At 36.3% G+C, this 72089-nt stretch overlaps 1 protein-coding gene across 2 annotated transcripts; it reads left to right on the top strand.

Annotated features, from left to right (window-relative positions):
* Nucleotides 1-20198: 20198 nt before the first annotated feature.
* LOC134742674 (very long chain fatty acid elongase 7-like) lies at nt 20199-71312 on the top strand. 2 transcript variants are annotated; one of them, XM_063675865.1, is made up of 8 exons: nt 20199-20337; nt 41653-41868; nt 49433-49623; nt 54460-54540; nt 61475-61637; nt 63832-63968; nt 69522-69586; nt 70951-71312. In XM_063675865.1, exons 2-8 carry the CDS (start codon nt 41769-41771, stop codon nt 71270-71272), a joined length of 1059 nt encoding a protein of 352 aa, XP_063531935.1. In that variant the 5' UTR covers nt 20199-20337; nt 41653-41768; the 3' UTR covers nt 71273-71312. The 2 variants fall into 2 exon arrangements, with proteins under 2 accessions (XP_063531935.1, XP_063531934.1); XM_063675864.1 differs by lacking the exon at nt 20199-20337 and adding an exon at nt 41185-41336 and having other exon boundaries at nt 70951-71311.
* Nucleotides 71313-72089: the final 777 nt, after the last annotated feature.

The following is a 72089-nucleotide window of genomic DNA, read 5'->3' as shown; positions in this document are numbered from 1 at the left end:
GCTTTATTGTTTATGTATATATAGAAGAATTGATTCAGATTACGGCATAATATTTGAGCTACCAAGTTTTATTTTCTTAAATATTTACACAATTTTTTTAACGAAAAAATTACGTGATATTTTCCAAAACGCTCACCCCCACGTCAGACGTAGTGTGATTCGGCCTGAATTGACTGTAAACAACTGAACGCTATTATATAATCACATTGTCAAATTTTTGTTCTAACTGACAGGCCGATATCGTCCGGCGGACTGATAGTCAGTGGGCCCCTTAAAGGTTACGAGTAAATCACAGAACCCTAAAAATATTTCAGACATACAGTTGCAATTATTTATACCAGTTTCGATTTGCATCGATTATGTAACGATTAGGCTTACACATCAATTATTAGGTTAATCTTTGATGTAACTATTCTGTAATGTTATGTCTAGCTAGGTCTAGACTACTTATATTTATTCTAATAGTAATTACTTCATTGCGGTCAGTGTGTTAGAATTGTCTGAGAATGTGAATTTGGAAGAATAGTACATAATTATTTCGTATAACATCATTCTTAGTTTTTTTCTTAATTACTTATAGGCGTTTTATTATAAATTTTATTTAGAAGGACGTTATAATGAATGCGTATTTATTATAACGTCCCATTATATTACTGACGGGAAGAGACCTGATGGCTGCACGCTCGTGCCCTGGAGCCTGGGTCGCCCTTTGGCGTGGGACGCCACCTGCGTGGACACGCTGGCTCCGTCCCACGTGGAGGGGTCGGCTCGGAAGCCTGGGACTGCCGCGGACCAGGCCCAAACTATTAAGCGCCGCAAATACGCGTTCTTGTCGAATGAGTACGAGTTTGCGGCGCTTGCAATGGAGACATTGGGCCCGTGGTCGACCGACACCAAGAATTTTGTAAAGGAAGTGTCGTTCCGGTTGATAGGCGTCTCAGGCGATCATAGGGCGGGCGCTTTCTTTGCCCAGAGGCTAAGTCTGGCGGTGCAGAGGGGTAACGCCGCTAGCGTCCTTGCGACCATGCCGGAAGGAGGTGATTTGGGGGAAGTCTTTTATATTTAAGGTTTAGTTTTAGGTTTTGTTAGCATAAGTATAAATTGTACATGTTAAATGTTAATGTAAATTATTTGTTATTAAATCCGTAACAATGCAAAAAAAAAAAGTATTTATTATTAGTAGATTCTATTTTGTAACACTTAAATTTTTATTTCGTTTCTTAAATAGTTAACAATAATGTCATCTATTTCTAACTGAAACACATTCAGGAATCACTTCAACGTGTTCTAAGCGATTAAAGACGAGGGCAGAAGCTAGTTAGTAGTATAGATGTTATTTAGGATGACCAAACAGGAGTCGTAGCCCGGTACGCTTATCACCATGCCTGTCACGTTCTAACAAGTATGTGAGTACGAAAGTGACGGACTTAGTGATAGGCTCGTTTGGCTGTCCGATCTTCACCCATCCTAAATATCGTTGGGTAGATAGAGTGGAGGCAGATCTCCGTGAGCTCGGCGTCGGCGAAAGCTGGCGTGATACCGCTCAGAGGGGCTACCGACCGAAAACCGAAATTCGCAAATTGCGGGGATCTTTCTCTTTTACTCCAATGAAGGCGTAATTAGAGTAACAGAGAAAAAATCCCGCAATTTGCGAACTTCGATTTTCGCGGTTATAGCCCTGGACCGAGCAAAGTGGCGTGCTCTTGTGTTGGACGCCAAGACTCATTTTGGATCATCGGGCCGGCCAAGTAAGTAGTAGTATAGAGGTTATTACTCTATTAGATGACTGACAGATTACTTATCCTCGAGCCGCCCAAACGTCAAAAATTGCCAAGAAAAATGCAATTTTGATTTGTTAAAACAAAGATTCAATTTTTTTTTTTTGCAACGCAGGCTTCGTCAGGTGGCCACAAATACAAATCAGCAACAAGCTTCGTCCCAAAAATACCAATGATGATATCCGCAACAGGCTTCGTCACTTTTTTTTTTGTTTAAATAAAATAACCGTCACGAATCGCACCTGGCTCAAATGTCCCCATTACGCTGGCAGCGTTACCGCAGATTCAAATTAGAACAGAACAGGAGACCTTTTTATAGGTCTCTGGGCGGCTAGAGGTTAAAACCGATAGATATGCAACATTTCCACATTGCCGATTAAAATCTAGGTCGTTTTGCGAACTCTATACATCTTTGCACGGTTTGACCTTTCGAAAGGAACAATGAAGCTTATTATATTATGTGTAGTCTGACATAAAGTGACACAATCTTAGACACGCCTATTATGTAAGCTCAAAAACTGTTTATATATTATATATATGCCGTAACCTCATTAGAAATCTTGTTTGATTGTAAGCCTTGTAGTCATTCTATAAGGTGCAATATTAAACTAGTTTTTAAAAGCGCTTACATTAGGTTTTCCAAGTTGGGTTGTATCGTATCTCGTAATAGTTAGTTAGTTAGCTAGATCATCCATTGTAAGTAATGATTGCTGCATTATGTAGGTACATGTCAAATTACGCGCATATGATTAGGTATCATTTTTTACACACATATTAATTTCACTTGTAAACAATAATTATAATAAATAATAATATTTTACAAGTTAATTTTAGACTTCTAATAGCCGTATAGTTTAAAACTTCAGTGTTAATAATACCATAGAGTAACTTATACTAGAGCGGTACTGTCATAGTAAATTTTGTAACCCCAGTAAATTCACTGCCATCTGTCGACACACTTTGAAACTAAAAATGAAGATTTATAAAAATACGATAGAATGTATTTAAATATAGATAAATGACTTTTTTTATTTGCATTAATTATTTTTATGATTTTGACCCATGTTCTTTCACTGATATGCGTTAAAATTGTTAAATAACAAACGAAACCGTCAACGCCATCTATACGACTGTAGGCCAAAACTAGTAGCGCCCTCTGAACGAGAATCAAATTTTCTTGATTTTCTAGGCACGTTTTTTCCTTAGGCTGTATCCATCTATTACGGAGTTATATCTATCTTTGATAATACAGATGTCAAGACAATAATCTGGTACCAAATACAAACGGCAATAATGCAATGAATTTTTAAAAACGAAAGTTTTGGCCGAAACCGAGGAGTTCATTAGTTTGGTCATAGTGACTTATTTGAAATTATAAAATGTGGATTTGATTTTTCATAGATATTTGTGGTATTTTCTATAAAAAGGGACCTTATTGTCGATGGCGCTTACGCCATTATAATCGATGCTCCGATATAAATACAGTGCCGCGCGACGCTCTGCGGCGTAAGCGCCATCGACAATAAGGTCCGTTTTCATAAAAAATGCCCCATTTAGTCATTTATTTATTGCAACCATAGTGTAGTACAGATCTTTATAACTAGACATTCAGAGACATATGGGCCTTGGCAGGGCATTGCAATGTCATACATATTTTATTTTACTATTTTCCCAATCGTTTTACTATTCTTATTTGTTATTATTACTATACGAATTGACACGCGCGAAATGGTCTGTGAGGCGAGTCGTGTCATATCATAACCAAATTCCTCTCAGGTGATATCTCGTGAATTGTTTCAGGGAACTACATCATGAAGCCACGTGAACGTCAGCTGCTGCTTATACGAGCGTGGGAGGTTACCGCTCCTCAATCTTTCATGGTACGGTATGGTGAATTAGGACTATTGGAGACCCTATACATCTCTAAGGATAATCTGATTAACTATATAATCTTTTAGTTCTGACACTTATATTAGACATACGCCTCTAAATAATTTTATATTCTTGTTTTTGTATGTTTGTGTAAAAGTGCCCTTGTGGCCTATTTGCTGAATAAATGTTGAAGTTTGAAGTACGAATCACATAAATCGTTCTTTGAAATATAACTAACCAAAATACTTGTAAGTAGTTACATACGTGGCAATCATCAGAGTATACATCTGGTTATCGATAAGTAGTTTTAACTAAAAATAATAGTACGAGTCTATTACCTTTACTAAGAATAACTACAACTTAATTAACAACTATTTAAATTATCATAAAATCAGTATCGATCCATAATAATTACGAGTGTATATGTACCTAGAAGCTACCAACTTTTTTGTTATCGAAGGTATACATCTCCAGCATTTACAAAACTAGGATAAATCCAGTAACAAGGCGGACCTGACACAGGCTGATATGAACAGAAATTAAGCACCGAAATCGTTTTGAAAAGTTAATTTAAGCCTTAGTGCGCCTAAGGTGGAAATCACACTAATGCGTTTTCCGCGATGTACCGACGCGACGCGACGGTGTGATAGGGTGACTGGGTGACTGATTGGCCATTACATAGTAAATGGCCACTCTTTACAATAAGACTGCAAATGCCATGCAGAAATCTTGGCTGACTCTAAAATTGTATTAAGAAAAGTCTATCATTTACTAACTTCCACCCTCCCCTCACATGAAACAACCTTGCATTTGAAACCCTCGCTCCAATCACCAGTTAAGACAGACTTGCGAAACCCTTGCGCGGGCGCAGCGAGCTCTCAGTCCGAAGCGAGCCGCGCACACGGCCCACTGCTCCCGCGCCGGCCTTGGGGTGAGTTGCGCAACTTACACTTGACCTTGAGATTGAAAGCCGGCTTTTACACGGACAGCTTTAAGACGAAAGTGCGAAATCGCCTTTCATACTAACGTAGTCCTCATTTTCCTCTCTGGATGTTAACATTATTGAAAATATTTTGCCACAATTGGTTGTATATCAACCACAACTATGTCCTTACGTTTGACTTTTTTCGAATTTTTGATAATTATAAAAGTTAGGAGCATTTATAAAGTATGAAATCTGTTTTTCGCTTCTAATTATTACAATAATAATAAAATATAAAAAAATCAAACGTACGGGCACAGCTATGGTTAATATACATCAAATTATGCAAAAATATTATCCATTATGTCAATATCCAGAGAGGAAAATGAGGACTACGTTTGTATGGAGAAGCGGCCATCCCCTTTCCTCTTAACAATAGTTATACGTATGCGAAAGGCTTATTAATTTGTTATGGATATGATCTGTCAGTGTCAAAAGTAACGGTTCTGGCTGATGAAATGTCACTTTTGACACTGACTGACCAAATGCGTAACCTGTCATTACAATTAAAATAAGTCTTCAGGAAAACTAATTTTGGCGTTCGATTTTTAAAACGGATAATAGTGCTTTACAATTGATTTAAACTTTCACGATTTTTCCACAATATTTTAGTTTGTAAAGGGGTCCACTGACTAACAGTCCGCCGGACGATATGGGCCTGTCAGTTAGAACAACAATTTGACAGTTCCGAACAACTGACAGGAAGATATCGTCCGGCGGACTGATAGTCAGTGGGCCCCTTAAAACAGGACTTAATCGCGTTATTTAAGTTTTAAGATTTACCTCCGACGTTTCGAAAACTGGCTTAATACGCGATTAAGTCCCGTTTTACAATTGAATAATGCTTTATTATTGTTTGTGATTTATATAGTCTTATACTGATTTTAAAAGTTTCTGACTATACTCGTACCTACTAATACTATGGTCATGTGTTGCTTCACTGTCCCTAGTGAAAATTACATTCGGTAGCGTGACGGACGGACGCGTTTGCGTTCAGTCTCATTTTGTATGGGATTTTGAACAGCGCGCCAAGTACGTTTTGGTAACTCAAACACACTATTCACAAATTTCAGTACATAAATAGAATATCTTGACATTTAATAATTAATAAATATGTAAGAGGAACATGATACACGAATATCTTACGACATTCAATATTAAATCTCAAAGAATATAATTATGGCATTCAAACGAATTTTAATAATAATGCCCATAAATAACAACATTATTTCGAAGTAACAAATTACTTCCCCACCCCTCCTCACCTATCCGATACCAATAAATGCCATAAATCCCATACAACATGAGACTTTAATGAGACCGTACGCAAACGCGTACGTCCTTCACGCTATCGAATGAAATTTACACTAGGGGTACTGTGTCCTTCACTTTTTCAGCAATGAAAAATTAGATCCACTAGTGTATAACCATGACCTACATAGATAAAACTGTTCGTGTGTTTTATTATTTATATTTTATATATTATAAGATTAAATAAACATTGTGCTAAATACAATTAGTATAAAGCATAATTTTATGTATTAGGGTTTAGCGCTCAGCCTTTTGGGCGGAAATGTTGCAGTTCTCTCATACCTGATATAATTATTTATATCAGTTTTTTCTAAATCTATAAGTGATAGCTTCTGACCTGATTTGTCTGAAAGATTTCAGTCCACCCCCCGAAATTCCGTCGCATCTCCAGTGAGCCTCTCGCAACTGAAGGTATCGTGCCGATCCCGAAATTTAGAGACTTACCTATTGTTTGAAATCATTTTCTATTTTGCTGTCTTAGGTTTAGGGAAAGGGTTCTTAAATGCAAAAGGGGATAATGCACTTACAAATAAAGAGGTATTTTACGTGTCTGATCGGAATAATGCACTTAAAAACCTTACACTCCCTTTTTTGGGCAGTCGTGTAAAAAGAGGTCTTTCACGTGTGTGACCGACTTGTGTGTGACGTTTACCTAATGATTTAAGGCCATTTTTAGGATATGACAACTGTGAGTTGACATTTATTGGTAGCGGGGATAGGTGAGGAGGGGTGGGGAAGTCAGTTGATAATATATGTATGACATAATTTATTACTTCGAAATAATGTTGTTATTTATGGGCATTATTATTAAAATTCGTTTGAATACCATAATTTTATTCTTTGAAATTTAATATTGAATGTCGCAAGAAATTCATGTATCATGTTACTCTTAGATATTTATTAAATATTAAATCTCAAGATATTCTATTTATGTAGACTTATATTGACCGGGATATAGACCGTGATTACCTTTTGTGTTATTTGTGAGCTCCCGATAACTAGTGAAACTAACCGTGAATCATTCAAAACTCTAATTCTATTTATGTACTGAAATTTGTAAATAGTGTGTTTTGTAAAATTAAAATACGTAAATAATTGCGGAAATATCCGTTTAATTTTTGTACAATAAAACCCGGATATTTTTGTTATTTTAAGGAGCATTAGGCACCTGTAATTTTTATAACAATATTTAAGAATCTACATATATATGTAAAATATATTATAATAAATTTTGAATTTTTAAAGCTGTAAACTTTTCGACGCCATTTTCACCTTCCTTCCTTCATTAGTCCAGGCTGTGCGTTGTCAGTCTAAGCTCTGCACAGACTTTCAAACATTTTCATAGAAACGACATTCCACACTTTGACATTGTAAAGTCCCTGCACCTGCCCTAAAGTGACATTTAGTCTGACTTCTACCTTGTAGTCGCCATCAGATATATCGGAGCGGCCAAGGTGCTCACAAATATCTGAACACGCCTCTATTGTCAAGGCGCTAGGTGCGTGTTCAGATATGTTTGAGCGCCTCGGCCGTTCCGATATATATATCTGATGGCGACTATACCTTACGGAACTATTTTGTTATTTATTGATTTTGTATCGAAGGCATCCAACTTACTCATGTACGGCGAGAAATGCGTACGTATAAGTGTTTGACCTTACATTAACGTCTTGTGACGTCACATTTATGATATCTTGAATGCTTCTTTCAAGGTCGCCGTCTAAACTGGCGACCTTGACCCTTTTAATTGACCTTTATTTTTTACTTTTGTTTACTAACATAAGATGATTTTAATATAATTTATTATAATTCTTATGTATGTCAAGTATATTAAACAAATTTTATATATAATTTAACCTACATTATGATTTAAATATGGTCTCACTGGACGTAGCTTAGCAAAAAATATGTTAATGACTTATATTTTTGACAGAAATTATATATTTTTTACAGTCTATGGGTTGCATCCTTTTCCTTAAAATTATTTCTTATTACTTACATTTAAATATTACTAGATATTTTTTTCTTATACCTGATCATTTATTATTTTCTTTATTCATTTCGTATCTTAGTTTGGGTTTTTTACAATATGAATATAAAGTAAAGTATAAATACACTTACAAAACAATACAAAATATATATAAACACACGCCAGCAGGGCAGGGCCCAAGCTGCCGGTGGTCAGGGCCGCGTAAAAGAGAGGAGGAACCCGAGATATTAGGTACTATACGCGCCGTGTCCAAGATTACCGCCTTTTGCATCTGAGCCTTGATCCAGCTACCCAGCAAGAGTCTCTCTAGGTGTTGGTCGAGACTCTTATTCCCTTACGTATTGTTATTAATTTCTCAATACACTATTTATAGGTTCCCACGTTTGTATCAACGACTAATAACGTCAAGAGTATAAGAGGTACTTATTATAAGATTCTAACTTAATAATTTTCTAATTGACGTGTCCAAAATGTGCTCGAGTATTTAGTAAGAAGATAGGGTACGTGAGCCACCTAAGGGCGCACCAGAGAGCGGATCAGCTACACGCTAATAACGCGAATTAAAAATTGCCTACTCCAGAGCACACAGTCGCTGTGGCCGAAATCGGTCAAGAGAGAGCAACAATTATTTGAAAAGTGTGGTCGTATTTTGAAATAAATGTAAGTACTAAGGTACCTAGGTATTGTTACAGATAAAAATCTCGAACCTGCACAAAGAATTAAAGTGGAACATGACTTACAAAATATGGTAAGCCGTAGAGGTTTTAAAACATTTAGGCAACAAACGTACCTATATGTTATTAGACCAACTACTTTCATACAGACTCCACGTGAAATCTTTACATCACATTGTCATACTTACATAATACTTGTAACTACATATTTGGATATGTTTACAACATTGTCATTAGGTATGCATATTGAGATCGTTTCAAATCTTCTGCAATGAACACATTAACGTAGAAAACTCAATAATCTGAGTAAATTTCAAAAAATGTGTAGGTAACGCAATGGAATTTTCATATTCACAAAAATATGCAAAAATGTAACACAAAAATGAAGAAAATTTATGTTTGTTTGTGTTACGTCACACAAAGGAAACCAAAATTGACTCCGCAATGTGTTTCACCGCGTGTAAAATAAAAGTGGCGTCGAATTCAGGAATCCGCAAATACCATGCCGATAGCCAAGTAATTTATCAATAAAACAGTGTGAAAGCAGTAGTAGAAGACGGTTAGCTTATCAGTTTTAACTGCTATCCAAATTTCCAGTTTTTTTTTGCGACAAAATAATAAGACACATTTTATCACAATTACAGTTTGGCATACGTAATCTCAATTCAATCATTACAATCGACGAGTAGAAAAAGTAATTATAGTAACTGGGCACTTAGCTGGTAACTTTTAGAAGGAAAACAATACTTTTTTTTACCGCACGGTGTGATTTAAATTTTTACTGAATCAATAACCTTGAAATTGTAAATTACAGTCAAAATTGACTGGAACATATACGGGACAAGGCATACGAAAGGTTAAGAGGAATTTTCTCAGACGCTCCGGCAGTGAAATGAACTTCCAGCCGAGGTTTCCTCGAGGGACTACAGTAACGCTGCGCCTTTGTAAGCGAACAACACGCGATCGCGAATCGAAACGGCGCGGCGGGCCCACGGCGTTCGCGTTCGCAACGAGATCGCCCATGTCCCACGTAGGACACTTAATTCTATAGGTATCAAAGGATTGATTCACCCCGCACCGCATTGCTTCGCTTGTTCGCCTACGTAGTACGCTGCGTAAGCCTATACAGCATAGTAGGTATAGCAGTCCCCTCTGTAGCAAAAACTACAGTTCTTCAAAAAAGGAGTGAACAGATTTTGAAAGGGTCGAAAACGCACATGTAACACCCCTGGAGTCGAGTCATTAGGCGAGTCATATGCATGTTTGCCGCCGATATGGTATTAAAATAAGAATAACTGCAGGGTAAAAATCCGATTACGGTCCGCGCAGAGTAACCTTCGCCGGGCGGTAGAAGCAGTGTCCACTTCTTGCATCATTCGCAAATTTCGACACGCTAGCTACGCGCTTGCGTCTCAATTTATCTGCTTAAAAACACGCTGCAAATAGGTCGTAGGAATGTGATTTAGAAATTGAATGTTCGAGACTTTCGTAGTGTTGGTAAAGGTTTGATTCATTTAGACTTGACTGAGGTTTGCGAGGTAAACCTGAAGTCGAAGTTTAAGCGACTGGAGTTTTAATAACCGAGTACTTTTCAGATATTTTTCAGAACCAATTTGTTTTTGTACTTGTACTGAAATGTGATTTAGAAATTGAGTATCTGAGACATTCGTATGAGTATTGGTTAAGATTTAAGTGGAGAATCCTCACCATTAAGGTATACATACGAAGCTTGAGTTTTGTTTGACTTTCGAGAGACTTGATTCCTCTGTAGAAAATTTAATTCTTTTCAAATATTTTCTCCATTTTCTTGTTTTGTGGGTAGATGTTATATGATAGAATATAATATATAGTTATATATAAACACTTATATAAAAATGTATGCAAGGTTGGTAATAAGCCAACTATTGGCTTACTGTGCGGAAAACATTTTCTCACTCGAAAATGAACCAAATTCAATCACGCACTGTATATTTACTATGTATAAAGTTTGCCATTTACTGAATTAAACTATTCGTAGAAAATTGAGCAACCGACTGGTTTGGTCACGACGAGTCATGCTATAAAGTTATACTGCAGGTGCTATAAAGTTATAATGCGTCATTCGAACTTCAGAATAAATAAATAATATAGATATTAAATGAATAAAGGATAATAAATATTATGGTACAATCTTACAAATATCGACCTAGCCCCGCTCAGCCCTCAAGCTCAATAAGGCTTGTGTTGTGGGTACTCTAGACGACGAATAGATAGATACAGATAAATACATACATAGAAACATTTATAACTCAGGAACAAATATTTATGATGAACACACAAATAAATCCCCTTACCAGTATTCGAACCCGGGCCCTCCTGCTTGGTAGGCAGGGTTACTAAAGACTGTGCTAGGCCGTTAGAGTCAAACCAAGAAAAGTCTGCAGAGATTTTGACAGCACACGCAGTGCAGCCAGTGCAGGTGTTAATTTAAACGTCAAACTTCTATGAAATTATGACGTATAAATAACACAGGCACTGCGTGCGCTGTATAAATCTCTGCAGACTTTTCTTGGTCTTACTCTAATTGTTATTGATGTGTTACTCGTAGTTCTCACTGCTGATTGATATCAAAATGAGATGAAATTGATATTCTGTTACTTCGGATCACCCTTCGAGTCGTCTCTAACAAAATTCAATTCATAGTGAGTTGAATGAAATTTCTGATTTTTTTAATATTTAAATGTACTAAACTAAAATGGTAAAAAATTATAATAGTACTAACTAAAAAAAAGGTATCAAAATAAAATTCTATATCAAAATACTTGTTCTTAAATAATAGTACTTACAGGACGAAAATATGAGGTTATAGTGAAGAAGATTACGTATAACGTTTGTGAATTGACTTGAACGTAAGTATGCATGTACAGATGTAGTACATACAATTTTGCATCGTATTTTCTCGGAAACGTTCGTATTTGTTTGGAGATGATCCTCAGTACACGTAGTAGAGCACTAGGAACACTGTTTCATCTGTATTGTTGTTTGGGGGACTCCACACTCGCAGAATGTATCACCTTGTCGCCCAATTCACCATCTCAGAAGATTATCTTTTGATCGACCAACCTCCTGTCCTAATCCTGCTAAGAGCTTTCTGCTAACAGCCCAATTTTCCTTCCCCCCAGAGGCAGGTGTTCCGCAGCTGGTATTCGTAATGATATATGTCGTTGAGTTGCGAGATACCTATTAAATATGTATTCGTATATATTTTGCCAATGTCGGTAAAACAGGAAGTTCAGTTACTTATGTTAATATTTGAAATGAGACAATGCTTGTAAAGTTATCTTTCAACGTCAAATTATAAGTAGGTACTTTAAGTTTCAAAAATGTTTTTTACGACAGGTATATTGGACACCTTTGACATTTAATATTCATATTTTTTCAACCATTATATCTATATGTCTACCATTTAACTGAGCCGGTGAGTAAAACGTTATTTTGGTCAGCTACGAATTGTTGGACGATTTGGCGTTATGAAGTTGATTTGTTAAGTGATTTGTTAAATGGATGGCGTTCCATACCTAAAGGGTCTATACGCTCGCGCCTTATGCTTATGGAATACCACATACTCGTATATAAACTAGGAGGCTAATTGGAACAAACACCAAACAAAACATCAAAATAATATCTAAATGATGTAATTTAGTTATCAGCCGCGCGTGTGTTTCGCTCGTACTTATCCGTACATGTATTGGTGAGAGCGATGAACAAAATGACATCTTTTAGAATTATGTCAAAATGTAAGTGAATTGTTCTCTGGGTTTAGTCACAGAAATCTTCTCCTTAAAGTCACGGCGCAACTTTTTTACTAACCGCCTAAGATAAGGTCTACGCAATAGCAAAGTTTGCTTTAAGGTCAAAATAAACGGAATATGTCCTAACGGCCCACCGCGAACCACGTTCGACGTGTTGCCTCTCTGCCACACTTGTAATTTCGTACGTAAGTGTGACAGGGAGGCAACACGTCGAACGTGGTTCGCGGTAGGCCCTCTGGTTTTAGTTATAAAAAACGCTACGTAAGGCCGTACCTATCAAGTTCATCTCAATCATACTTAAATTTTCGACATTCGGTCTTTCATTTCGCAAGGGCCATAACTTCGAAGTACATGCAAAAATATTGTATACTTAATACAAATATTAGCATTATAGCCTTGACATACTAATTCGCGTTTGACATATCGCGATTGAATTTCGGCATTGTAAGGCGTAAAGCAGGTATTACCAATGATATAAAGTTGGGGAAATCGGTACGATTTACCCCGGGAGATTCGAACAATATTGATTTTTGGCGCGTATGTGTGTGTTTCTTATTCCCGAATAGGTATAGTTAGGTGATTATTGAGTTATTATGAAATCAATATATTGATTTTGCCACTTAAAATAAAAAACAAGTCTGGGCAAGTCTCCCGGACTCCTCCTATACCTCAATATTAGTCTATTCAATTTAAGTGTTTGGGTGTTTGTAATCTGTCTTATGTACAATAAAGTGTTTACATACATACATACATACATTAAGTAAAATATAAATTCAGTTTAAGTCATCTCTACCGCCTCTTTATTACTGTATTTTTAACTGCGCGGCCGCAATGAACGAAACGCGAAAAAAAAAAAAAAATAGGCGCGACTAGAGGGTAACGCAGATTTTTTTTTCTGACGGAAGTAACGCTCAGTAGTGCCACACGCCCAATAGGACACAAGTCAAAGTGCCGCGTAAAGATTACACGCACTTTTTTTATCCCAGAGACCGTCACAAAACAACCGTTACAAAAAATATTTTGTTTTCATAATTGTATTTATTTTAAAATCCGACAAAGTAAGGAAAACGGTTTTTTTTATAATTTTGTTACGCGTCTGCAAAAGCCTGTTTAAGAAAACAACACTTAATATATTTATTATTTATGACTGAGTGTTTTTAAGTTTACTTACTATTAGGCCTAACAGGCCCTTAACATAGACCTGTTAAACGAATCAACTAACAAAAAAATATTAATAGACATTATATCCGCCAATAATTTCACACAGCATGTAGATTTCCCTACACGCATTACCCCAACGTCATCTACACTCTTGGATCACGCTTATCATAATATCTGCCGCGACCGTGTGTCCGTACACAGAGCGATAACGTTCCTCAGTGACCACTGCGCACAGGTCACCGGTATTACTAGGACGCTGCCGCGCATACACGAGCCGCTGCCTCGACGTTCTTATACTGTCACTAATAAGGTCCAATTCGGACAACATCTCGAGTGCATAGATTGGACTGAAGTGATAACGAAATGCGATAATGATGGTAATAAATTAGCCGAATTAATATTAAATTCACTAATAAATAAGTTTAACATTTGCTTCCCAAAGAAAAAGAGAAAATGTAACAAAAGAATTAACTCGTGGGTCGACACTGACATTTTAACCACAAAGTGCCTCCTTTTCGATGTAATGGATCTAAAAAACAAATTTCCGGATTCTGGTAGGTTATCAAATTTTGCCGAAAACCTGTCAATCGCTTATGGCATAAAACTAAAATCAAAACGCACAGAGTATTATGATGATTTAATTAGTAAAAATGGCAATAAAAGCAAGTCAATGTGGAACGTTATCAATATGGAGCTGGCTAGAAAACCCAGCGAACCCCTGGATTTCACTGACTTGATCAAAGAATGTAACGGTCTCCCGGTGACGAGCAAGCAGGAGGTGGCGGACGCGCTGAGCGCGGAGTTCGTGGGCGCGGCGGCGGCGTGCGGCGCGCCGCGCGCCGACGTACGCGCCGCGCTGGCTGCGCTCGGCGCCCGCTCACCGCCTCTGGACCGCTCGATACGACTCCAATTGTTTACTCCCGATGAAATAGCCAAGATAATGCAGATTAAGATAGCACCGAAGAATAGTCAGGATATATACGAACTATCACCGAGCATTCTTAAATTTATTAGCCCGATAATTAGCCATCCGCTGTCGCATCTCTTTAACATCTGTATTAAAAATGGCACTTTCCCAGAATCACTTAAAAAAGTGAAAATATCACCTCTGTATAAAGGAAAAGGACAAAAAAGCGCTAGTAAGTCGTATCGTCCGATCTCTTTAGTACCAGCCCTCAGCAAAGTTATCGAAGTCGGTCTCAACCAGCGTATGTTGTCCTTCTGGTTGTCCCAAAACGCGATGTCGGACCGGCAATATGCGTACCAAAGAGGACGCAATTCAACGGACTTGGTCCGTGAGGTGGTGTGGGCGGTGTTGAGGCCGGGCAGCAGACGGCCGTGCTGTGCTGCGACCTCTCGCGCGCCTTCGACACCGCGGACCACAGTCTCGTCGAGGCCAAGCTTGATCACTACGGTTTTCGTGGACCCGCGCTCAGTATACTTGTGTCCTTCATGAGGAACAGAACCCAAACCGTAGTAGGGGATCGAGGAAGAGTACGATCTGCAGAACAAAGCAGCATAATGGGGGGCTCCTGTTTATCTAATACACTGTTCACAATACTTCTCAACGATTTACCGGGGGCCCTCGATGAGGCCGATGTGTTTATGTATGCTGACGATGTGACCGTAGTGATCACAGCTCCGAACGAACAATTACTCGAAGAGGCTTTAAATGACACCGTTGATCGATTGCATATTTGGTTTGCGCAAAACGGTCTAGCGCTTAACACCGAAAAAACCTGCTTCCTACGAGTCAGTCTAAATACACCAACCTTAAGATCCACGCGGGGGGCACAAAAATTGAACAAGTTGTGACCACCAAACTCCTCGGCTTTGTGCTGGACAACTCGTTATCTTGGCGGGAACACATCGACGACTAGGTCGAGCATGCTATGCACTGCGACGCCTTGCATCGACGGCCAGCAGAAACACAGTGAGATCATGTTATTTTGCCACCATTCATTCGATACTATCATACGGCACTGAGCTGTGGGGCCGAGCATCAGATTTTGACCGTGCCTTTCGAATGCAGAAGCGCGCAGTGCGAGGCATGCTGGGTATCCGCAGTGACGAATCAGTCCGCGACCACTTCAAAAACCTACGCATTCTAACACTACCAAGCTTAGTAATCCTCCAAATTGCAACCTTTACCCACACAAATATAAATAAATTTAAACGCAAAGGCATAGTAACCTCACATAACTTACGAAGCAACGCACATCGAGACCGTCTAGTCGCACCGCTTCACAAACTCACAAGGTCAGAGCAGTCTGTGTACGTCACAGGCCCAGCGATATACAACCGCCTCCCAGATAACATAAGAGATGCACCATCTCACCAATCCTTTAAAAGTAATTTGGAATCGTGGCTACTCACAAAAACCTTTTATACTCTTAATGAAATGCTGGAATTGCCACTATGTAATAATTTTATTTTTTTTACTCAGAAAAACTGACATTACTATGCTGTGTATATTTCGTACTTATGTACCTACTCTGTAATGTGGAATTTGTATGTTTATTGTACAAAACTGCATTTGACGTGTATCAGTATGCTACCAATAAAGATTATCTTATCTTATCTTATCTTATCTTAGGTACTTATACTTATTTAAATTTACGTCAGTAACAGATATTTTGATCAATGCGTTTTCTTTATTAACGTCAATCAGTTCTTTTACTTCCACAGTCCACACTTATTACGTGTTAATTACTATTTGTGTTTTTCGTTTTTTTATTTTTATTTTAGGCATAAATACCTATGAAGTAAAACTATGAAACCAGATTATATCGCGTATATTGAATTTATAATACATCCCGACGTTTCGAACCCTTTACAGCATTCGTGGTCAACGGACTCAAAGGGTGACGAACGCTGTAAAGGGTTCGAAACGTCGGGATGTATTATAAATTCAATATACGCGATATAATTCAGTTTTATAGTTTTATTTCATGGGTAAGTAACTATCGCGGTAACCGAAGACAATATAATTTATTACGTAAGTACCTACCTAAAAATACAGTAAAGAGTATTTGAACTCTCAAAATGATTTGCCAGTATGGAATTTATATGAAATACTAGTAAATGACGTCACCGTCAATAGCTATTTTTTATAGTTCTATACGATTTATAAAATAGAAATTGTGTTTAAAAGTAACTTTTGTGGTTGAAAGAGACAGTTTTTATTACGGAAATCATTCCTTAACTACTTCGAAAGGATTCTTGTATATACATGTATTGTATATGTATATTTATATATTTCGGGGATCTCGGAAACGGCTCTGACGATTTCGATGAAATTTGCTATATGCAGGTTTTCGAGGGCGAAAAATCGATCTAGGAAAACTTATGTCTGGGAAAACGCGCATTTTTTTATTTAGTTCGTATGTTTTCCGAGTTCGGTCTCCAAGATATTATTATGAATGTGGGATATGGTAATACTAATTCAACGCAAAAGAAATCGCGTGCACAAGCTTATTTACTACTCATCTTAAAGCTAAGTAATTGATACCTTATATTTCTTACTGCGGTACCTAGATTACCTAGTACAATTATGTGTATGTTGACGTCTCGAATGACGCATCAACAGTCTGAATAGTCACTGCAATTTGGCTACGCGTCTAAAGGAATATTTTATAGAATAATAAAGGAAACTACCGTAGCTAATAATGAGTTGATTAAGATATTAACTCAAAATCAATAAAAACAAGCCACTTTACTCGGAAATTTCCGTATAAATTGACCGATTTTCAATGTTCATGCGGGTATTATCCTCGGATTGAAAAAAATAGACACTTAAAGAGGATAGTGGTAGTACGCAAAAATACAAATATACATGCGCGTTTCCGACCCGACGAAAGTTAACTGACTGCCAACATTGCCGCTTGAGCAAATTTCTTCTTACATAAAACAGAATTCGTCATATTAATCCTTATCCAAACTAAATGAGCCAGTTAGCAACCTGAAATCCTTGCTAGGTTTTGTGGAGCTGGATGCGTAGAATGTTAATCGTTAACGCTCCGTAGCGAACGAAACGCAACTGTCTCAGTCACACTAATATGGAAGAGTGATACAGAGAGGTACTCGTAACTACGCTACGCTACGGAGCGTGAACTATTTGGCATCTTGTCTACGCACCTTGGGGTGGTTAGAGTAGCGCTACTGGGTTTTTCACGCAAAATAGGCACGATTGGTTGTCGATTTGCGGAAAATACCACGTTATTAAAATGATAGCGAAAAACTTTAATTATTAAAGCTTTTAAACGCATGTAATCCTTTTAATAAGTCACATGTCTATGTTAACATTATGTACTTAATAATGAACCTCCAGGTCTGTTTCTTAAGTAGGTATATTAAGTCTACATTGTACTACAAATCCATCTGTATATGTAACTGTTTGTGTTCTAAATAAAAAAAATACAAAATGTACATGTTGTCAATATGCAAAAAGTGATTCAGGGGTGAAAATGAGGACTACGTTTGTTTTGAATAATTGCCGTCCACTATGCCCTTAACTGTGCCATTTTCAACCAAAAGGGTACTTATTGTCACTTGTCAGTAAGGTGCTATTTCCATACAGCTCAATTAGAATAGAAATAGAATAAGCGACAATGAGGTACCTTTTGGTTGAAAATGTCACAATTTATCTCAGTTTTTTGCAAACCGGTGTTAACTTGTTATGATTTGCGATAATTTAATTAAAACTATTGTTTTATTATCCTTACAGATCAACAACATCGTATCGTATAAGAAGATTATTTCAAGCGGGTATGTTTTCATTCTATTATACATATACTATTTCCAACTCATTTTAATATTTTTTACTACGAAATATATTTCCTTAAAAAAGGAATTAATAGTACCTTCTTAATTATAACCATATTTTCTTGGCATTTTTATAAAGTTAAATAAAAGTTAAGATAATAATAATTGGCAAAACCGCTAAAGCACTAGTAGTTATAATATACACTACCTATTGTTACAGGTATTACGCGATGTTGCTAAGTATCCTGATATACTTGGTGTACTACTCGGTGTACACGCTCCTCCTTGCCATCGGCGGTCTCTGGTGCTTTGAGGAGTGCGTTCTCACTGAGGAGGAGGAGTACGTGTTCTACACACAGCAGAGAGGGCTGCCTTACTGACCTGTAAGTATACATACGTCCTTTAAGTTCTTCCTTGCCATCGGTGTCTCTGTTGCTTTGAGGAGTGCGTTCTCACTGAGGAGGAGGAGGAGTACGTGTTCTACACATAGCAGAGAGCGCTGCCTTACTGACCTGTAAGTATACATACATATAAACACGTTCTTCCTTGCCATCGGTTACTCGGTGATGCTTTGAGGGGTGCGTTCTCACTGAGGAGGAGGAGGAGTACGTGTTCTACACCCAGCAGAGGGCGCTACCTAACTGACCTCTGACCTCTAAGTATACATACATATAAACACGCTCCTCCTTGCCATCGGTGTCTCTGGTGCCTTGAGGAGTACGTTCTCACTAAGGAGGGGGAGGAGGACTCGCTATACTTGTGGTACGATTACGGAATATTTCGCTTGCTCGTGTATCAATATTAACACGCGGAGATAAACAACAATTTTGTCCCATTGTAAAACAAATAAATAAAGTAAAGTAAATTTCAAAGATTTATCTGAAATAATGGAAATCAGCATAAAAAATGTGTATCGTTTGAATATAAGTTTCCAAAATAAAAGAAAAACTAGCAGAGCGTGACATTGCAAGTGCAAAGCACCTACTATAATGAGCCATTCGATACAGTTGCAAAAACTATTAACAAATGAACTTATTTCCTTAGCCAAGTAATTGATCAAGCGTTGTCAATGAAAAAAGACTAGTTATTACATAACCTTAACAAGTTGAAGGTTAAGTACACTCTCGCGTAATGGAAAGTAAATAAGACAGTAAATAAACACTGATCCGAAATAAGGCTTTTAGCCGGAATTCTGTAAGAATTTATTTTTGACAGTAATGACCGTTATATTATGTGAAGCTAACCCCTTACTGCATGTAATAAAAAATCGGACTCGCCCACCGAGGGTTCCGTACTTTTTAGTATTTGTTGTTATAGCGCAACAGAAATACATCATCTGTGAAAATTTCATAATAATATGTCTATCACGGTTCATGGGATACAGCCTGGTGACAGACAGATGGACAGACAGACGCACAGAGGAGTCTTAGTAATAGGGTCCCGTTTTTACCCCTTGGGTACGGAACCCTAAAAATAACTATAGAGACTGTCTAAGCTAATTCTGCAGTGATTTGGCACGCTATACAATATGAAAGACGCAGAGTTTATTGAAAACAGAAAACAGAGTTAAGACGGCCTCTCGTAATAATGAACACGCATCTAATTACCAGCTATTCAGTATATTAAATATTGGAAAACAAGAGTTATGCCAAATTAGTAATGAAATTCCGATAACACGGACGAAGCAAGGCCAGAAGCGTAGTCTCGATCCCCTCTATGAGTAATTAGGAGTGACGCCTCTGGTTTCGTTCAGTACTCTGTGACAAGCCGTCCGTACGACTTCGTCAGGGGTTAATTGTTTTAAGTCTTACACATATATGAAGTTTTTAATTTCTAAAGTATACTAGTAGTTATCTAGTAGCGGATATACACACATATAGTTTTTTTTTTGGTGTGTTTATAGAAATGGAAAATCGATAGTTTGTTTTTAAAAGTGCGATGTATATATTGACTCTGCTAGTTTGTGCGAAATAAATTAGTTTGAGAAGGTGATTTTTGTCTTGACTCGTATTGGGTAAGTATAATTAAATTTGTTTTATAGTTAATAATTGTTGTGAAATTGTTTTCTATAAAACGGCTTTTTTTTTCAAAATTAATTCAGATTATAATAACGGATAATCATTTCAGGCAGGGAACTAATAATAATAACTGCAAATTATATCAATTTATATTACTTAATTCTTACGTAAGATTTTTTGCAGTACTTATAATTAAAAAAGATAAGATAAGATATATTTATTTGCAAGAATGTCGTAAACAATCTAAATAAAAATGTAGTAAATGTAGCAATGTTGTAAATGTAGTAAAAATGTAGTGGTAAACATAGTTGGACAGTGGGTAATTTTAAGTGCGCCAATAACAAAACATAAAAAATATCAAGTGAGTTAACTTGATTTAAAATAAATAAAATTACTTTATTCGGTGAATCACTTATTAATTCGAGTAACTATATTAATTTTAAAGGTAACTTTAGCTTTAGTAGTAACTACTTTAGTTTAGCTGGCGGTTCAAAGTTTGGTTCCCGGCAAGGGCCTAAATTTATATGACAAGGACGAAAATCTATCCTAAGATGGATGTTTTCATAACACGTTATTGATTTATTTAAACTTAACACAATATAAAAAGTACAAATGGCGAAATTGATGCCTGATGGCATTCTCTGCCACTAAACCATTAGGCCAAACAGAAAGAGTAGAAGGTGCAAGCATTAAACAAAGAAAAATGGTTGTTTGTAAAGTCGGTTTACGGACGATAATTTTGCGTGATAACTTCATAAGAAAACATTGACGAAAATTTGCATACTTTTATTTATGAATTGAATTGAATTATTGTAACGTTACCATGGAGATCTGTCCAAAACGTTACCATGGAAATCTGTCCACAACGTGACACTTTTTCGTGCATGCTACCGGTGTTCATCGATTTATGAGACGTTATAACGTCAAAAAAAAGGTAACTTAAGTACAATAAACAATAATGTTAAATAATAATGATGATAATGATACATGTCTTTAATATTCATATATACATTGAAGAATTCAACATTCACAATCATTATTTATTCATTCTCATTCCGTTAATTAATATTTAAGCAGCTTAAGAAAAGTTTAGTTTAGTAACTTCAGACGCTGATGAAATTCGAGATTTTTTAACATAAAAAACAACGCCTGACCTTCGTTGACCAAGTTTAAGTGATCGTTGAAAAGGAAGATTTAGAACACCCCGCACCATTTTAGTGATATGTTAATTGAACAAAATATATAAACAATAAAAAGTTTTACATACACTTAGGGCTTATTTAGACGGTGCGCAAACTCGAATGCGAGTTTAGTTACATTGCGGACTTTTGAGGTTAGATTAGCAATACAGCCGACAAATCAAACCGACCGTATCGTCTAAATGAGCCCTTATAGAAAGTATAGAAACGCAGTGTAGCTAAAAGGAACTGCCATCAAAAAAATATCGTTTAATTTATTTTACCGTACATATGGTGCTACTATCTCGCACTAGTGCGTAAAAGAGCACTTTTCGTGCATATGTCGAAAGTTTGAAGGGCCATATGTACTGTAAAACGTTGTACGATACACGTGCGAATAGGTAATTCGCAACTCGTGTCGATTTAAAACGCTCCCTGCGGTCGTGTTTTAATTTATCGCCAATCGTTTCGAATTTCCTCTTTTCCGCACTTGTATCGTAACAAACTATTTTATTGTAAGTTCTAATTTTACTGGTTAGTTTTTGCAAGTTGTATACTTTTCCCTATAATTAGGTACGTCTAATTATACTCATTGTTTATTTATAAACGAGTTAGTACATTTCCTAAAAAATGCAAATAAATATATGTACATCTCTCCTGTTGTGTTTTAGCGGCAATCACTCAAAATAGCATCACTTCTATTGAGCAATGTGTTTCAGTTGTTTTACAAATAGGCTTCTTTCAACTGTTTTTATTAAACATTACAAAGAGACCTCATTAAAAAAACTATTTCATATTATTGACTGTCATTTTTAGGGTTCCGTTCTAAGGAAAAATGGGAACCCTTATAGAATCACATTGTTATCCGTCCTTCTGTCCGTCCGTCTGTCTGTCAAGACCCTTTATCTCGGGACCGCGTAGAGGTATCGAGTTATAGCCCCTTGACGCTGTAAAAAAATCAAACTTCTAAGTTAACATAAAAAAAGATACGACCGTTTATGCCGCAAAAAAACGTATATTTCGACACTCTCAAGGGAATCAAAATGTATAGGGTACTCCCCGTTGACCTAGAACTATGAAATTTGTCAAGAAATATTGTGTTACACTACAAGTACAGGGAAAACCCTGAAAACTATAAATTTGTAAAAAATAAATAAATAAAAAAAATTGTACGAAACCCTCGGTGGGCGAGTCCGACTCGCACTTGGCTGTTTTTTTATAGTGGCATACATTCGTTCGAGTTGCTAATAATTGTATTGTATTTGAACCCTACGTTCTACGTGTTTAAATTATTATTTCTTGTTATTTTCTTTTCCACATGTTATTTTATTTAATGTGAAACTTTTCGTGAATAATTTAAGTGACGTAAGAGAACAATGCCAAATAACAAAAATTCAAACTTCGGTTGTCAAGCACCTGTTTGAATTTGAACTTGAACTTGAGTTGACAGTTAGATACTGCTACCTATTCTTGCTTAAATATACTGTAAAATATATCCGCTACCATAGACATAGATACAAGTAGTTATAGACATGAAACCGAGCGACCAGGGGTAAGAGAAAGACATATTCATGTATTGACACTTTCATGTATAGCACAGTACAGCACAATACTTTTCCTCTTTCACTCTTATAAATTTCGGTATTTCGCCATCGCCTCCTTGCTATGATGCCATAACCCGACCATGAGAAAATGCCCGGTCGGTGATAAAGAAAAAGCATGGCACTATTTTCTCTTTCCTCTTATAGGAATCGTAATAAGACTATCTATTCTTTCTCTATCAAAGAGTGTCAGGCCCTTGTCCGCTACCTACCGTTTGTAACAGGCCAATTCGGACGTAAACTGACATTAGAACGTAAACTGACATTTGAAACATATGGTAGGAACTCCAAAAATACGCACGAAGCGTTTTGCTTCCACATTTCTTATGCGAACTGCCAAGGAGTGGAACGCCCTGCCCGAGTCTGTGTTTCCGCATGAGTACAATCTAGGGCTCTTCAAGGCAAGAGTTAATAAGTATCTCATAGGTAAGCGTGCTCCGCCGTAGACCGCATCATCACTTACCATCAGGTGGGATCGTGGTCAAACGACTGCCTATTCATCATAAAAAAAAAAATGCGTGTCACCCGCGCCATCACATGTACAAGCAAAATGCACGATATTTGAATAACATCAGTTAGATTAGATATCATTCTGATATCAATGTATGGTCGAATTGGTCCGTAAGGCGACTTCAAATATTTTTATAAATACTACAATTACAATCCCATAATTCAAAAGGAGTTACTATGAATCTATGAAACATTCTATACAATAAAATTTAGCGAACTCTTTAAGGAAAGGAAAATATCATATTTTGGACACATATACAGAAATGACAAATATAATATACTGCCACTAATATTAGAAGGAAAAATTGATGGCAAGAGGGGAAGGGGAAGAAGGAGGGTCACCTGGCTTGACAACATAAAAAAATGGACGAACGTCGATAACGCAGCCATGCTGGCAGAAATGGCTAAGAACAGGAGAGAGATGGCAAAGGACCAGGTGGTCGCCGACGTCCGTTAGGGCATGGCAAACAAAGAAGAAGAACTCTTTAATGATGACAAACAGTTTGGTGCAACCGATCCTTAGACTTAAGAATTGAAAACAAATACAAATTTAGAATTTGCTTTAAAAATTGTTACAACGCAATAAAAACCTGAAATCTACGTCTCAGATTTTCTTCAATTCAAGGGTATTCTTACACAACACTTGTAACAGTTGTGTAACACACCCGATTATCTAATTTTACAGTTCCTAGATCGGAAGGAATTGGAAGTAGCAATAGTAGTGGTTTCGAAGTCCTTGGAACGCAATATCCTGCCGCTTGCGTGAGCGAGCCATGTTGCACAATGGGCATATGTACTGGCCGATTACTGAGATTCTTTGCCTGTATTTGACACGCGCAAATCATATGACGATGACCAGTTAATTAATTAAACTAGTACATACGCGTGCATCAATCGTCAACTTTGCTGGTAGATGGCGGCATTAAATTTCGCGTCAAATCATGGTTCCTATAACAGCTCCTTCACGGGCTTCACGTTTCTCTTGCTTTAATATAAAAAAACCGGCCAAGTGCGAGTCGGACTTGCGTTCCAAGGGTTCCGTACATTACACAATTTAAACAATGTATTTTTTATGTGAAATGTCTTTAAAATAACCCGTAGGGGTCGGATCAAAAACTAAGTAATTAAGTCCGACTCACGCTTGACTGCACATTTCTAATAGGTTTTCCGGTGATCTATAGGTAGAGATCTATTTGTGTATTTTTTTCAAAATTTTTGACCTAGTAGTTTCGGAGATAAAGGTCATTTTTTGCCTATTTTCTTGAATAACAAACTGTTTATATTAAAAATTATAAAAAATATATATTTGAGATTCTCACAATGAGCTCTTTCATTTGATATGTAACACGATATCGTTTGACAAACTTAATTTTTTCATTTTCTCATTTACCCCCCAAAAGTGGCCCCGTGTTTAAAATTAATTTGTTTACGTTACATATCCATCTTTGGGTCACAAACTTACATATGTGTACCAAGTTTCAACTTAATTGGTCCAGTAGTTTCGGAGAAAATAGGCTGTGACAGACGGACAGACAGGCAGACAGACAGACGCACGAGTGATCCTATAAGGGTTCTGTTTTTCCTTTTGAAGTACGGAACCCTAAAAAGAATGATAAATTATGATAATACCGTATTTTTGTTACTCAAAAAATACATTTCTGAAAAAATTAACGAGATTAACTTCCAAAAAATGTTTACAAGCATTTTACGTGACAGCTTCATCATATAAAAGTGACCTGTCACATGGACCATTAATTCGACTCGAGAGGTATAGTTAATAATGAATAACGCCATCTAGGCAAAGTTGGTGGCAAATTTCAGTGAGTGACTGTACTCCGTGAGGGACTGCAACGACGACTTTGAGTACGGCGCGAGTTTCGCCCTTACAAATCTTATCATTGTTGGAGTTGCTTGACCCAGTGGACTGTGTCGCTACATAACGAGGATCAGAGGGCTTACCGCGAACCACGTTCGACGTGTTGCCTCTCTGTTGCACTTGAGAATTCGCACGTAAGTGTGACAGGGAGGCAACACTTCAAACGTGGTTCGCGGTAGGCCCTCAGTACCCCTAGTGTAAATTGCATTCGATAGCGTGACGTGACGTTTGCGTTAAGTGCCATTTTGTATGGGATTTTGACTTTCCAAAACGTCCCGCTTGGCGCGCTGTTCAAATTCCCATACAAAAATAGACATAACGCAAACGCGAACGCTCGTCACGCTATCGAATGAAATGTACACTAGGCCCCAGTGTAAATTTCATGACTAGGGGTTTAGGACGTTCGAGAAATGTAAAACTTAAAAAACGTAAGACCCGTTTGAATATTACATTACTCGTATTTGTTTATGTTTATTACAATAATTTGTTATTTGTCAAGGGAAGTTGCTCATGTCTGTTTTAGCATAACGAGTTTTAGTTTTTCTATTAAAGTAAATTGTTAAGTACCATAGTCGTCTTCCTAATACTTTTTAAGCCTGACAAGATTCTATTTGGCCCTGAGAAAGTGTCGCTACAAACCATTGAGTTATTTTTTTGTTTACTATAGATACGACTTACCAAATAATGAAATTGTCACAACACAACCTGTACCATGCGACCAAAACGTCATTCATGGCGCTTACGCGTTTAGGTCGCGAGATGCACGCTCCGCTTCTACGGTTTGATGTCAAAACGGCAGCAACTCATGGCGCAAAATACTGGTTCTCTGTGCCGGTGCTATACGTTAGTTATAATAGTTCAATGCTACAAACAGCTTACATTATTACGGCAATAATGTACATACGTCATACAAAATGGTCATGTCAACGACTAATTTCAAAACATTGTTTATGAATGTTAACATTGATGTAGGTAAAAGGTACATCTATGAATGTTACGCAATCCTTCGTCCTTTTTGATGTAAATGTTTTATTATATTCAAAATACTTTTTCTTGGCTCTTCAATCTTTTTAACATTTTTGTGGAAAAATCAGTTATATTTGGGAAATGTTTTATTATTTATTTATTAGAGAAATGGCAGCATCTAGGGCCTTTGCCAAAGTCAAGTACAGAATAAGGATAAGAAACATATTTCACAATACAAAGTATTAATGCATATTAATAAGGTCTTCACGATGCACTAGATAATAGCTGGAGCAGCAGTACAAAGCATAATGGCGGCCGAGACCACGAACCGCCGAATGATGTTCAAGAATTGGTTATTCGCATTTCCAGAAGAATTCTTCATTAACTGCACCCGTCACGTTTGCCATTCACTGCACAATATGCTATCAAAATTATAAATTAACAGCAGAATGCAAAAAATAAAAATGAAATGTCTGGAGCACGATCCGCCATGTTCCATGGACCATGGATCATTCGAAAGTCCGCGAAATGTTTTTTTCCTGTTTACATCGTTGACATTGGTTGACTTTTAACGATTGTTAAAGAGTCAGTTATTGAAAATCCGCAACACGACGAAGGCCAAATAATAATATTCACTTATCTACCTACGCCTACGGTAGTAGTTTTGATTCAGTTTCAATGAAATTAAAGTATATAAAGGTAGTATTTATTTACTTAAACTTTATTGCACAAGACATAAAAATAATGTACAAATGGCGGACTTAGTGCCTAATGGCATTCTCTACCAGTCAACCATCGAGCCAAACAGACACATGTAAAAATGGTGCAAGGAGAAAAGTAAAAAGATACCTATTTATTAGAACTTGTAAACAACTGAAAAACTTATAATTCTGATAAATTACATATAGAAACATACATACATACATACATATTTATTCTGAAACTGTATTTAATTTTGTAGTATATGACAGGACAAATCAATGTATAATGTATCGTATCCATGTGTATTATGTTTTAGAGTCTAGTCAACGATAGATATAACTCCGTAATAGATAGATACAGTCTAAGGAAAAAACGTGCCTCGAAAATCAAGAAAATTTGATTCTCGTTCAGAGGGCGCTACTAGTTTTGGCCTACAGTCGTATAGATCGCCTTGACGGTTTCGTTTGTTATTTAACAATTTTAACGCATATCAGTAAAAGAACATGGGTCAAAATCATAAAAATAATTAATGCAAATAAAAAGAATCATTTATCTATATTTAAATACATTCTATCGTATTTTTATAAATCTTCATTTTTAGTTTTAAAGTGTGTCGACAGATGGCAGTGAATTTACTGGGGTTACAAAATTTACTATGACAGTACCGCTCTAGTATAAGTTACTCTATGGTCTAGTTAAAATTATGCTGTTTTCTGAAATATTTTTCACACTGCACCCACTTTAGAAAATTTCAGTTTTATCCTATGGTTGACGGATAGAGAATGCCTTAAGGCATTAATTCCTCTATTAGCATTTATTATTATTGTGCTATATAGTGTAAATAAATTAAATGTGGGAGAAATTGCACTAAAGGGACACAAAAGTTCTAAATTCAAAGACGTTCGTACTTGACGCGTAAAAACAAAAGATCGTTGGATTATAACGGTTCTTAATTTTTTTTGGTCATGCCATCTGTCAGTCAAGGACACGGACTATGATTATAAATTTGGAACGAGATGGCAGTGACCGCTATAGTCGTAGTTAGGGTTTGGTCAAATTCGACCGCGAGGCCGTCCGGTCCACTGACCAGCCTCAGAAGGCCGGATTACAAAACCTCTTTTGTAATATGTATATTATGATTTTTGAGATTCACATTCTTAATGGATTCTTAGCTGGACCGGTAGTTTATTAATCTATTGCATATTTAGTTCTTTTAATTCAATCATTTGTGTGCGCAACGCCATCTAGAGGTAGAAGCAGTAGGATAACTTAACTTTATTTTAAACGAAACACGCTTTAACCATAAAGTTAATTAACTAATTTTATACATTAGTAGATAAAATCTATTTGTTCCTATATATTATTTCAATAGTAAACTAATCCACTGAAATAGATATCATCAAGAAAAAGTGACCAAGTCCACCGGTGGCCGAGGCGGGAATCGAACCCGCGTCTTCAGCTTACGCGGCTAACCTCCTGACCACTAGACCACCCGGCCGGCCGGTCGTACAATATCCAAAAAAATATTCTAGAAACGTTACATGATTCAAATACTAATTAACAGTAATTATGCATTTAGATTCCACTCGTATACACATTGTTTATAAATGTCATATAAACGTACATCATGATATGATCAGCATCATATTTTGTATGCAGTCTTGCAAAACCTTGCAGATAACAGTTTAAGTAAATTATTTAATATAATGACTCTTGACATTTGAGGATTATACTTTGTGCTTTGTTCACTAAGCAGGGTAAGACTGAAGGCCAATAGGAACGTACACTTTGCCATCAGAATATAAATAGGTGAGGAATTTCCTCCCGCGGACGCTTCGGCTGTGGAATCAGCTCCCTGCCGAGGTTTTCCCAAAGGGGCTAGTATGGGTTTCTACAAAAAAGGAGTGTACAGGTTTTTAAAGGGTCGGCAACGCTCATGTAATATCTCTGGTGTTGCAGGCGTCCATAGGCTACGGTGACTGCTTATCATCAGCCGGGCCGTATGCTTGTTTGCCACCGTCGTGGTATTAAAAAAAAATAGAAATATTTTTAGTCGTAAACGTAAACATATAAGAAAAACGTAGAAATAAAGTGCCAGGAAACAGCCTCATCTCAACATGTTGCTGGCGATTTGTTTGACGAATGATATCGTTTAGTTACCATTTGCGCGTGCATTTCACTCGTACTTGTCCGTACATGTACTGGTGCGAGCGAGAAGCACGGGCTAATGAGAACAAGTCATCATTTAGATGTCAAAATGTAAGTTAGAATTGGCATCCAGGAATGCTCATCATGACATGCATTATGCTCATAAGGAAGTGATATCAATCTGTGTATAAGCGCTATAAAGGTTTTTTGCGTGATTATGTTTATCTACTAATATGTTTTATATTTATGCACAGAGTAAAGTGTATAATAAATTTACATTGTAACTTAACTTGTATAGGATGTACAGATGTAGTGCATAATTGTTTTCCATCGTATTTTCTTGGACACGTTCGTATGTGTCATGCTACTTCAGTCAAACTCAGTACTCTTTGTACCGAGACTGACTGAAATAGCATGACGTTCGTGGGGGTTTTCAGAAAAAATGGTACTTACCATTTACTTTTTTTCCAAAAACCATCAATTTTTGGGTTATTTAGACTCAGAATCACGTACTATTGAATGAGCCAAAAAAAAAGGAAATATTCGTTTAATAGTTGTTTGGCCTAGTGAAACATTTGACAAATGATATATATCCCAAAAGTTGTGAATCATTATAATAATCTGCTTTAAAATAATTCTGCCAAATGAAACGTTGTCATACAGGCTATAGTTAGTTGTCAAAGTGAATTATCGGCGAAATGTTGGTTGCCCAGTGAAATTCGGCTAAAAGAAGTTCGGCGAAATGGCAGGATACCAAAAAAGAGTGTCCCCAGTTTTTCATACTAATTTTGGGTGTCAGTTTTGTAACGGTCCATACAAAATGTATGTGAAAATGCGTTACAAAACTGTCATTTTTTTGGGGACATTTTTTTTCTTTTTTTAATCGATAGTCCTCGTGATCCTGAGTAGAAATAACCCAAAAGTTAATGGATTTTCGAAAAAAATTAATGGTACATTTTTAAGTGAAAATGCCTTCGTACGTTTCCGTGAAAATACGATGGAAAATTATTAATTATCATGCACTACGTCTATAGTCAATGTCCTTTATTTATAATTATATTATATTAAAAAAAAGCTATAAAAAAGGAACATACGTACCTATATTTCAAATACATTTTTAGAGGTTATATGCAATAACTCGCCCCCTTACTCATAATAATGACCAAAGCTTTGTTTAATTTTGTCCATTTCTAACAAACATAAATGTCAAAATGACAGTTAGTGACTTTTCAGAGTTGACAGACGTTTATGAATAACGCAATTGTTGTTTTGACGAATTTCAAAATGAAATGGTCGAAGATTCTATGTAGTAAAATGTTTCAACAGGATAAACAATAAAAGTAGGTAGCAAGTAAAAAAACAAGTAAAAAAAAACTATTTTCATCCGCACCTAATGAGGTCAAAGTCAAAGTTGATCTTTTACGCACGGGATCAAAATTTGACGTCGCCTAATGTGGCAAAAAACGTCACTGAATTATGGAAAAATGTCTTTATTTGTGTGAATTTTCTAAAATAAATACAGTGTTTATTTCCATGTGGTACTGATTGATGAGGTCGTGATCCCATTTGTTTTATAAATACCTGATTTACGCACGGATTTACGTAACTTCAAAATAATTTCGTGAATTTCATTAATTTTGCTCACCTTTTGTTATTTTTATAATCGAATTCTATAATTAAATTATACTGTTTATTTCATAATTATTATAATTTACCTATACCTACCTACCTACCTATTACGCTCCATACGTAAAAATTATAATGTAAACATTAAGAATACGTAGGAATATTCTCCATTCGATGTTTCAACTTGTGAATAAATAATAATATACACGTAATAAGTTTTGAAAAAAAAAAGTGTACCCAATTAGCGTGAGTAGTTAAGAAAAGTTAATCGCTGTCAGTTTTGTGAATCTTTATGGGAATCAACTTTTTGCCTTTTTACATTGTAATATCGCTTATAGTTTATCATGTACACCAAAACCAAGTTTTTAATTGAGACGGAAATGGGAGTGGGCTGGTCACGTCTGCCGAATGCCGAATGAGTTGTGGGGTAAAATCGCCACAGACTGGGAGCCCGAAAACTCAAATCGGGGACATGGCAGACCCCGCCGGCGATGGCGGGGTGAACTAGACTCCTTTTTGAAGGAGTGGCCAGACACAGCATTGGACAGAGATCTGTGGAGAAATTGAACACGTAAGGCTCCAAATAATAACAATAATTTCGATATTCTTATGTCGCTTCAGTTTAGTTCGTAACGCTTCACAAATGCGATGGTACCATGAACTATGTCCCAGTTAAGTATTTCTTAACTGAAGGTGTCACTGGTTATAATTATAATTAGAGAACGAGTGCTAACCAAACCTGCTTGCAACAGAACTATTCAGAAAAACTATTAGCCTAGCAGTCCTGCGTATATTTTTGTATGCAAAGGTGCTAAGCTAATTTTTTTGCTGACCTATGTGTCGTACGTACTTTTGGAACTTTGAATTAAAGGGCATAAAGAGAAACCGGCCAATGTTGACGTGGATGGTAAATTTGCCCATTGATTAAATGAGGGACAAATAGCAAATCGACACTATTTTGAAAAAATCTCGTATCTCGCACTGCTACTCAAAGTTAAAACGCAGTAACTACAGTTACGCTGACCAAGCCCATAAAGCGTCGCAAATACTCTTTTTTAGGGTTCCGTAACCAAAGGGTAAAAACGGGACCCTATTACTAAGACTCCGCTGTCCGTCTGTCCGTCTGTCTGTCTGTCTGTCACCAGGCTGTTTCTCATGAACCGTGATAGCTAGACAGTTGAAATTTTCACAGATGATGTATTTCTGTTGCCGCTATAACAACAAATACTAAAAACAGAATAATATAAATATTTAAATGGGGCTCCCATACAACAAACGTGATTTTTTTGTTGTTTTTTTTTTCGTAATGGTACGGAACCCTTCGTGCGCGAGTCCGACTCGCACTTGGCCGGTTTTTTAATGAATGAGTATGAGTTTGCGGCGCTTGCTATAGAAACCATGGGTCCTTGGTTGTCCGATACCAAAAAAATATTAAGGTGTCGGAACGTCCGATAGGTATCTCGGGGGACCATTGAGCGGGTTTCTTCTGTCTGGCGGTGCAAACCGATACGGTGTCGGAAGCAGGGGATTTTAGGGACGTTTTTTTTATATTTTTTTAGTTTTAAGGTATTTATTTTATTTTCCTTCCTCATTGCTTGTATGTATTATGTATTTTTGATTGATAAAACACTAATAGAAATGTATTTCTTAGTATTGTAAACTATATAAATGATTTTTACTATAATGAACTAAAGGTATTTATTTTATTTTCCTTCCTCATTGTTTGTATGTATTATGTATATTTTTGATTAATAAAACACTAATAGAAATGTATTTATTAGTATTGTAAATTATATAAATGATTTTTACTATTTAAGACTGACAGAAATGGGTTGAAATATTTGGAATGAAATACTTATAAGTTCACCTTGAACTCCCGTTGATGTCTATTGTACCCGAAACGTTATGCATAGAATTTTTTGGTCAATCTTGCAATTGGCTGATATATTAAATTATAGTTCGTTTTTTTAGGGTTCCATACCCAAAGGGTAAAAACGGGACCCTATTACTAAGACTCATCTGTCCGTCTGTCTGTCTGTCTGTCTGTCCGTCTGTCTGTCACCAAGCTATGTGATAGATAGACAGTTGAAATTTTCACAGATAATGTATTTCTGTTGCCGCTATAACAACAAATACTAAAAAGAATGCGAATCCGACTCGCAATTATCCGGTTTTTTTCAACATTGTTAAAAAAACACTTTTTCGTATCTCGATGGCTGTGAAAGATCTTACATATACGAAATCTACATATTTGGATTCGTCTTAGATGTCTCTAAAACCGGTTTTATAGAAAACCAGTTTTATGGCCTAAAATTTTTCAACTTAGATGCAAAATATCTCGAAGACAATGAACTTTGAAGTAAATATGGGACACTATATTGCTTAAAGCCGTTGCTCTTAATATAATAAGCTACAAAAAATATTAGAAAACTAAGGGATTCAGATCGAAAGTCATTGGGGCATAGGATCCCGTGATTTTTTTTTGTACCTTTACGCATATTGCATATTTTTGCATATTGTAAAGTATCAAGTATTACATATTTGCTTCTCGTACTTCACTGAAATTTCAAAAGTTTTCTCTTTAGCGTCTCATGCTTGTCCGATTAAAATTTGTTTTTTCTACTCGTCGAGTATAATCTGTGTATTACAACTTCATATGCAACACTACAACCTTACTCTTTTCAACGCTGGATAGTCTATGGCACTTCCGACTCAAGCATAAGAATTTTATCGATACGGTTTAGTCAAGTATAAAAATTTTGAAAATAGAACTTCATACATTTCGATAAAATATTTCTTGTTTAAGGAGACTCGATTCAATGCAAATTAACCTACTTAAACACGCTGCGTCGCATCTGCTTTGTGATTGGTTGGCCAACAAACACATTTTATTTTATGTTGGAGTAGAAACAATTGCTTCATAAGTCAGAAACGCGCATGTGACACCCTTCATATAGCAACATTCATACCCTACGAAAACCGCTTAGCGTTGCTTGTTAGTCTCCATAGGCTACGGTGGCCAAAATCGAGAAAAAAACTGTCTTAAAATTGAATTTAGCAAGAAGCAGGTACCAGGGCCTCATGAGTTACGAGGAGGTGTCGTTGACCAACCCGCCGGGAGCGCTAGGCCTAGCGGCCGGGGCGCGTACGAGTATGAAGGTATCGCGGGCTTCGGCAGCTCTGCTTGCGTATCTTAGCTGTATACTTTTGGTTTGTTTACCTATATGATTCTACTAGTTGAAAGTATTAACTATAATAAAATCCCGAGAGTAACGAGGGATTCTAAAGTAGAATCCTGAGCGTAGTGAGGGATTCAAGTGTGTTACGCCTACGCCCAAGATGGAAATAATTTTGCTACCATGCGACACATACTGCTTTTCACATTGCCTATGAGGTAATTATGATGTTTAAAAATATTATATCATCTAAAAAAATAATGTGCAAAAAAATACAAAAATAGTGTCCTAGAACAGAAAAGTGTTACTTTGATCCCTCCTAGCAGGGAAGAAAAGTGCCACTTTGATCCCTCCTAGCAGGGAAGAAAAACCCCTTTTTCGAATTGGTGATGTGAAAAATAACATATAATACATGGGTGGTTTCATTTCAACTGTGGTTACTCATAGAGTACGTCTGAATGTCTGCCAAATGAAACCAGTTTGACAGTACTGGCTTCCCTCGAATGCGGCTGACCCAATACATGGGGGGTTTTACGAAACTTTTTGATATAGGCTCTACGTTAGACAATCGTTAGCTAGTTTCTACTAAGTACAGCGACATCTAGGGAAATAAAACACACATTCCATATCGAACGTCTTTATTAATTGCGATTCTATTAAAGCTCAACACCCAAACTCGGCCACCTTAACCCAGAAAGGCTTTATAGCTAAATTGACATTGACAGCTAGCATAATATTGACATGAGTTTCACAACACTTATGAAAGTTGACCCTCGGTTCTTTAGCAAAACGTGGAATCATGTTCGGCGATTATGTGTGTGAAGGTAAATTGTTAGTTAGTATAAATATTTGGATAGCAAGGCTGTGTGGCGAAATTGTCCGGATGTGCGGATGTTTGGTATTTGGTGCAGTTGCGTCGAATTTTTCGTTGTTTTGTTTCTGACCACGCTTTCATCCGTGTCTTCTACCTTCTTTTTCGACCTAGCGTTTACCCGGCCTAGCGCCACAGGGTCCGCTTTCCTAATTAATCTCCACTTTGCCCGGTCTTCGGCATCCTCAAGTGTAAGATTGTTCTCTTGTATGTCCGCTATCACGACGTCCAGCCAGCGCTTCTTAGGCCTACCGCGGCCGCGTGATCTAGGGCCTTGGACAGTGAGGTTGAGGTGTTTGTTTAGTGTTACACCTACATAATATGGGTAAAACTGATAGCCCCATGTGCAGAGCGTGCATGGAAGAAGAAACAACAAAACATATTCTCCTAGACTGTAAACAGGTAGAAGTGTATAGGAGCAAATACCTAGGTAATCCATGCACACTAAAAGAGGCAACTAGCAACCTGAAGACTTTGCTAGGCTTCGTGGAGGAGCTGGGGTGGCTAGAGTAGCGCTACCTCGTTTCACGCAAAATAGGCACATTTGGATGTCGATTTGCGGAAAATGCCCAGCAAAACTAACTAACTAACTAGTGAGGTTGAGGCATCTGTTTCCGACGTAAAAAATTGTATGTCTTTCTAGCTGTAGAATATATTTTTACACACCAGCTCGTAAATGCTCTCGTTATTTTTGAAAAACTGATTAGAAAGTTGCATTTTATCCGCAACAGTGGCCAGGGCGGGATCTAGGGTAGAGCGAGTGGAGCGGTCGCTCTAGGCGCCGGATGGCAAGGAGGGCGCCAAAATGGCAAAAGAGAAAAAAAAATAGTTTTAAAAGACGCGAGTGTGACGCGGGCCCATAATACGGTTCGTTTTGCTTTTGGGTAAAAAGCTTCAACGAAGGGCGCCAAAACCCGATTTCGCTCTACCCTGATCAAGAACTCGGGCCGGCACTGACAGTGGCAATGTAATGCAACATGTAACATATCAAGTTATTGTTAGTGTAGACTAAAATGACATTTCATGTGTTGCTAGTTCTTTACGTCTTATAAATAGTGATATGCTACAACCGGTACAACCGAAAATAAACCATTCGGAGGTACTTATATTTAATGAAAACGAGAGAAAAAGCACTGAATACATCCGATCACTATCTCGTAAAGTAACGAATCAAACGAATGTCGAATACGCGGAATACGTAAACCAAAAATACCAAAATGGCGTTGCGTCAGGTCGGCGATACGTCAATGTCATTTTTTAAACGTTTGAGTAGATTAGTAATGAGTAGATTTTATTTCCGTGCGTAGACGAGACATTATTTATTTCCTATCATGTAGCGAGTAGATTTAAAATATTGTTTATTTTGATCTAAAATTAATTTAATATTTATCTGTTATTTACAAACCGAAATCAAAGATCAGCACTTTGTTTTAAGCTGGTCACATTATTTCTACGTTTGACATTTGTGGTTGTCATTTTAGTCTAAGGAATTTAAAAAAAAATGGATTTTTTATGAATTATATCTAAGTTTCTTCCTCAGCGCCCTTGACACTGCTGCTGTCCAAAGGTCCCGTATCACTGCGTGTGCTTGCATTTAGTGCCCACCATTAGCCATATAAAATAGCTATTATTTTATTCTACGAACGTAATTAAACACTTTATTGTACTTCTTAGTATAATAATATGCATTTAATGAGGCACTTTACCTACAGCATCATTAACTTTCAATCTAAATGTTAAAAGATTTTTCCATGATGCTGTTGTGAATTATTTTGCATGTTGTAGTTTCGGTGAAGTTATTTCATTCATAACATTAGCAGCTGTTTCAGTATAGTAGTTTATGTCACTGCTACATAATGAAAGGCATTAAAATACGAGTGTGGGTTTATGAAACGAACTGAAAGCAAGTTTAATAAAAACATCACAGGATTGTTTTAATACTTAATTATGTACAGTTACATACATACAATCTTACACAGACCTAGTCTCACGGTAACAAACAGACAACCAGACAACTATGAATTATTAGTGAACAAAATTAAATGCCTTTACCGGGATTGGAACCCAAGACCTCATTACTCCAGGACAGCAAAAATAATAGTATTAAAATATCAATAATCATTTGACGAAGCTCGTGCATAAATATCTACGTTTTACCACATAGAAAAAAGGAAGGATAGTGCTAACTCCATACATCAGTTTTGTTACCAAAACGCGGGTTATTTCCGTTGTCGACATCTAGCGTCAAGTAGTGGATTTATCAGTACTGCTACTTAACAATAGATGTCGCGACTAACGAAAAGTCTAATGCTATAACCGGATCAACCGGAACTCTATTATCAACTCTTTCTGCTTGTAATATTAGTCAAATTTGTGTTAGCAATACATTTTTCGTCAGTCGCGACACTCGTGAAATCTGGTGTCAAGTAGCGGTACTGATAAATCCACTACTTGACGCTAGATGTCGACTACGAAATAACCCGCGTTTTGGTAAGAAAACTGATGTATGGAGTTAGCACTATCCTTACTTATTTCTCTATGATTTTACCTATGACTCAGAAGTGAAGACTGAAGATGTATCGGCAAATCTTGACAATTATAGTTAACGATAATGATCTTTGTAACTGAGATCAAAAATTACTTGTAATGCGTAATTGTTGTAAAAAAACGTAAGGAATTCCCCTGAACGTATACACGTGCAGTTTTATTATAATTACATTTTTTTACTAGTTGACTAGCTTAGGTTCAATCAGGTTAAAAACGGGTTCCCCTCATCTGGCAGAATATTATTTGTCAGAAATACACTTCGCATAATACGTATCGCAGAAAACTTTTAGTCGAATGATACATTCGCATAAATATATACTTGCCATAAAATTCATTTCGCATAATGAGTTTAGGTTAAGTGTACATTTGCATGCTAAGTAGCAAAATATGTCTAAGTGCAGAAATATATTATCTATACCATCTCATTGTACCATATTTTAAGCAAATAAAGAATATTTATTATTATTTATTAATATTCATTTGGCAGAATTTTCTAAGTGGGTTAGGTTAGGGTTTTCTGCCAAATAATATTATGCAGAAAGAAATTGTGCAAAGTAATATTATGCGAAATACAGTATCCGAAAGGTAATTCTGTCAAACGACATTTCTGCCAAGTAACATTATGCAATACAAATATATGTCAAAAAACTTTCTGCAACACCATAGGGAACCATTAAAAACATTCCAATATACCAATCATGGAAATTAAAATTACTGTAAAACAAAATTAAGAAAATAGTTAAATTTGTATTGTAAGATTTATTTCAAAAAATAATTATCAAAATACGCATTTACAAAACTGTTATACATTTTAGCAGTGGCACTATCATTCTAATGGGGTTGGCCGGTCAAAGTATTTTACAGATGGCGCCAGCATAGATTTTACCTGTCAACCCTTATCCTTGTGTTTTTGTAATTTTATGGCCTAGATTAAGTCAAATCTCATAGAAAAATACTAGGGACAAGTAACACCTATGCTGGCGCCATCCATAAAAACGTTTGAAACCCTTTTGATTATCTAGAGTTTTCGCGAAATTTTACAGATTTTTTTATGTCACCTCTCCATATTTCTTTGAATATATTCCTTTTCGGTTACTATATAATAAAGTAAATATGACAGATACAAAGCAGTTAATTTTGACACAGTGCAGTTATCTTTGCATCTAATCCGATTCGGTTTTTTAATTCATAATTAAAGGAGCTTAGTTGCTGAGTGATTGCGTCGCTTCATAATGATCATGTACCCAATGCTACTGTATTTTCGCGAACGTATGAAGTTCATACGGCCCCGTAGGTTTGCGGTTCTACTCTCACTCTGTCACTCTCACTGAGTGAGCATAGAGCGAGGCGGGATGTGCGTGCTCGGGCGGGACCGCGGGATAACATGTACCATGTAACATGTTTTTGATAATTGTATTATTAATGTTAGTTTCTGAGCAACATAACTGTTATCATTCATTAGTGGAAACTGTGTGGCTTGTGAATTTGTTATCTGATTAAATCAGATAACAAATTCACAAGCCACACAGTAAAATTATTTTACTATGTGTGTTGTTTTTGGCTGTTTGTTTCCCAAAGGTTTAAATAAATAAATTTGATTTATTGTACGTTTTAACAAAAACAAAGGAATTAATGAGTTCCCTCAAAAATAAAATTGTACATTTTTAGAAACAATTTGCATATTTTTAGCTTTTGCGCATAAATTGTTAATTTTAGTCCTATTTTTTTTTTCAATAGAGCGAAAGTCAAAAAATCAGGATTCGAATCGATGGAGTCACTAGAGAAAGGCCTTAAGATTGCTAATTAATTATTTGGCAACTTGATCTAAAAAAGTTGTACGATTTTTTTAAAACTGTTCTCTGAACCCAAGGCACCTTAATTAATACCGTTAAGATAATAAATGTGACATTTTCAATCAAAAGGTACCACATTGTCGTTTACTATAAGGACGAAAATTGCTTGTATCTTCATACGAGAAACCTGTCAGAGCCTCCTTATGGCAAGCAGCAATGTGGTACCTTTTGGTTGAAAATGTCACAAATAGGCTTGCATCCGTAACTTCTCCGAATGAACGTACGAAACTACGAATGATGACAAATGCTTAAAAATCGCGTAGAAACTTGCGATAACATACAATTTCTTCTCAAAATACTTACGTAATAATAGTTACTCTTATGTAACAGAATAAATTTAAAATGAGAAAAGTAGGCTCTCTCTGAATGATCCGATACCATTTGGATGTATACGGGCTCATGATCATTAAAAAAGTGAAAGCCGACTGTAGCGCCACCTGTGTGTCTATTTTGTTAGCACAAATGATGCGGAAGTTAAGAATATCTGAGGATATGTCTCAAGATATGGATGATTCTATTTGGGTAATTCCGACTTCTTCAAAATATCGGCTTATTCGGAAAATCACCCTTAATGCCATCATTTTATATATATACTTTTTTGTCTTTTAATATTTTATATTTTACACCAAATAAAGTATTTCTATTTCATACTTTGAAAGAATCTTATTTTATAATACAAGAAATATAAAAAATTAGAAACTAAAACCCGTTCTGAGCCATGCCGGGTCCAAAGGTCCCCATCACACTAGCAGCGTTACCCCGCTGTATGGCGATGGAGACCTGTTGGACAAGCCATGACTCAGAACGGGGGTCACTCCCTTTCTCTCTGAGACGCTTGCCAATTTTTATAATTGGAATTAATCGAATAAACGTTACTCTACTTATAAACTACTCAATAATGATTGAGTTAGGTTAGATACAGATCGAAAAGTATATAATATAAGTAGGTAGATCTCACATCGTCAAAAATAATATTCTTGCATGTTTGTTAGACCTCTATGTTTTCCCTTATTGAATCAAGAAATTAAAAGAAAAGATAAAGAAAATTTATTATTCAAGTAGGCATATTACAATGCGCTTATGAACTTCAAATAAAGTTGCGCCGGTTCTAACCCTACACCTCTGCCCCGAGAAGATTTTAAAAGAAAACTTAACCCGTAAACAATAACTTTTCTTTGATCGTAAATCATATAAAAATCGAAACAACTCACAGGTTAAGACAGACATTACAATTTCAAAGCGTCATATTAACGCGTTGGTGTTAAATAACATAATAACTCATATCCTACAACGCGTTAATAGTAATTCGTTGTCCTTAATTAATTTTCGAAACCGCAATTACAAATAGCGTTGTCCGAGGCTACGCGAAGGTCTGAAGACGGGCCCGGAGTTCGGACACAATCTCTTGTGGAGCCGCAACCTTCCCAAGAACAGTCACGATTTTACCGTGTATGACACGGATGATACTACAAGTCTTATTTTATCTTATTTTTAGTACTTGTGTGATCTAAAAGTTTATCAAAATATTATATACTATTAGTTAAGTAAACTAGTCGGATAGTTTTTTATTATTATTAAGAAACCGTGGAAAATCGCAGTAAAAGTATAAAAGTTGGGCAGGTGGAAAACAAATGCAATCGCCAAACCGGTCAAGCGATCCGCGCAATCGGGCGCAGAAATATAATCTGTTTACAACGGTAATAGAACTCAATTCCGCTTGACGCAACGGATTATATTCGTCCTTGTGGTGGCATGGCGTGAAGTGTCTCGTGATTGGTCGAGCGTTGGCGGGCTATTCAATTGTGGTTGAGTTCGCGGCGCGCGCGCACTTTCGCGGGAAGCTCAAGTTTTCGCTTTCATTTGGTGAAATGAGACGTGCACGTGAAATGGGCTTCGTAAAAATCGTGTAAAAATGCTGAATTACGCCGTCGCGAAATATAGGTGCGAATTTTTTTTTTTTTTGTTTATGTATTAGTTCATAGTCATTCTAATATACATTAATATTACATATGATTTAATGAATTATTAAGAGTTTTTTTAAACAATATATCGATATTTCAATTAGATTTATAACAACTTTATGAAAGGAAGTATTAATTAAAAATATTCTTATTGTTTTCAAATACTAGTCTTTTTACAAATCCGAAAAACCCTATCACAGAAAAAAGTATTTTTTTAAACAAAAAGTTTTCATTGTAATAACCAAAATAAAATCAATGATAGATGCAAAAAGTTAACCTAACTTTTTCTGTTACAGGTGACGACTTCAGAACGGCAAATTGTTGCCGGCAAAAGCAAGATTTAGACAATTATTGAATTCGTTGGCTTATAGTGCAGTGTAGTGACTTTAACAAGTGTAGTGAGTTATCGAAAATGTCGGGTTTTGTGAAAATCGCCCTCGACGACTACTATTCGGACAGCAATTGGACCACCATTATTGAAAAATACTGGTTGGCGGCCGAAAAAGTGTCAGGTATTTATTTTTATAATTATTATTTGTAACATTACATTCGCCTTATTTGTTTAAATGTCAAGTTGATCATTCTAAATATTTAATTTTTAGAATTATGTCTCGGTCATAAATTTTCCAAAATACTTTTATTTCATAGTAGGTATGTATCGTATTTAGTAAGATTTTCTAAGTTTTGTAGAATATTAATGAGCGATGCGTGGTACGGACTTGACTCGGGTTTTGTTTTTAACGAAACAAGAAAAATATTAGCTTAGCACAAGGGTTGGTCACTCTTGTATGGAGAAAAAAAAGTATGTTATCCTTCGGGCATAGTTATAAAAAGTTGCGTAATAATGCCAATAAACAGTATTTCAAATTATTTTGTAATCGGAATTAATTTTCTGCCTCCGGATCCATTTCAAAGTTTTAATATAAATATTGTTACATTTTGTATGCTCTGCGTAGTATATCTATGTATTGTCTCTTTTATAAAACTTTAGCTAATAAAAATATATACCATTATTGGCTCGAAATAGCATGGTAAAGGTTAAGAGCCAATAAATTGAAAAACAAGTACTCTATTAAAACATATATTATTTTTACAATGTCCAACATTGAACGAAAACTTCAACTAAAATCCGGAGGCAGTAAAACTGAAGCTAAAAATGAAATAAAAATACGTGCAATAATTAATTACCAAATGGCACCTTTTTAAACTGTGCTCTCTAATAAAATAAAATAAAGTAAAAATGACCCACCCTACTTAGCACCCCTGCATACAAAAATGTATACCCTGCATAGTGCATACAAATATGTACGCGGGGTGCTAATCTAATAGCTCTTCATGGTCAAGGTCTTTAAAGTTTCGTCTAAAGCAGAAACTGGTGTCCTGCATAAAAGTAAAATTGAAATTGGCAAGCTAAATTTACAGCCAAGAAAACTATTAGCTTAGCACCCCCGCATACAAAAATGTATGTAAAAATGTTTTTTTTTTTCTTTATTTAGGATTACCAACAGATAATACATCTTACATGCTCTTAAATCTATATATCAATCATGACTGATGCTTATCTAATTATAGGTAACCACAACTTATATAAGTGTCTTGTACCTGTGAACAATAGTGAACATGCAGTAAACTTATGGCTATATGAAATTAGTACATTACATTAACTGAAATATTTACTATAAAAATATTTTATTAATATTTTATTAAGTATTACTTTAGAATTTTTAAGAAGCTAAATGTACAGCCAAGAAAACTATTAGCTTAGCACCCCCGCATACAAAAATGTATACCCCTGCATACAAAAATGTATACCCCTGCATACAAATATGTACGCAGGGGTACTAATGTAATAGCTCTACATGGTCAAGGTCTTTCAAGTATCGTCTAAAGCAGAAACAGGTATCCTGCATAAAAGTAAAATTGAAATTGGTAATTTCTCATCCAATCCATGGAAAACAAAAATAAATACTGCTTTTTATTTAGCTTAAAGATATTTTCTGTCATTCTATTGGAGCTATGTCAGCTATGTACACAACTTAATTAGCATCACATAGATTTTTTTAAGAAAAAGGATTAGGTTAGCTTAGGGGTTGAATTTCAAAATATTATTTTTTTGTGAAGCTCTACAACATTTGAAAGATATTTGCTATACACGTTAAATCCATGTGGCATCCAAAATTAGATAATTTAATTACAATTTTTAATTAAGTAGAGACGACGAAAGATCACAATATAAGGAATAATAAAGGATGTGGTAAAATTGCAGGGCATTAATTTTACTGTAAAAAATAAATAAAAAGATAGTGAGAAAGAAACTCATAAAAATAAAATAAAATAATATGATATAACACGTCAATTCGACGCCTGCAATAGTATTTTGTGCAACAGGTAATAAGGGTTCTTAATTAAAAGGCCAAGGTTACAAAACGAAACGAAGTTGAGTTTTGTAAAGACAGGCCCGAGAATTTTAAGACCTTATTACAGTTGCACACAATATTTTCTTCTAAGACAGCAGCAAACACCTAATATTATAAATAAAATCAAAGTAAATAATTGTTTGTAGAGCTTTGCCTAGAAGTCTGAATAACAAAAAACAACGGTTGCATAATATTGTAAGAATATTCCTGAACACTGCTGTTAGGATCCTAAGAACACTGCGCCGGGGGCGCGCCGCACTTCTTATGAAGTTGATTTTTATCTCACTGGCAGTCATTTAATCTACAAATAAGAGTGGAGTAGAAAAACATACTTAAGATTTTGTTTACAATTCGGTAGATACAACCGTAAATTATTTATGTGCTTACTAAACTTAGCCTCATGGTTATTTAAAATGTTCTACTTAATTTTGACGTTTATACCAGTATTGTGACGTAACGTAACTTATCAGTCTTCATCTGCATCATCATTATATCAGCCCTTTATCGCCCACTGCTGGGCATAGGCATCTCTTCCAGTACGCCACTTGTCCAGGTGCCGAGCTAATCTCATCCAGCTAATTACTGCATAATATGTAGGGATAAGTTCGCCTTTGTACAAATGATGCGTTTTTCTCTTGTTTTATGTTTATTTTTGTACAATAAAGAGTTTTACTACTACTACTACTACTGCACGCTGAGCGAGGAAAACAAATAAAGTGATTCTATTGGTTCTTAACAAACACATCCCCCGCTACGCATCCTCGCACATCGAAACGCAGCCTAAAGCCCGGTTCACATTTGTCTGACGTGTCCTGTTGTGTTGTGTTGTGTCGATGCACGCTGCGTCAGACAAATGTGCACGCAATCATATTAAATGATTGCTGAAAAACTGTAAAACTGTAATACCTTGGTTAAGATGTACTAACTCTAATATTATAAGTCTGTATATAACTAACAATCTATGGGCAATCTGGCCTGAAATAAAGAATTTTATTATTATTATTTTTATTAAATGTATGAAACCGATATGCGTCACGACACAATACAACACTACACGTCAGACAAATGTGAACCGGGCTTTAGTCGTCATTAAAAAAGAAGTTGAGCCGCCATGTAAAAAAGTTGTTGTGATATTTCCACATTCATCAAACGATCTTAGTATCCTTTTGTTAAATTAAAATATACATAATTATAATAAAGTGTACCTTTTCTCATTAGTTCTCAAACAATAACTTCAGGTCACTTACTAATTACTCTATGACCTTACCTCAGTTGAATGAATTAAAATAATGAATGAATTATCACCGCGTGCTAAATTATGACGCCAATGTCAGCAATGTCGACGGACGGCCTTCGGGATATTTCATTAAAAAATATAGCACGCTATGTGCTAAATTCCGTCTAACCTATAGTACGACTAAGCTAAGTTTGCACCAACTTGGTATAGGGACAATGTATTTCTCGTAAATACTCACCGCGCCATATTTCTCGTAAAACTTGGCGGACGAAAGGTACCGTTCGGATTCAGACTACACCAGCATTACTGCTGCAGTATTGCAGCACGACATTACAGCCTGCATTGCCGCTGAGAATATCAAAGATCCGGGCCGCAACATCGATTTTGCTGCCGTATTGCTGCCGACTGCATTACCGCCCCGCCGCTACTCATATTTTTTTTTATAATTTTGTTACGTTTTATGCAGCAATGCAGTCAGCTGCATTACTGCAGCAGTAAAAGTGTGACCCAAACAAACAGGTAGTGTACAGGTGTAGTAGGTACAGTCAAGGGCAAAAATATCGATCCAGACAAATGGCACAAAAATATGTGAACACAACTTTATTGTCTAAGGTGTAAGAGCGCACACATGTTTTTGAAACTTTAGGAATGTATATTTATGCCCTTGACTGTACACTCGCCACTAGATATATCGGAACGGCTAAGCAATTCTAAAATTTATGAAAGCCTCTATTATCACGACGTTAAAGTGCAAGATAATTGTTTAGATATTTTTGAACACCTTTGCCGCTCCGATGTACATGATGGCGAATGTAGATACCAAGGTTATTGACTTACAGAGATTATGAAATCAGAACACCATTAAACATAATTGGTGTGAGGCTTATAAAGCCTACTCTTGTAAGATATTAACTTCGCACTGCCAATATTGATAGATTGGGTGGCTGGGCTAACTATCAGACCATAACTACTGCTCTAGTTTGAAATGTTCACCTATTCACTGTAAGTTATGGAGATAAGAAATGGCAGATGGCAGATCATTTAGAACAATTTTAAGATACGGCCTAAAAGTGATTAATTATTTAATTAAGATGAAGACAAAATATAAGTAATCAAGTTTATAGTAGAAAATAGAAGATGAGAGAGTAAGCAGCCTTGCGGTACGCCAACCAATATGTTTCACTCGGAACAACGAGATTTTATCGCTACACGCTGCCAACCACCAGTTATTTAGACCAATAGCTACAAAATCACTCAATAACTGCAGGACATAATATATTATGCTAAACTAACGTCAAATTGCCAAAAGAATAACGTAAAATTGCAAGCAGATTGGTAGTTTTTTTTTATACTACGTCGGTGGCAAACAAGCATACGGCCCGCCTGATGTTAAGCCGTCTCCGTAGCCTATGTACGCCTGCAACTCCAAAGGAGTTACATGCGCGTTGCCGACCCATAACTCCTCTCCCTCGTTGAGCTCTGGCAACCTTACTCACCGGCAGGAACACAACACTATGAGTAGGGTCTAGTGTTATTTGGCTGCGGTTATCTGTAAGGCGGAGGTACTTGCCCAGTTGGGCTCTGCTCTAGATCTGGAATGACATCCGCTGTCCTGCGCCCTACCACACCAAGCGAAAGGTCATTCACAGTGCCCATACCTCTCTTTTGTACGTAGTTTAAGGACACACCCCCGGGTCCAGATGTAGACTTTCTTCATAAAGCCGTGCTGTTGTGGTATTATATTATTTCTGACAAGCGGATATATTATATCGTGAATAAGCGACTCAAGTAATTTAGATATAAAGCATTGTATTGATATCGGTCGATAATTATTGACCTGGGCTTTGGATCCAGAGTTATTTATGTATGGGAGTGACAAGAGATAACTTCCAATATTCGGGGTAAGTTCCCTCTCGGACACATTTATTAATGGGGTTGGCCGGTAGAAGTATTTAGCAGATGGCGCCAGCATAGCTTGCCCTGTCAATCCCTAGAAGCGTGTCAAATTTTTTTTTTTTTTTTAATGGAACTTTATGCCCTGGATGCCAGCCCTTTAAGCCAAATCTAATAGAAAAAGGGGCAAGCTATGATGGCGCCATCTATGGAAACCTTTGACAGTTGCCAACCCCATTGCTGGTGAACTATGTTTCAAGAATTTCGGGCTGATTCTATCCGGGCCAGCCCCTTTATAAGTATCCAGATAGCGGAGCTAGTGTTGGGTATCAATCAATGTCACTTATAAATATGTCAGAAATAATATTAGTCGACTGAGCACATTACTATTTAAATCTTTTTAAATAATTATGAGAAATACAAGCCTGATTGTCTACTTTTCAAAATGTAATAAAAAACGTTTTGATACATTGAAGCGTTGAAATGATTTAATTTGGAAATAATGTGTCGTAGTTTGATTTGTTTTCTTTAATAACATCAAATTCCAATATTTACTATTATATGTTACATCTTCTTAACACTGATTTGACGTGTACCTACTGCGTCCGATCTTAAGAAGGGTAATAAATTGACAAAATAAGTCCAAAAGTTCTAACGTAAATAAATTTGCTCGCGAAACTTTCGTACGCGTGAAATGACTATTGAATGTTGTATTTTTTGCTTTCGATGCTAACTCTTTGTACCTACAAGAACATTGACTGTATTGATAGCTTATGACACAATACATGGTTTCTCGCCATAGAAACTTTGTGTTATTTTCGACCACTTGTCGAAAAACCTTATTTTGCCCTATTATACGCCACAGAAATCTGTCTAACTCAACTAGAAAGGTGATTCTAAATAACCGCCGTTAAATCAAACCGCTAGTTGCGAATAATAAACCATATAGCCCTCACAATTTCACTGCTCTTTTTACGCGGTCATTACGCGGTATTACGTAAACGTAAGGCGGGCAGATACCTACGTTACGTCCGTGACTTTCACGTCTAGCCATGGTTGGTTTGTGAGATAGCTTTATGATGCTTTATCGACAGATAATTGATTGAATAACTAACGATACTGCATATATTATGTAAAAAGAAGTTTTAACTGACACTCATTCCCCTAATTGATGAACAGAAGGCTGTTCAACAGAAGGCTTTTTTGACGGAGTGGGAATGCACTTACGCACATGACACTATTTTTCACAGATGATGTATTTCTGCTGCCGCTATAACAACAAATACTAAAAACAGAATAAAATAAAACCTGTAATATTTATTATTTATTAGGTATAAGTAGTTTAGTTTCAATGTCAAATTTTATATTTATAAATTTTAAAATAAATATTTAAGTGGGGCTCCAAACGTGATTTTTTTCCCGTTTTTTGCGAAATGGTCCATTCGTACGCGAGTCCGACTCGCACTTGGCCGTTTTTTTTTTTTTTCGTTTGCCGCTTGTCGGTGTACGATTTTCGTCTTGGCTAGGTTTCCAGAAAATATGTAAGTAGTAGAACTTTGAGAAATCTTTGCTTCGGCGTAATTAGTGTAATTGTAAATAAATTGATTAACTTTGTACCCGTGGTCAGTTATAGCTCTTAGTCCCGATTGCGATTGCGGGTTTAAGCTCTAAAAAAAACAGTCCCATCTGGCAGAAAGCGTAAAAATTAGCATCTAGTGACCAAAAACATGGGTTTTCTTGTAATTTCAACCGTTTTTAGGGTTCCGTACCTCAAAAGGAAAAACGGAACCCTTATAGGATCAGTCGTGCGTCTGTCTGTCTGTCTGTCAGTCCGTCTGTCACAGCCTATTGTCTCCGAAACTACTGGACCAATTAAGTTGAAATTTGGTATACATATGTAAGTTTGTAACCCAAAGACGGACATGTAACGTAAACAAATTTATAAACTATATCGTGTTACACATCAAATGAAAGAGCTCATTGTGAAAATCTCAAATATATTTTCTTTATAATTTTAGGAAAAACAGTTTAGAAGTTATTCAAGAAAATAGGCAAAACATGACAATTCCTCCCCTTTATCTCCGAAACTACTGGGTCTAAAATTTTGAAAAAAATACACAAAATAGATCTTTACCTATAGATCACAGGAAAACCTATTAGAAATGTGCCGACAAGTGTGAGTCGGACTTAATTATTTAGTTTTTGATCCAACCCTTACGGGTTTTTTAAAGACATTTCACGCACGTTTCACATAAAAAATACATTGTTTAAATTGTGTAATGTACGGAACCCTTGGAACGCGAGTCCGACTCGCACTTGGCCGGTTTTTTTTTCACAGAAGATGAAAAACTACAAATTAGAAGGAGAAGACTTGTTTCCTCTTTCATTTTTGTTGTCCCCGAATAAGCTTAATGCATGCTAAGTGTTACACGTGTTGTCAAATACGACCATACTTTAAATTAAGAATTCAAACTACACGTTCAAAAACCACTATCCTTTGTTTTTGTTTATAAAGCCTTCCCCTTCCAGATCCTCGGGTCCAAGGATGGTTCCTCTTCGACACGCCCCTCCCCACCCTGGCCATGGTCATAGCGTACCTGGCTGTCGTCATGGTCATAGGCCCGCTATGGATGGAGAACAAGAAACCCTTCAAGCTCAAGAATACCTTGGTGGCGTATAATGCGTTCCAAGTTTTGCTGTCGTCTTACATGTTTTATGAGGTGAGTTTTTTGTTGATTTTAAACACAGGTCAATGTGGGATATACATGGTGGCTAAAAATTAAGTGTATTCCCTTTGCCAGGGAGATATTGGGATTATACTGAGCAACTTTTTCTATGGGACCAACCCCTAAACTGCAAAAAAATTTTTGACTATTTCATACATTTCATGGCTGGTCCATTTTCTATGGGAGGGTAACTTTTTTTCGCGATTTCGCGGTTGGTCCCATAGTAAAAGTTGCTCAGTATAATCCCAAAACCTCCCTGGCAATGGGAATGCACTTATTTTTTAGCCACATTAGCTTTTTTTGGCCTTTTTTTAGGTTTTTTTTTTTGTTTTATTTAGGGCTATAATTTATAGCTGGGAAAACCACCATAAGGCAAGAACTCTCGTGTTTGTATACGCGTCGCTCAGACACAGACAGAAAGAAGAGCTTCAATCTATCTGTTCTACCGACCTTCTGAACGCAAGATTTAAAAAAGACGAAAGAGCTTTTAGACGGTCTTCCCTTATAGACAGTCTTCTCCACATTGACCTTATACAAAATCAGGGATTCTATACAGTAGCGATTTATGGAATAAAATTTCAACTGGCTTGCTAATTTTCATGCAATTGTAACATTTTCTTTGAGCTTATTTATTTATTCGTATGGCATTATGATTTATGAGTCGTTCTACAATTATGTTTATAAATTTACAAATTAATGTCTAAATTTGAGCTTATGGAGAAATATGAAAGCCAAGTTATTGCTGTACAGATATGGTGGTTGCACTTTTGTCGTCACTTGTACTTTTATGAAAGTAATAGCCACGATGACAGACGATAAACGCGCTACCATCTTAGGCCCGCTGTGCAGTTAAAGCATGGTGCCCAATGGGATAAACTAATTAACGTACCTACTTATATGTATCAACTCTAAACAACGACTCTTACGGAACTGAGCACTTTAATATGTTTTACTGGCCTCTGCCGATGCATTTGTCCGCGCAGTAGTCTTTCAAAATGTTCAAGACCATATTTGCCTCCTTAGTTATAACCACTTCTAAAAACTATTATACAATACTTGTTATACTATAAAGCCTAAATAATTAACGAAAATCTCTATATATATATATATAAAGCCTAAATAATTAACGAAAGTATCTCAGTAGACAAGATAGTCACGCGTTTATGTCTTTTCTATGGGAGCGCGGCGGCGGCACGTGATTGATCAAATTATTTTATAGTTGACTACAGCGTATCGAAATGAATATTATAGTTGAGTTGGGAGTCCATAAATGAGAAGAACGCAATTATAGTTTGGTATACGAAAGCTTAATTCAACCATTATCACAGAATAAGTAATAGTATTATCATCCATTATAGTCGACGAGTAGAAATAATGAATAGATTAACGCGAGAATAATACAACCCATTGTATCCGGCGTTAAATACTTCTATAGGCGTCTTTTCACAGTATTTACTGCGTTTCCAACAGTTTAGGTCTTTATGTAAGGAAAAGAGAAAAAACCCGTAATTTATGAGATGATAAATTGCTAATGCCAATTGTAAAATTAAATGGTTGTCGGATTTTGTTAGTGTCAATGACTGTAGGTGTTTGTATCTTATAATGATTTTATTACAAATTGATCATTACTTTTGCCTTACCTAAGTGTAAAAGTGATATATGACAAAATATTTAAACAAAAACCATTTAAGTAGTTTTTTTTTTACTTATTTAATGCTCGTTTTATTACCTACACAGTGCCTACACAACGAGCTTCTATTTTTTTATTTTTAACAATAACTTTATTTTTTGCATTCAATAATACATTAACTTAAAGTCAGCAATTACTAAACTAAAATCCCCAAAATTGCATTAATATAGAATTATTGATCCCTATGCACTGTCTAATACATTTTTACCCTTCGATTCCCCTTCATCCATAAACCATTGTCATATTAGCTATATGTTTGCATATAAGTTGTTGCTAAACAAACTTCAGTTCACAACAGACAATATTTATGGACACTAAACCACTAACGCAGCGTACTACATAGGCGAACAACTCGAACGCGAAGCGAAGCGATGCGGCGCGGGTTAAATCAATCCTTTGATACCTATAGAAGTGTCCTGGGCGATCTCGTTGCGAACGCGAACGCCGTGAGCCCAACGCGCCGCTTCGCTTCGCGTTTACGAGTTGTTCGCTTACGTAAGACGCTGCGTTAGGTGTAGGTTAGTAGTGCCATGTCATGAACAAACGTCTCTAACCACAGCGATGTCAAGGATGCCAATCTTGAGGCGTGCATCCGTAAGATGCAACTTGAACTAGAAATCACTAGAAATGCGAAATGCTGCACATTATGATCATCTCTGCGAGACAAAACAAATTAAAAACTTAAACGAAAAATTAAGCATAAAAGAAGAAACTTGTACAAGTTTCCAGCCGGGGAATTGAAACACATTTCAATTCAGAAGTTATTTGTCAGAAGTTAAGTAAAAGCATTCAAAATTAAACTATACCGTATTTGCACTTGAGCGCAACTATGTATGATAAACACGGGTGGGTATCGCGTGATAATGAGGTTCTGCGAGACGAGGAATGAACGGCCTTCTTCTGTTATATGTTAATTTAGATTTGTGTACTATGTGTATGAAATGTCTATTGGTTTCACAGTGCTTTGGATCACTGTTATGCTGTGAAATGTAATGAATAAAAAATAAAAATAAATAAATAAATAAATAAATAATGACAGGTTTAAGTATCAGTCTTTATCCATCGACTGATGCATGTATAGTTTAGCCACATGTCTTTAATATAGCTACCAGATCGCCTGTCAATTATGCTATTCCGATTATTCCGATTGTGCCATTATGGGTATATGGGTCCACTGAAAATCAGCGCCGTTACACTATGTGCTCTGACACATGCTGCGTGGTATCCTCTTTGAGATAACAAGTTACAAAACTATGTCATATAGGTATTTAATATCTGTTAATTTTAAGATTGTTGTTTCAAATTATTTTCATTTTCATATTTTTTTTTTCATTTTTCAATTATTTATTTATTATTATTCGGAGATCCAACAGCTGTTACCATGTCTATTAGGTTTTATAAATGTGATTCAAAAAGCCATATTATGAGCCACGTGGCACACTCCGCGACACTGATCTTCATTAAGGTCCAGATAGACTAGGTGGCACTTAGTAATTATTTTGTAGCGTAAGCGTCATTCTTGATCTGTGAATTTAGTTTTAAAGTAGGTAGTATTTTTTCAGCATTCAGTGTAATGATAGCCTAGAATCGCTTAGTGCGAGGAGGTCAAGTTTTGACTGCTCGAGCGAAAGTGGTCGGAAACTGGTTATCGAAACGCTCCGTTGTATCGAAGATGCTGCTAGACAAGTACCATTAACTGACCGAACTTAAACCTTATTATAAAGGAATAGGGTCTAGCAATGGTTTGGGGTTTTTGTTGATAGTTCCGTTTGACAATACCGGAACTGGGCACAATATTCGCCTCGGGTTATTTGATAGATGAAGATTTATAGTATTCATTATCATTTATTTACTTTATTCAAACAAGAAGTAAGTAGCGGGCGGGGCCCATTTCACTTTCACTGTCACATTTTATTGGTTTTACCTGCCGGTGACATTAGCAATGAAGGAAATAAATGTTTTTTTTTTATTATAGAGGCTTTTTTAAGTCCCATAAATTATAAGACTGGTTGTTCTTCTTGAGACCACAGTTCTGTAGTGTTTACGATAGGATAGGCACATAGGCAGTGCGTGCACTATCCATCGCCTTGACCGGCTGCCCGCGTCCGGCGTTGCATTCGCTCAACCGAAACCCCAACTGCAATGCGACTCATACTGTCCACAGTAGTAAGGTACCTAAATTCATATTTGACAGGCAAGCTAACTAACATAGGTAATACTAAAATGAATAAATAAATATATTGGTTTCAATGACCGGCTGGGTCAAACTAAAAGCTTGTACCATGATACAAGTATAAATACATGCTTAGTTACACAGAAAACGTTTATAACTCAGGATAAATATAAGTGAGAACACACACGAATAAATTTGTTTTCTAGGAAATAAATTGAAGATAGAATAAATAGGATATTTGACTGTATTTAATAGTAGTTTATGTGACTGCTACATAATGAATGGCAATAAAATACGAGTGTGGGTTTATGAAACGAATGAAATGAGTGAGAGAGACAACGAAAAGATTTTTTACCCTCGTATTAATTTAGTATGGAAGTGCGTACTTATTTCAGCCAGGCTAGCACATGATTGGCGCGAGAGTATTTCGCCGCGACATAGACTACCCGTCCCTCTTTAATTTATACAGTTAGTAAAAGACGGGTAGCCTATCTCGCGGCGAGATACTGTCGCGCCAATCATGTGCTCGGCCTACAGTTGCGTCCACGTTTACTTACGACTACAATATGTACAGATGTAGTGCATAATTATTTTTCATCGCATTTTCACGGAAAAGTAAGAACGTGTCTTGCTATTTCAGTCAGTCTCGGTACAAAATGTACTAAGGTTGACTGAAGTAGCATGACAAATACGAACTTCCGAGAAAATACGATGGAAAACAATGATGCACTACATCTGTACTCATGTGAATGAAAAACATCTACAGAAATTGAGTTTTAAGGATAAACGTGGGATTGTATAGTATGAAATAGTGTAGGATGCAACTAAGTAGCATTTTACAAGTAAAAATACCGCTGTAGGTAAGTATGTTTAGTTATGTCGCGCCCTTCGAAAATGCTTCATATACAATGCGGTGTCTATTTATATTAATCTGTGTGTCCCTAATAATATTTGTCGTTTGTTCCAGCATCTAATGTCGGGATGGTGGGGCGACTACAGTTTGGCGTGTCAGCCCGTTGACTACAGCGAGAGCGAACAGGCGAGACGGGTAAGTTCCCTCTCCTTTACTAGGTATTATAGTAGACGCAAACCAAAAAGTCCAGTTAGGTAAGTCCAACTTTAAGAAAGATGTTGCTCGTCGAATTCAACTTGGATGGGCAGCGTTAGGTAAGCCACGTAACATCGTCCCGTCCAAAATACCGCAGTGTTTTAAGACGAAAGTTTTCAATCAGTGTGTGTTGCCAGTGATGACGTACGGCACAGAAACGTGGTCGCTCACAATGGGTCTCATAAGAAGGCTCAAGGTCACTCAAAGATAAATGGAGCGAGCTATGCTCGGTGTTTCCCTGCGTGATCGAATCAGAAATGAGGAGATCCGCAGGAGAACTAAAGTTGTCGACATAGAGAATTACCAGACTTAAGTGCCAGTGGGCGGACCACATTGGTCGCAGAACCGATGGCCGATGGGGCAGAAAGGTTCTCGAGTGGCGACCACGTGCCAGATGCAGCGTGGGAAGGCCCAAGACTAGATGGACCGACGATTTGGTTAAAGTCGCGGAAAACCGTTGGTGGACGGCAGCGAATGACCGTTCGTTGTGGAGATCCTTGGGGGAGGCCTTTGTCCAGCAGTTGACGTCTTTCGGCTGATACAATGATGAATTATGAGTATACTTATTATGTGTACTTGTAAATGCGACCTAAGCATTTTTTTTTACTCTAATTATTTTTTGTGTCATTTTGAATATTATGACATAGTATTAGATTGCATTGGGCGTAATTGACACAAACTATGTTTTCATACTAAATACTACCCTAAATGTAACACAGTCACAATGTTTTCACTCGAATATTTTTTTCTCCAAAATAATTCAAAATAAAAAATAATTACCACAAATTATCAAATTACTGGAAAAGCAAATTATATACATGACACAAAACAAAATGTAAAATTTACATCTTAACAAAGTATTCAATAAACGAAATAAGAATTGGCTTTAATATTTTTTTAATTTAGGGCTCAACTCAAAATATAGCCAGCGCTACAGGACTATTGTGCATACAATACAAATACTCTTTATTGCACACCTCAATAAAAGAAAACAATACAAAAAGAAAACAGAAACACAAGCAGAGGTAAACAAGGTAAAAAAGCGATCTCTTCTAGACAACCTTTGGGTAGCGGAAATTAATAAATTTACCTATGTCAGTAGGATACTGTTAGATCAGAATCATTTTTAGTATTAAACTAAAAGTAGGTATTAAACTAATTTTAAGCTCATTAAATATGAAATGTAACACCATTTGTAAAGGTTGTTGGTAATTATTTTTTTGCAAGTCATAAGCGTAGAAAGTTCGATGGTAGACTGATTCTAAAAATCATCGAAGCTAAATTAAAGTGTATATAATATCAAGCTCGGCTGAATTTCACCTTCCCATACAAAAGGAGTTTCGTTATCATTTTAAAACTACGTGTTGGATTGTCTTTGTCTTGAAAGAATAAACATTACCTAATCATAAGCAAAAATTTTCAGCATGTGTAAGACACTGAATTGAAATAATTGTACACAATTGTGTATGTTTCTATGGGTTTTTCAGTTTGATAAGAATTGCAGATAGGAAGTAATAAAGCTGGTTTTCATGATTATATTTTTGTTACTTTACTTCCAATAATATTTAATAAATTTATTCAAAGTAAATTTTGAATTAATGTCGAATAATGCAGAAGACTATAATAATATATAAAGTTCCAATATCATGATTCTAATGTTATTGGTTTTGCCCTAATTTTCATTTTCTTATAGAGTGCTATACTCAGCTGTAGCTAAATAAAAATGGTTGCCTACACACAGTATTCAAAAAAATATTGTCTCCTTCGCCTTTGTCTTAATTAAATGAAAGTACCTACACACCAGATTTGACCCAAAACAAACATTTGAACATTTTGTTACTAAATACTTGAACACACTTCAACACTCAAGTTTGTCAATATTGTGTGTGTGAATTTCAAATGTGTATAAGCAAATAGATGTCTTGTTTAAGCCATCTATATAACGTAGATAAGTCATCATGAAATTTTTAATTTTAGTAGAATGTAGAGACGGACGGACAGTCGCACCATAAATAAGGGGCTTGACTATTATTGTTTAAACACTTTAAACTTCGTTTTAGTTGTAAATAAGTTATGATATTTTTCGCATGCCAGATGAAATATGTGTTATTTATAATATTGGTCCATCTTTCATACCATATTTCGAGCAAAATAAAATTATTTTATTTATACCCTAAAAAAAGTATATAAAATGATGACAGAGTACTTAAGTGACGCATCTAGCTGCGCATGGGCATCAAGGGGTCAAGTTTGCCAACGGCACAAGCTCTACACTTTCCATCGCCCGTGTGCAGACTTGCGATTCGAAAGTGTTGCGTCTGGTTGGACATTGGTAATGAGTTCTACGTAGACACAGAGCTAAGGATTTGTTGATCAGTGAGTGAGTGAGTGAGTGAGGCATACAGTAAGTACAAAAGTGCAAGCCTCCAAAGAGCAGAGGCGAGTAGATCGCAATATTATCAATGCGAAGCGTGACGAGTTAAAGCCCCGACCACCTGCAGTCATCAATTACAATTTTGTCGGAGGGGTGCTGATCTGCAGTGAATGCGGCCGTACATTTGCTGCTAAAATCGGTTATGTCAGCCACCTGAGAGCTCACGAGCGTCGCTCTCAATAATCAGTAGTAAAGAGTCGCCGTGGTCGAAAGCGGCCAGGACAGGACAGTATGATGATGAATAATGGGCTAATATTTGCAAGGACAGATATCAGCCAAAACCTTAAAAGGTTAAACTTGCCTCGATAGAGAAAATTTCTCTTAATTCTTCGGTTCTGTAAGCTGTCTAATATTTATATTGATTTAAACTGACACGATTTTCACTCATAATTTGTGACCACGAACATAACGTCACGTTCGAAACGTCAGGCCATAAATAAACGTAAGTTTGTACGCGATTAAGTCCCGTGTAACCCGTGTTAGTTTTAAAATTGTCTAATATTTGATCATCCAATGTAGTAATCAACGCTTAATATGGCGGCGGTAGCTGTCATCTTTCAAACTGTCAAACTTTCTTCTTGTTCTTTTTAAAAAATGGCTTCCATAAAATGTATGATGATTTCGCCAACGTCAAAAGCTTAGGTACTCGTAAAGCATAACGTCTTAACGTTGTTCAGATGGCCTACCCAAGGTGACAATCGTTATCGCTTCAACAACGAGACGCTTTGTGTCTCTCTATCACTCTTCCATATAAGTGCGACAGTGATAGTTGCGTTTCTATCGCTACGGAACGTAAGCGATTGGCATGTTGGCTATGCAGCCAGTAGTTGCTTTAATATAACTAGTGATAGATGGACTTAACAAATAGCCACAATGGATTGCCGGGTGTTGGCTAAAGAATATTTAAACGCGTCTCAAGATTAATGCTTCATTATTTGTACAGTTCCAGGTTAGTTCACTGCATAACAAGCTATCAATATTACACTTTAAACAACATTAATGACTTCGCCATTTTGAAGTTTAACCGGAAATCCTGTCAAACATTTAATTCAAGCAAAATTACTAACGAAAGTGAACGACCGCGTGAAAATCTTCTTTCCATGCAAACATAGTCCTCATTTTCCTTTCTGGATATTAACATTATAGAAAATATTTTGACACAATTTAATTTGATGCTTATCCACGCCCATGTCCCTTCGTTTGACTTTTTCCAATGTTTAATTATTATAGGAGTTAGGAGCAATTAAAAATTTGTATAAAATTCGTTTCTCACTCTTAATTCTTGTAATAACCAAAAAGTTAAAAATCCAACGAAGCTGTAGTTAATAAAAATCTAATTTTATAAAAATATTATTCATAATGTCAATATAATTATAGGAAGTTGGGGACCACGTTTGTATGGAGAACCGGTATCTATAGTCCGCGTCTCCATTGCTCATAACTGTGACATTGGCAGACGATTTGACCGGCCCTCAATGAAGTGACAACGGCACGAGCTTTACTTTCTTTCGGACCGGACTCGAAAGTGTTGTGTCATCGTGCTTTATTGGGTGCTTTCCTTTTGCCATTTCATAGCCAAAATGGCGAGTCTATAATTATTTGGACATACACACACAGACACAATATATAGTTAGAGCCATTAGCGGGGTTACTTAATTACATTTTTCGCATCGTTGTTAAAAAAATTGGAGCCTCCCGGTTTTATTGAAGTAAAAGTTTGTATTTTCTACTTTTATTAGTAGAAGATATTTGCTGAAATAGAATGGCTTTCTTATCAGTGCTACGATATCATAATTTATAGGGTTATAGATAAATGCTTGAACAAAAATCGCAAAAGTAGCCCTTCGCCCTGGCCCTGATTTCGCGACTTGTACAATTATTATAAATAAAATAAATAAAAACGATAAGTTTGTGATAATCTTATAACTTATATATTATATTTATATATTATATATTCTATTATAACTTATATATTCTTGTTTTTGAGTCCGTGCATTGTCCTATTTTTGTTTATGAATCTCACCGCTCCATAATTTGTACAAAAACAGTCACAGTCACAGTCGCTATAACCACAAGTACTAAAATCAAATAATTTAATTCTAAACAATCGACAATCACGGAAATGGCTAAAAATACAAAACAGGCCCTTGTCTGCGACACTGCCCCGCTAGCCATAAACGAGGAAGAAAGTGCCGCATTCCGTAAAAAGAGCAAGCCCGTAAGTGCCACATGTCATCTGAAACCAGTGCAAGATGAACCTTTGATAGGTACGAACTACGAATATGGCAAGATAGGTCTTTATTATGGTCTACGTAAATACGAGTATATTATACTTGCCACTTGCCACCTGTCATCTCGAATAGCCAGTGGACAATGAGTCTTTGCTTTGGAACGAACTATGAATAGGTACGAGAAGATAGGTATTTTTTATGAAAATGTTTTAGTTAAAAAGTTCTTTGATACGTCAATTGTATTTCATCTGGTTTTAGATTGAATTTTGTAGCTGACGACTGAGTGCAAGAAAGTTCAATATTCGGGTGCATAATTAAAATTTACTGACTTGAAAAACATTGACTTTTATCAATAAATTTCTTGTATCTTGTATTATTTTCCCTCGTATTTTTACGGAAACGTATGAACGTGTCTTGCTATTTCCGTCAGTCTCGGTACAAAAAGTACCGAGGTTGACTGAAGTAGCATGACAAATACGAACTTTCCCGAGAAAATACGATGGAAAATAATTATGCACTACTACAGGTCTATAACTATAAACTATAAAAATAAAACTAACTTTATTCATAGAAAGGGTTCGATTAAAATAGTACTAATATTTTCTAAATGTTAATTAAACATTTTTTTTTTGCGTCTATGTAAATCAAAGTGGTAAAGAAGTAAGTAATATTTTAATTCAAAGTTTAATATCAAAAGGAATGTTTTATGTCTGCTACGCGTAAATTTTGTCTAGACACTTTGGCGTAAATTCTAAATTAGGGACAAACATCAAAACATCGAAATAAATACTACAAACGCAAACTTTCACACATATTGACATAAATTAGTAGGTTCATGTGTTTTCCTGTCAATTGTGATGAAACTCTGTCAAGTTCACGCACAGAGAAAGCTTTCTCAGAATCGCGATTGTGGGCTTGGCGTTGGGACGCGGCTACCATACAAACCGCGGTAATTCCGGACCGACACGGCCGTCAAATCTTTAAGAAAAGGGCGTATTCTCATTTTATAAGCCAGCAACGCACTTGTATCCCTTCTGGTGTTGCGGGTGTCCATGAGCGACAGTAATTGCTTACCATCAGGCGAGTCGTCTGCTCGTTTGCCTCCCATACATATCATAAAAACCGGTCAAGTGCGAATCGGACTAGCCCACCGAGGATTCCGTACTTTTTAGTATTTGCTGTTATAGCGGCAACAGAAATACATCATCTGTGAAAATTTCAACGGTCTAGCTATCACGGTTCATAAGATACAGCCTGCTGACAGACAGACGGAGAGACAGACGGACAGACGGACAGCGGAGTCTTAGTAATAGGGTCCCGTTTTTACCCTTTGGGTACGGAACCCTAAAAAGACGCAAACACACGGTACGAAAGAGATGTTAGTCTTGTTTTCAAAAAGTTCATCTCTATTTTCCCTTTTATTAATGAGTTGAATTTCAAACAAAAAAGCCTTTCTTCCTTTCTTCTTGACTACGTACGGAACCCTAAAAAAGGTTCAAATTTACGTAGGTATATACAAAATTACGACGATGGGGACAAACATTTCGTGAGTTTCATATTTACTCAACATTTATTTTTAATTTCTCAGCGTCATAAACAAAAGTCATTTTCATGAACTAGCGGGATTCCGCGATAATCATTATACATATTATGAAATGTATGTATGGAAGCTACAAAACCTGTTTGAAGCACAATGTCACTTGACTTCGGATGGAAAGTGAAATTTAACTCATCGATTATTCGCAATAATTTGCGTAACAGATACGTGTTTTCATCATTATTTAAAAGACATTTTCGAAATTCTAAATGCTGTTTCTTTAATAAAAAAGTAATAGTTATGCATTTGGGTTTCTGTTTCTGGTGATTTAATATATAAATAATATGTACTAAAATTAATTAAAACAGATTGCAAAAACAGTCCTCCACTAATAACGCTGCGCAGGCGAACACTCGCGAACGCGAAGCGAAGCGGCGCGGCGCGGCGCGGTGCGGTGGACTCAAGGCGTTCGCGTTCACAACGAGATCGCCCACGTAGGACGCTTCTATAGGTATCAAAGGATTGATTCACCACACTTCGCGCCGCGCCGCGCCGCACTGCTTCGCGTTCGCGTGTTGTTCGCCTACGTAGTACGCTACGTTAGGATCCTCTGCTCTATGCGCGTCTTTTTAAAGGATATTTTGTACTTATTTTTTTTAATTCTCTCCATAGATGTTGCATCTATGCTGGGTGTACTACTTCTCCAAACTGTCCGAGTTCGCCGACACGATATTCTTCGTGCTTCGGAAGAAGAAGGGCCAAGTCTCCTGGCTTCACCTGTACCACCACTCGCTCACTCCGTTCGAGGCGTGGCTGCTTGTCAAATTCATTGCTGGTAAGCAAAAATTCCGTCAGTCACTTGTTAAAAAACCGGCCAGTGCGAGTCAGACTCCCGTTCCAAGGGTTCCGTACATTACACAATGATGTATTTTTTGTATTATTTCATTTCATTTATTTAATATATAATATTAGCACTAACAGATAAACCTTACATGCTAACATTGAAATTACATTTATATTTATATTTACCCTTTAGCTTATACACTATATTTCATAATTATTTTATTTTATTTAGGTAGGTTAATTTATTTAATATTTAATTTATTAGACTGTATGTGAAACTTGAGTGAAATGTCTTTAAAAACCCCGTAGGGGTCGGGTCAAAAACTAAGTAATTAAGTCCGACTCAAGCTTGACTGCACATTTCTAATAAGTTTTCCGGTCATCTATAGGTAAAGAACTATTTTGTGTATTTTTATTTTTTATTTTAGGCCCAGTAGGTTCAGAGGGGAATAGTCATTTTTTGGCTAGTTTGTAAATAACTTCTAAACTATTTATTTTAAAATTACAAGAAAAATATATTTTATATTCTCAAAATGAGCTCTTTCATTTGATTTTTTTCATTTAGTTTGAAAATCTTTATTTTTTAATTTTCTTATTTACCCCCCAAAAGTGGCCCCCATGTTTAAAATTCATTTGCTTACGTTATAATTATGTCCGTCTTTGGGTCACAAACTTATTTGTGTGTACCGAATTTCAACTTAATTGGTCCAGTAGTTTTAGAGAAAATGGCCTGTGACAGATAGACAGACATGACGCACGAGTGATCATATAAGGGTTCCGTTTTTTCCTTTTAAAATTGTTTTTATTAGGGTTCCGTACCATCTCAATAATCAAAGCGGTATTGATAATTGCATCGATAATCATTTACAATAGAAAATTATTTATTTAAATTATTTTCAGAAAACATTTTAATTTGTTTTTATTTCAAGTAGAAATGTACCTAAATTATAAACTGAAATAAATGTCATATACTAAGAAAAATATAGATAGTGGAAAATTATTTGTTATGTGATTAGTTACCTCCTTTTTCATAAAACTTGACATTAGTTAATTTCCGTTTTGTCACTTTGTTACAAAAACATAACTCAAAATGACAGTTAAGGACAAACGATTAATAGTTAATGCATTATGAATAAAGCCATTAGAGTTTTAAATTCTTCATCAACTCATAATGACAAAATGGCAATAACAGCAATGGATTTATTAAGGAAATTGATGCAGACATCGCCCGTTTTCCGCCGTTGCAATACTGCACCAGTTGCAATCTAAATGTAGTCTTTAGTGTTGAGCCCTCCTCACCTACCTACTTGCCTACTTCCCATTGAGGGGCATTTTACAAAAAGGTCCACTTCTTCGTATTATATACGATACCTATCCGTTGAATTTGAAGCAAAGTTATAGTACGTTATCATGTCAAATATCGGCTTCTTAGCTTTATCAGAAGTGTTAAAATAATAGCGTCACGTACCGTACCGTACGTACTTTTTTTTTTAAACCATCAACTTTTCGGTTATTTAGACTCAGAATCACGAGTATGAATATGAATGAGACAAAGAAAAAAAGTGTCCCCAGTTTTTCATACAAATTTTGGGTGTCAGTTTTGTAACGGTCCATACAATGTATGTGAAAATGCGTTACAAAGCTGACATCTTTTTGGGACATCTTTTTATCTTTTTAAATCGATAGTCCTCGTGATTCTGAGTAAAAATAACCCAAAAGTTAATGGATTTTCGAAAAAAAAAGGTACACTTAAGTGAAAACGCCTATCCGACACTTTTCTGGAATGCCCTTTAAGCTCCTTTGATCCTTCACTGACCTCACCCGCTTGTGTTTCTAGCGTGCAGTAAAGGGTTAAGTAGGTAAGTTTAGGTTTAAGATAAAGTTAAGTTGCATATCAACAGCACAAACGCAAAGGAGCCTCGTCTGCCAACAAACCACTGTGTGGTTTGGCAGAAGAAAATAGGTATTTAGTTTAACATTTAAAACTTTCGCGGTTTAAACACATATTAAATCACATTTAGAAACGGGTCTATCGCGAATTTATTTTGTTACCTTTATTTACCGACGTTTCGGTAACAAAATAAATTCGCGATAGACCCGTTTCTAAATGTGATTTAATAGGTATTTAGTTGTAAGTAAGATCTTTGAATAAACGTTTATTTATTTATTTATTTATTTATTTTTAGGTGGTCACGGCACGTTCTCCAACATCGTTAACAACCTGGTCCACATCATCATGTACACGTACTACATGTGCTCCGCAATGGGACCACACATGCAGAAATATCTGTGGTGGAAAAAGCATCTCACCACCGTTCAACTGGTAAGTGGCTTTCATATTCCTTTTCCTGTGGTCATAAGTTATGTTATACAGGATGATTCAGAAGACGTGAGCAGGATCAACAGTGCGCAAATTACAAGCAACTGTTTCGTGTCCCTATGTATGCTTAGATCTTTAACATTACGCAACAGATTTTGATGCGGTTTTCACCTATCAATAGAGTAATTCTTGAGGAAGGTTTTAGTGTATAATTTGTAAAGGTTTTGTGTAAGCCGGGGCGGGTCGCTGTAGTAATTAATAAGGTAAGGTTAATAAGGTCTACTGTCCTTAAAATTTTGTATCAAATTACAAGCAAATATCAACCTTCGTTAATTAAGTATTGTATCCTTAGTCCGATAATTCATCATTCGCTTGCCCTTGTCCCATTCACTTGGGGTCGGCGCAGCATGTCTTTTTCTTCCATACATCTCTGTCACCCGTCATCTCATCATTCACTTGCGTTAGTTTCATATCATCTTTCACACAGTCCATCCACCTTTTCCTCGGTTTTCCTCTCCTCGTACTTCCCTCCACATTCATTCTTAATACCTTTCTTGACACATGACTTTCATCCCTCCGCATCACATGCCCGTACCATGCTAGGCGATTTGCCCTTACTTTTTCTGTTATGGGTGCAACTTTCAGGCTTCCTCTTATATACTCATTCCTTATCCTATCCATTCTCGTCACGCCACACATCCACCTTAACATTCTCATCTCCGCTACATGCAATCTCTTTTCATCCCTCACCTTTAGGGCCCAACACTCTGATCCATACATGACGACAGGTCTTATGATCGTTTTATAAATTTTACCCTTCAACCGAAGGGGCATACGGGCGTCACAAATGGTTCCCGTAACCTGTCGCCATTTCATCCATCCTGTGCTAATCCGGTTTTTCACGTCACGGTCAATATCGCCATCGCACTGTAGGAGCGAACCGAGGTACTTGAAGTCGGAGTCCTTAGTCCGATAATTAAGCCTATTTTAAAGACTATGAACTAAGTACTAGAAATAAAGTAGAATTTTACTAATGCTGTAATTCTGTAATGCGCCATGCTAAATACGAACCAAAAAATATGAGGCGATAGAATAAAAGTTTCACTTTAAAAGCCGTGAATCATTTTATAGATTTTATCTTAATATTATTAGAGAAATTAAGCGGTATTGTATGCTTCACGTACCTACCTAACCCATGAATTTTACATGAAGAAAATGCAAGTTGACATTTATTGTAAAAAAAATTAGTTCTCTGAAAAGGACTCAAATCTCTCTCGTGTCTCTAACAAGTTAAAAAGATCTCGAGTATCGACTTAATTATAAGTCTGAAAAACTAAGTCGTCTTAAAGCTGAGGACTCGAAGGTTTTAACCAATACTACGCAATTTCAATGTCTGAAAATATTTGGAAATTTTAAGCTGACTGAAGAAGGTTTATTGAACTACGTTGATACGACTTGTATATATTATAACCAGGCATAGTAAACTACGAGCGAAATCCATTGAAGTACTAGGGTTCTAACTGGTTGTCAATGTTGTCATACGTCATTTCAATGGATTTCGCTCGCAGTTTACGATGCCTGATTATAACATTACGTTGAAGAACAATTACAAAAACAACAATTAAGAAAAATTACAGCAAGTTGATAAATAGTTACATAAAATCAGTGACCATTAAAAACTTTAAGGAAACTGAAATTATGGCCTATAAAGACACCGGAATCACACCAGAAAACCAATTACTTGCCCATAACTGTAACTCAGCACTGGCAGGAGGAAAGAAAATTGATATTTCGTTTTATTTAATTTAATAATTATAGGTCGAAGTCGTCAACAACTTGAGTCACATTCGAATTAAAAATACACAATATTTATTGATTTGACATTTCTCGCAATCTGGGTTGTACTTATTTATATGTTTTTATTTTATTTAGTCATATCTGATCGGTTGAAATTGATAAATTTAATATGGTCCCTGAATAAAGTAGTTCAGAATGTCCTATTTCTTGGACTTATTTTGTTCCTTAGAATCGTCAGCATAAAATATCCGTTCCAATACGTCACGTTTTAGTATGATATTTTTGTCACCTGTAAGTGCGTGACGTAGTGGAAACTAAAATTTCCATACAAATTTTTGGGAATTTTTTAGGATCAGGATTGAATATGCTAGTGATTCTGGAAGAACCTAAAAATACCAGAATCTGGAGAATGGGGTGTTCAATGTTTTTTTTATTTTAATAAAACGCTCATTTAATGTCAAATCAAGTTGACTTTTTTGAATTTCGAATGCGGCTTCTTTTAATTTGTTCCGAAGGTTACAGTCTCACCTTTTATTGTTTTGGACAGTGTAATGAAGCTGTGTTCTGTAAAGATGTTATTTGGGCCGATAATTATCGAATTGCAATGGTGGTCTGTCAGTGAACTGGGTATAACCGGAAATGTGTCCTTTTCTTCTTATGGTAATGAATTTCCTGATTCATACTTGGCTCAGATTTTACTCGGTATATTATTACATTACTATAAAGGGCAAAGCGAAAGAGGTATGTCAGGATCGTAGCAAGTGGAAATCCGTGGTCTCTGCCTACCCCTCCGGGAAATAGGCGTGATTATATGTATGTATGTATGTATGTATAAAGGGCAAGAAGTAGGGCCAGTCGAGTATGATATTTAACGGACGAGGGAAGCGAGGATGTTTAGTAACACAGGTGCTTATTTATAAAAAATGCACGTCAGTACTGCCTAAATTTCTTTTTTTCCAAATATTATTGTTGAATTATACCTCAGTAGTTAATACTATGTACTACTATAATTACTTACTAGTTATTATTATTATTAGTTGTCTATATTATAATCAATAGCAATGCAACGCCCGTAGTTGATTTTACAGTTAGTGAAATTCTGGTACGTAGCGTCGCGTAGGTACCAGAAACTTTTCTAATGAAATGATTTGAACTGGAAGTATCTAGTGGTAAGTTTCTCAACGTTCCGCCAATAAGGATAGACCGCGCCTAACATTCCGCCGGACGGGATCTGCTCTTGCGCAAGTAGGATATGCGCGGAGAACACACGCGTCAGTCATACTGCGATAGTAGCAATGTATGTATATTAAATATATTACATGACATTATTAACATTTGTAAATATTGTCCTGACATATAAAAACGGGACACTCACATATTTTCAGTCGAAAATTGCTCGACATATTTCACTCCATATTGAGGAGCATCAGTAATCATTATATTATTAAGCACCGAGGAGCACCATTAATTTTTCGACTTAATATACGTGAGTGACCCGTTTTAATATATTTAATATGTCTGTGTCTCAAGGAAGTATTGTTATTAAAATTCACATTATACTGCGACAACTCGTGAGATGAAAACCGAAACTCACTAATTGCAAAAAATAATTAAACAAAAATAGCCTTTCTTGGTACTCTTACAGTTAACTATGGTTATATTTGATTGTCACCTGACGATATAAAACAAGAAATAAAATTTAACATCAAAGCCATCTAGTGAGTTAAAATCACCTATGAACTATCTTGACAACCAACACTCCCAATTAAAATAAATCGTACTCATTTCTCTACATTCTTTGACAATCTACGATGCCCCAGACAGATAAATAAATACATTTTAAACTTAAAACGCCCCTTCTTCCACCAGGGATTTAAAAACGATGTGTGTTAAAATACACATTTCTTCAACCACATCACTCATGACACTGATCTATAACTATTCCGGATCAATTTCATAATCTGTTATTACAATAAACAACAAACAATACAACAAACAAGGTAAAATTATGAAATTTAATCGCGTTAGACCCGGTAATGACATGAATTATCTGTTATTACAATCAGTATAGTCTCTGCAACTTCTTTTCACACATTTTTTCACCTTTAATACGAGCCCTGGTCCATTCAGAATCTTCTTAAGCGGGTTTTACTGTATATGGTATGTGTGTAGGCATAAATAACTACGTACATAAACTAAAAATCACTAATAAGCATATAAAAATTCTCAGTACCACTCTGTCCGCAGTATGACTCTGTCGTTCAGGTTTCGACACTCAGCGGAACGCCGTCCTTTCCCCAACTCCCCCCACCCCCTGCCGTAGCATTCAAGAATAACATCCTTTCAAGTTACTATTAAATCTATTAATCAATCACATCATTGGAATGGCATTTCCCTAACGGCATTGCCTATGATGGTCGTCTTCTCGTCTTATGTTCTTATTAATATTACACTACAGCCGATAATAGCACAACCATCATACCTCTTAACTGCCAAATCGTTCGCTTACTGATTGTGATTGATTTAATAATCTACAGTTGATTTTTTTACTCGTAGTACAGACAGCTTCAACAGTAGCACTGTTTGGAATGTAAAAGTTGACTTGTTGTTTTCATCATCAGAAACTGCGCTCCTGTCGGTGAAGCAATCTTCACTTTTTTTCCTTGGCAGCCTGATACGACACGAATTTTCACTTTCTCCTTCACTTGGTCCATGTATTCCTTCTTGGCTTCCCACTTTTCCTGTGTCCTTCAACTTTCCCTTCTATGATAGTTTTGATGAATTCATAGTTTAGGAGTCCTAAAGAGTCCCTTCCCCCTTTTAGTTTCGATGGTTCTTAATAGATATCGCTTTTCTTTAACTCTATTTAGCTTTGTTCTATGTCCTTCTATGGCTTCTATTGATGTTGCTTACGAGTCCCCGGCAAGCTCGGCCTAATTTCACCTTCCCATACCAACGGAGTTTCGTTCTCATTTTAAAACTACGGGTTGGATATTAATGAAACTTTGCACATTATGAGGTATATCTAGGTCTGTAATTAGTTTATATAGTTAGTTCTAGTTTATAAAACAAACGAAATAGAGCAAAAACAAGTTTTGTATGAAAAAACTTAAATTCGCTGTATTTTTCTAACTATGGTATCTGAACATAAAGTACTACTATATATTTAAACCTTATCCTATTGTAAGTACAAAGTTTCAGAGCAAACTAGCTACTCGTTTTAAAATGAGAGCGGAACTACGTTTGTATGGAGAACCGAGCGAGTTTACCCTTAAACAAGGTGGGGGTGTAACGTGCATAAAATATCCTCGTAAGATCCAGGGCAATTTTTGTGCTTTTGAATTTGGAAATTTCATTAATTTCTATAAGAGTTCAAAACTCAAATTTAATTTTTACTTCTAAAAGTACTTACAAAGGCAATAAATAGTATGAATATCCATACAATACCCTGAACCTGCACAAACATTTAATAAAAAATAAAACATGTTTGCAATTTCAGGCGCCAACGAAAGTGAAAAGGAGCGGTGAGACTTCAATTAGGGATCTTGTCGCAAATCTGCCATGCTCAATCTTCTTGACCTAAACCTAGAAAGCTAGCTTTGGCTTCGCATAAAGTGCCCGTGGCCGTCTTAGAAAGCTCATTATATTATCTAAAGCACTTACAATACACTCATAAACATGATTAATCATTTTTCATTGACGACATCAGTGTAACACATTGAACATTTTGTTAAAGACCTTTTTATCTGCTTTTTCCAGATACAGTTCTACATGGTGCTCTTTCATTCAATCAGCGCTCTCTTTTTCGACTGCGGATATCCAAGGTAAGGATCAAAACAAGCGTACACAAATTAATAATAGGTCAATAGACCCGTAGGTAGTAAATTTAATGAGGGCCGGTTTTACCAGCTGATTTTTAGGGTTCCGTACCTCAAAAGGAAAAAACGGAACCCTTATAGGATCACTTGTGCGTCTGTCTGTCTGTCTGTCTGTCCGTCTGTCACAGCCTATTTTCTCCGAAATTACTGGACCAATTAAGTTGAAATTTGGTACACATATGCAAGTTTATGACTCAAAGATGGACATGTAACGTAAACAAATTAATTTTAAACACGGGGGCCACTTTTGAGGGGTAAATGAGAAAATTAAAAAATAAAGTATGTCAAACTATATCGTGTTATATATCAAATAAAAGAGCTCATTGTGAAAATCACAAATATATTTTTTATAATTTTACAGTAAATAGTTTAGAAGTTATTCAAGAAAATAGGCAAAAAATTACCGTTCCCCCCCGATTACCGTCCCCGTTCTCCGAAACTACTGGGTCAAAAATTTTGAAAAAAATACACAAAATAGATTTTTACCTATAGATCACCGGAAAACCTATTAGAAATGTGCAGTCAAGCGTGAGTCGGACTTAATTACTTAGTTTTTGATCCGACCCCTACGGGTTTTTTTAAAGACGTTTCACATAAAAAATACATTGTTTAAATTGTGTAATGTACGGAACCCTTGGAACGCGAGTCCGACTCGCACTTGGCCGTTTTTTTATTATGACGTCACAATACATAACCTATATGACATTGTGGGGTCAAAGGAAGGATTTAGAAAGGAAAGATGCCTCAGACAACTCAGGTTATGGTGGAATAATGAAACACATACTTGCAAACATGAACCCTGAAAACATTACACTCCTTTTTTTGCGGAGTCGTGTACAAAAATACGAATTGATTCAAGTAATCGTCTTACGCTCAATCAAACTAAAACAGTTCCTTTCCAAATCTCTAATAAATGCCCTTGTCTCTCGAGGTGTACAAATCAGGATGTTGAAAAGAGTTGCATTGGAGAATGCACTTGCAATGCGCACTCGAGCAAGGAGAGCGGTCACTGTTAGTGCCTTTGGACTCTAGAATAAAGATCTGTTCAGTTTTGCACTTTATTTCATTGTACTAAGGTAAAAATTGGGTTGAATTTACGAATCCGATTATATAGTCTAAGCTAACCTTGCACGCACTTTGATAGAACATAGTCTGGGAGTGTCATTAAAACGTCATAATTTCATAGAAATGTCAGTGTTTTGGTAAAATGGCAAAATCGGATAGTCATGATTATCCCTTTGAATCTTCATATATAAATAGGTGCTCGTTAAGTTTATTTTGCTCAGCTAACCAAAAATATCTAATTTCAGAATCATCGCCTTCGGCCTCGTGCTTCACTCCACCATCTTCATCGTCCTCTTCACCAACTTCTACATCCAGGCCTACAAGAAGAAACCCAGACCACCCACCAACAACAATACCATCACCAATGGATACGCCAAAAACGGCCATATTCCAAATGGCCAGGAATCTACTAACCAAGATATGAACGGCAAAATTCCCAATGGCCAGGAGATGAACGGAAAAATTACAAATAGATTGGAGATGAACGGCAAAATTCCAAATGGCAATGGTCACATCAAAAATGGATGTCTAAATGGTGATGTCAGAGAAAAAGAAAAGGTGCAATAAGACTTGCAGGTTAATGGTCGCGTTTTTATCACAAAATAAGTTTGTGTGGCTTAGGTACCTGTCAGCATGTGTAGTTTTATCCACAGCGATAAATGATAAAAACGCAATCATTCAGAGCCTTGTTGCTTTAGTTCCGTAAGGAGAATTTCGTGCCCTTGGCTTCAAAATGTCAACAGTCACGACATTTTGAATTAATTTATCTTAATTTAACTGTATCAGGGCCCTTATTAAGCTCATGGTCGTAGGAATTCCAAAAGAAAGGTCCAATGCCAAGACCATTAATGCGTAATGACGAAATTTCGCATTGACATAGTCGCATACAATTTTTATTATTATTTTAAGAGCGGGTGTAAACAGTGGGATGAAGAATTTGGTTTATTTGTGTGACTATTTGAATGCCGTATTTACTTATGTGAATACTGGTGTATTTCAAAATTTTCTATTTTCTAGTATTTTACAGTCGATTTGTAATCTAAAACTTGCGAATAAAATTCGCCATCTTGAAAATTAAGAATAGTGTTGGGGTATGTACCGAAATCTCTCCTTATAAATAACTTATAAAATTATGTACCATATTTTGTTATGGTTCCACTGTGAGCTATGGTTGATATGATTTAAGGTGTAGTATTGTAAATAAGTACCTGTAAATAAAATACATCGTTTTTATTATTCTTCTCCGTCGCTGCATTTAATGTAGCGTTCCGTCTGAGAGGGGTATTTGTTTCTCCTATAAATTTTATTAGCAACCTTGAATTTTTACAGTTTCGAAAGTACGTAAACAAACATAACCGATTACAATTCAAATGTAATATGAACA

This window comes from Cydia strobilella, chromosome 7, assembly GCF_947568885.1.
Source record: "Cydia strobilella chromosome 7, ilCydStro3.1, whole genome shotgun sequence".
In the NCBI taxonomy this organism is placed as follows: Eukaryota; Metazoa; Arthropoda; class Insecta; order Lepidoptera; family Tortricidae; genus Cydia; species Cydia strobilella.
The sequence above is the reverse complement of the archived record's forward strand: the minus strand, read 5'-3'. Positions and strand labels throughout refer to the sequence as shown.

Coding starts and splice junctions, on each gene's coding strand:
- LOC134742674 (XM_063675865.1), top strand. CDS start 41,769: ATGTCGGGTTTTGTGAAAATCGCCCTCGACGACTACTATTCGGACAGC. Junction 49,624..54,459: donor CGTCTTACATGTTTTATGAG/GTGAGTTTTTTG, acceptor CGTTTGTTCCAG/CATCTAATGTCGGGATGGTG. Junction 61,638..63,831: donor GCTTGTCAAATTCATTGCTG/GTAAGCAAAAAT, acceptor ATTTATTTTTAG/GTGGTCACGGCACGTTCTCC.